Here is a 72,089-nt window from a genome sequence, read left to right on the forward strand (position 1 = left end):
TGTGCTGTGATTCATGGGGTTGCAAAGAGTCAGACACGACTGAGCGACTGAACTGAACTGAACTACTTTATTTAACATGAACAAATTTTTTTATCATTGTCCAACCATTCAAGTCAAGTAACGTCCAGTTTTTAAATTAGTGATTGGGCAATCTGAAATCCAATCTGTCTGTAATTAAAAAAAAAAAGTTACAATAATTGTAATCGCAACCACCCCCTCCCAACATGTGAAAAAGAGAGTGAATCAGATTGGGTCCAGTACGTCCAGTCAAGTCCAGAAATATGTAACAAAGTACACTCTCAAAGCACAGGGAAAGGATTTCTTAGCTTTTTCTCGTTTTTTCTACTTAGACTTTTTCTACTCATGGATGTTCAGACTTTCCAATCACTGTCTAAAGAAACTGAAAGTTCTTTACAGAATATAACCTTCTGCTGCTATTCCTAACTCAAGTACCCACCAATAATCCTCATTTCAATGTTTTGAAGATTAGATGATATTGAAAATATTTTATAAAGGCTATGGAATGATAATTAATATGTAATAATTTGAAATATACTTGTTAACAACCTGATTGTATTAATGTAAAGGTTGAATTGACCTAGCATATCTTCAAAGAAACAGCAAACAAGGATATCATTATTTTATTGCTTGGTAACAGTGAACAAGATCGAGAAAAACTTTTTCTTCATTCAGCTCTGCATTAAAATCATTCCTTATCTAGAGACAACATCTTTGATTGACTTTAAAAGGAACAATCATCCTCCAAAAATTTATTATTGGCTTCTACATAATACAAGGACCTGATACAACTTAAATCTCATAGCATATTATCAACTGACACAGTAGGTCTTGGGCAGACCAGTAGTATTAGAACTTTTTAGCTGTACATTGGGTTGATGGTGTCAAAAGTCATGTAAATACAGCATTTCAGTTAATTTATTTTAAGTTCATTCTCCCCATCTGTTCCAGACTCCAACTTAGATCACAGAATCTCTTCCTTCCTTTTCTGGCAGAAGAAAAAGTCAACATAGCTTCCCTCCCAGCTATAAAATAGACAGAGAGACCAATATATTTTCGAAGACCATATTCAGTGATAGTCAAACTTAGAGATAATGCTTTATTGCAACCACTGATTATAAATAGTGCAATAATTCAAACAGTCACCTTCCTTCCATTGTTTGACCCCGAAATGTTAAGTATAAATATGCAATGCTCCTTTCAGACAAATGAGATTTCAGGAAGCAGAATTGCTTTATGATCAAACTCAAACCTATTTAATAAAAAGCCTTTAATAGAGCTGTGGTTTAAAGCCAGTCAAAAGCAATGACATATGATAAATGTTCTACCTTATATGTGCACATTATAATGAAATCATAAGGATAAGTCAACCCAATGCTCGCATTGTTCTTGTGTTCATCATTTATATGTTGAAACACCATATTGTGATTCAGAGCTGAGAAAGAATCAACACATTAAAAAGGAAAAAGAGAGACAGACAGAAGTATCACTTTCCTTCAGATGGAGAGAAGGCAACATGAACCCTTATTTACATTGTGCACACACAAACGCCACTTACAGATAAATATATACACTCCTCTAGTGTCTCTCGGATCTCATTTTAATTTTAGAAAGATATATTAAAGAATCGTTCCATCAGAGAAAACTCTGAACCCTTCATTTTTAATGGTTAAAAAATTCTTTATTTCCAAAGTCAACTGTGAGTACTTATGCAGGCTTCAAGCCAGTCCTGAAGAGAAACATTTACTGAGTCACTGTCATAGCATAAATGAAGCTGGGATCTATCTTGATGATTTGAGATCATTTAACTAATCACTCAGACCTAAAGCCCAGATATTGGACTAAGTGATGTTTCCAAACTCTTCACAAATATTAATCAGAATTCAAAATACAGAACTGGAATTCCTGGAAATTCTCTGGAATTTCCCAAATCATAAACTATTCTTAAAATACTTTTAATATTCTTCATACTCTTTACTCATCTTCATAGATATCTTAAAAATTGTTTAGTTAATAAGCTTTAATTTGATCAGTATTTACAGAGAAGTATAGCATATGGAAAATATTAAAACATTGGAAAACACCAGCAAACATTTGGTAATATACAAATAACATTCAGATATCCCAGCAAAGTTAATAGCACTACAAAGAATCAAAGGCTAAACTCCCCATTTAAGACCTTATTTTGTTCCAAATTCATTATTTCTTGGACCACCACTCATATGATTTGTATAAAGTATATTATGTATATAAATTCATTAATATTTATTTTATCTGCATGAATGAGTCACCAACAGCAGCAGACTGGCCCATGAACAGATACATAACAATGGCCTCAGCTATAAGCAAGGCTGGCTGATAGATTAAAACAGCGTTTCCCTCTGTGCTTCTAACCAGTTTCATGGAAATGTCAACCTTAACCTCAGAACTCTCATGTAAATGAGAGTAAATGTTCCTTGCTCATGCTTTCAATTTGGTGTCAGTGGATTCCTTCTGATCAGTACTTGCTCTAAGTTGATCATTAATCTTTAGTTCTCACAGGAGAATTATACTTTTTTCCTCTTTCCCAATTTCTTGACAGGTTTTCCTGGAGATTTAGAAAAATCATGGTGGTGGCGGTTCAGTCACTAAGCTGTATCTCACTCTTGCGACCCCATGGACTGTAGCCCACCGGGCTCTTCTGTCCATGGTATTTCCCAGGCAAGAATACTGGAGTGGGTTGTCATTTCCTTCTCCAGGGTTAGAAAAACATAAGTTTCCTGAAAAACGTTGGGATGGAATTCCCATGTGGACACACTAGCTTTGAGAGGAGAAACAGAGCAGTGAAATAATGCAGAGTCTCATAACAGCATTTTGCTATATTTTCCAAAGTTCCCAGCAAAAATATGAGCAACATGAAAAACGGTTCTTCAGCCATTCTTTTCTCTTAAACCTCATCACCAGCTCTCTGCCCCTCAGCTCTCTCAGCTCCGTATAGATACCAGCTCCCTTCCCTAATAATAGATCCCCTGGGAATTTAATTCTTGGTTCCATTTTATCTCTGGTCACAAAACTGATTCTAGAAAGACTGGACCTAAAACAGGATGTTCAAACCATGTTGCATGGAACACTCTGTGATCAGAGAACACCTGAGGGATATCTGGGGGTGGGACTTATGCAGCCACTTATCTCTGCTTTCAAACACAGTAACTCCACATCTGTCAGTTTAACAGAGCTTGTTTTTACCATGAATTGTTTTGTGTGTTTAAAGAAACAGTTCTACTATTAAAAAGAAACAGAAAAGAGATAACAATTGCTGACTCAGACTGCCCTGCAAAGTCTTGATAACCTCTAGTGGTACAGATCTTGGGGAGACTGAAGTTAGTTTCAGGCCAGGGCCTGAAAATCTGGAGCACAAGAGGCTGGCCAGAGCCACCTCCCCTCTGCTCAAACTTGGGTGGTAAACATGGAATGACTCAACCGTTAAAGCCCAACTGACTGAACTGGACCTTCTTGGTCTTTCTGGCCATATAAACCCAACTGAACCACTCCAGCAAACCAAGGACAAAGCCAGAAATCAAAAGGCCTGCAAACCCGATTTCTTTGTATCTCTAAGTCTTACTTAGCCCTCCTTCCCCAAATGAGTTTCCTATGATATTGCAAATGCTTCCATGGAGACTGCAAAGTGGGTAGGACTTCCCCTTTCCCCTTCACCTCCTTCTCTTTCTTCCCCCGCAACCAACTCCATTTTCTTTTCTCTCTTCTTCCTTCAGCTAGCTGTTGCTGCAACTTATTCTGTATCTGCTTCTTTTCCCAAAAGAACAGAATCATTTCATCTTCTGTTCACAACTTTTGATTTCTTCCCACTGTGTTACAGAACGAACTTGTCATCCAAAAATGCAGTCTACTTTGCCAGTGAATCAGCTTCTACTCTCTCCCTTCCTCCTAGGCCCCACACCTGCAAAGCTCCAGACTGGCTACACTTGTCACTGAACACAACTGTACATTTTCTCTGCTATGCCTTTGGTCACACCGAGCCTTCAGAACCGGTGTCCATCCACACATGTCTACCTGTTGAGATCCAACTTGCTCTCAAGGCTCTGCTGACACACCCCTGAGCTGCCACTATTCCTCAAGTTGTTGTCAGTTCCCATGGAAGATGAATGATCTGTCACAGCACATAACACTCCGTCTTATATGTAGTACATTTTCAATAAATACAAGGAAGGAATTAAACTAAATCCCCCACTCCCAAAACACACATAATGCTCTTTATGTAGTAAGCTTGAAAAATAGGTTATTGACTAGCTCACCAAATGGGAGAAGATGAAGGAAACATCCCAGAATATTTATGTTGCCTTCAGCCTCAACTTCATGGTGTGCATTTTCTCATAGTAAATATAAAGAAACAAAAAGATCCTGGATTTTATACAGGTAGAAAATATCTCCAGATTTTCTTCATAATTTCATGTATGCTCATTTTATACAGTTTTCAAATCTTACATTTAGCATTGTCAGAAAAATCTTAGCAAAAAGTCAATAGCTCCCCTGCCTAGGGTAGCAAATTCCCAGAGTATGTTAGCAACAAGAATGCAGGGTAGTGAATACTAAGCGTATTATTCTGGGCTGTATATCCAGTTACTTGTCTTACCATCCTGCCTCAGCGACTTAGAATGTTGGATTTCCAGGGCAGCAAGTGAATGGAAGACTGACACATAGAAATAGCTCAGAATGATGAAACACACGCACTGAATAATTCAAAACAAACTTTCTTGTTGGATAAACTGGAACTCTGATGATAAACAGGGATACAATGGACCAGTGTCCACTGCTGCCTCAGCTTCCTCTTCTGTAAAATGGGAATATTAACTACTTGTAGGGCTGTCATGAAGGTTAGATGACATATTTTATAAGCTCTGTGAAAACAGGAATTATGTCCTATTTACAATCCTCACTGCAGTGCCTCGACATGATTGGCACTCAATATACTTCCAGGGATTCAGAAAAATATCTAAATGTCTTGAGAAATGTCAGGAAGGAATTTCCACATGGAAACACTAGATTTGACAGGAGAATACATCAGTGAAATAATTCAGAATTTCATAATGGCACTTTGCTGTATTTTCAAATCAAAAGTCCTAGAAACATTAGAAATAGATGAATGTGTATGTGAGTGTCCCTGTGCAGTCGTGTCCAATTCTGCAATTCCACGGGCTGTAACCTGCTAGGCTTCTCTGTCCATGGGATTTCCCAGCCAAGAATACTAGAGTGGGTTGCCATTTCTTTCTCCAGGGGATCCTCCCATTCCAGGGATCAAACCTGTGTCTCTCGTGTCTCCTGCATTGGAGGGCAAGTTCTTTACCACTAGCGCCACCTGGGAAACCCGATTAATTACTAAAACCCTCAGCACAGTTTGGTATCTATTGAAAATTTAATAAATGGAAGCTTTAAAAGCAGATTTTATAAATAAAATGACTCAATCAGCAGACCACATGTGGCAAAGTGCCCACCGCACTTTCAGACCAGGTCAGGCTGACGCTGGTATTTATCAGTATTTATCATCTTGTGTGAGGGAGGGGAAAGGCTTTGACCTTTATGGCTATGTGGTCATGTATGCAGCAGGAGCTTTTATCAAACTTAGCTGCTGTATTTGAAGAGTTCCAAGGACTCTTCCTTGATGCTGTAGAGACCTGAAACATTCTGGAGATTTGCGAGCAATTTACACTTAACTCTAAATCCCAGAAGCCCATTGTCCAGCAACTCATCACCCTCCTGTGAGCTCCTATGAGACTGCTTGGTCGTCCTTGTAGCACCTGCCTTCTCCTGAGTTAATAAGAAGGTGAGTAGGGAGTCAAGGAACACCCCTGTCTTCTGAACAATCATGGGTGATTTATTTTGTTCTTTTACCAAATATTTACTGAGCACCTACTAAGTGATGGCCCTGAAAATACAATGGTGAATACAACAGAAATGTGGCCTCAGGCAAAGAGGTGATACTAGTGGAGCTGAGGTAGGAGGTGGGGACAGCCACAGCAGGAGCAAGCAGTGAGATGGAAGAGGGCAGGTTTACGGAGAGCTCTAAATGATGCTCTCCAACTGGTCTGGGGATGAGCTCTGGAATCAGTCTCTGGCACTGACTGAGGAGTATGGGGCATCATCTGCTCTCAAATGCTTCTTCCTGGGTCTGACATCTGGCCTATCCTCATTTCATTAGAAAAGTGGGTCAAGCAACTCTGAGGCGCGTGAGGCTGACCCTCCCTCCTTTAACAGATGTGGCACTGAAGTCCACAGGGACTAAGTGACTTATTCAACACAGTGAAGCTAATTCAGGGCAACACCAAATCCATCAGGGCAAGTCCTAACTCCAGTTCAATACCTGTGGCTCCCACACAGAGTTCTCTAAACCATGCATCAGTCTCCCCTTTGAATGAAAACAGCCTCCAGAAGAGACGGGACTTGAGAGGAATGATAGCTCTTCATTCCAGCACTGCAAGGACTCCAACTTCAGTGATTCCATGCAATCAGCCCATTATCAAGGGCATCTTTCTGTTCTCAGATGCCTCAGCCCCTGCCAGCAGCCCCCAGCTTGGTCCTGCTGCAGCTGTGTAACCAAGCTAATCGCACTGGGAGCTGGCTCTAGAAACGTAGCTGCTGCTCACAGACATAGAGTGCCTGCTAGGGGCCAGGCACTGATCTAAGTGCCTCCTGGTAGCTCAGATGGTGAAGAATCCACCTGCAATGCAGGAGACCTTGGTTCCATTCTTGGGTATGGAAGATCCACTGGAGAAGGGATAGATTACCCACTCCTGTATTTTTGGGCTTCCCTGGTGGCTCAGCTGGTAAAGAATCCTCCTGCAATGCAGGAGACCTGGGTTTGACCCCTGGGTTGGGAAGATCCCCAGAAGAAGGGAAAGGCTACCCACTCCAGTATTCTGGCCTGGAGAATTCCATGGACTGTATAGTCCATGGGGTCGCAAAGAGTCAGACACAACTGAGCAACTTTCACACAAACCTGTATAAAACCATTTAATGCTCACAGCAACCTATAACATAATTAGGCACTAGTATTATTCCCATCTTGCCACCAAGAAAACTGAAGTGCAAAGGAAGTAAGTAACTGGCTCAAGGTCACAGAGCAAGTTTGTAAGGATTTAGACTCAGACAGTGAGGCTCCAGAAAGCATGCCCTGAACTACCACTCTATACTTCATTGCTGTTGTTTAGTCACTAAGTCATGTCTGGCTCTTTGCAATCCCCTGGACTGTAGCTCACCAGGCTCCTCTGTCCGTGGAATTCTCCAGAAAAGAATACTGGAGAGGGTTTCCATTTTCTTCTCTGGTTCTTCCCAACCCAGGGATTGAACCCGCATCTCCTGAATCTCCTTCATTCTTTACTACTTTGCCACCTGCAAAGCCTACACTATACTTACTCCTGTCTATTGCTGCTGCTGCTGCTGCTGCTAAGTCACCTCAGTCGTGTCCAACTCTGTGTGACCCCATAGATGGCAGCCCACCAGGCTGCCCCATCCCTGGGATTCTCCAGGCAAGAACACTGGAGTGGGTTGCCATTTCCTTCTCCAATGCATGAAAGTGAAAAGTGAAAGTGAAGTCGCTCAGTCATGTCTGACTCTAGCGACCCCATGGACTGCAGCCTACCAGGCTCCTCCGTCCATGGGATTTTCCAGGCAAGAGTACTGGAGTGGGGTGCCATTGCCTTCTCCAACTCCTGTCTATTATCCACGGCTGAATCAAAACCATTCCAAACTCAGTGGCCTAAAACAATACAAATAGATTTACTCACCATTCTGTGGATGAGAAATTCAAGCAGGAAAAAGTAAAAACAGCTGGTCTCTGTCCATGGCATGTGGGGCTTCAGCTGCGATGGCTCAAATGACTTCACACAGAGGTTACATGTTTGAGGTCTCAGTTTTCCTTCATCTGGTTTCTCCATGAAGTAATACGGGCTTCCCCACAGCATGGTGGTGGCATGGTGTCAAAAGGGAGCATTCCAATGTGCAAGTGCTTACCAAGTTTCTATTTGCATCAGACTTGCTAATAATTGGCCAAATTAAGTCACATGAGCCAAACCCAGAGTCCACCACAGGGGAGAGTAGTATGTAAGGGGTGAACTCCAGGAGGACAGGTTCATCTGGGACTGGCAGTGAAGCATCTTACTACACCAGACAAGTGGGACACAAAAGGGTGAGACCAGCAGATCTTGGGGCAGGTTTCTGCTTCCTTGTTTCCCTGTACTGCCTTTTACAATGAATATACTCCCCATAGGAAGAAGGAGCTTAAAGCCAGTGCATATTACAAGGTGTGGGGATAAGACTCTCTAGTGTCATAGATGTTATCATTTCTGGATACAAAGGACAGCATCAATTGATTACAATCTGAATTTTTACCTCATGTGAAGAGACACAAGATAATTAAAGTATTCAGGATGCTTAATATAGTAATGGAAAATTTTCTTGAAAATAATAGACTTCCAAAGAACTTCAAGATGTCCTACATCAGATGTAAACTGTTAATGTTAATAAAATAAAGTAGAACCAACCCCCCCACCCCCATGTCTTTAGCAAACTTATTGCTCAATAAAGCTTGACTGGAGAAATAGATAAGTAAGGAGGAGACTCAGAGTAGTTCCTTGCATAAGCTTTGAAAGATGGAATAATAATTAAGGAACAAGAGGGAAGGCCCCAAAGCATGGAAGCATATGATACATTCTGCAAATTGAAGATTGCTCACTTTGCACAAGATTATTGGTCCAAGGAGCAGTGGCTGCGTGGGCGCCGGAGGGCCTAGAGGAGCTATTCCACGTTCAAGATTAGGGGCAGCAGTGAGGAGATACCCCTCATCCAAGGTAAGGAGCAGCAGCTGAGCTTTGCTGGAGCAGCCATGAAGAGATACCCCATGCCCAAGGTAAGGGAAACCCAAGTAAGATGGTAGGTATTGCAAGAGGGCATCAGAGGGTAGACACACTGAAACCATAATCACAGAAAACTAGTCAATCTAATCACACTAGGACCACAGCCTTGTCTAACTCAATGAAACTAAGCCATGCCCATGAGGCCACTCAAGACGGGCGGGTCATGGTGGAGAGGTCTGACAGAATGTGGTCCATTGGAGAAGGGAATGGCAAAACCACTTCAGTATTCTTGCCTTGAGAACCCCATGAACAGTATGAAAAGGCAAAATGAGAGGATACTGAAAGAGGAACTCCCCAGGTCGGTAGGTGCCCAATATGCTATTAGAGATCAGTGGAGAAACAACTCCAGAAAGAATGAAGGGATGGAGCCAAAGCAAAACCAATACCCAGTTGTAGATGTGACTGGTGATATAAGCAAGGTCCGATGTTGTAAAGAACAATATTGCATAGGAACTGGGAATGTCTGGTCCATGAATCAAGGCAAATTGGAAGTGGTCAAACAAGAGATGGCAAGAGTGAATGTCGACATTCTAGGAATCAGCAAACTAAAATGGACTGGAATGGGTGAATTTAACTCTGATGACCATTATATCTACTACTGAGGACAGGGATCCCTCAGAAGAAATGGAGTAGCCATTATGGTCAACAAAAGTCTAAAATGCAGTACTTGGATGCAATCTCAAAAACGACAGAATGATCTCTGTTCTTTTCCAAGGCAAACCATTCAATATGACAGTAATCCAAGTCTATGCCCCAACCAGCAACGCTGAAGAAGCTGAAGTTGAACGGTTCTATGAAGACCTACAAGACCTTTTAGAACTAACACCCAAAAAAGATGTCCTTTTCATTATAGGGGACTGGAATGCAAAAGTAGGAAGTCAAGAAACACCTGGAGTAATAGGCAAATTTGGCCTTGGAATACGGAATGAAGCAGGGCAAAGACTAAGAGAGTTTTGCCAAGAGAATGCACTGGTCGTAGCAAACACCCTCTTCCAACAACACAAAAGAAGACTCTAACATGGACATCACCAGATGGTCAACACCGAAATCAGATTGATTATATTCTTTGCAGCCAAAGATGGAGAAGCTCTATACAGTCAGAAAAAAAAAAGACCAGGAGCTGACTGTGCCTCAGATCATGAAATCCTTATTGCCAAATTAAGACTTAAATTGAAGAAAGTAGGGAAAACCACTAGACCATTCAGGTATGACCTAAATCAAATCCGTTATGATTATACAGTGGAAGTGAGAAATAGATTTAAGGGCCTAGATCTGATAGACAGAGTGCCTGATGAACTATGGACTGAGGTTCGTGACATTGTACAGGAGACAGGGATCAAGACCATCCCCATGGAAAAGAAATGCAAAAAAGCAAAATGGCTGTCTGGGGAGGCCTTACAAATAGCTGTGAAAAGAAGAGGAGCAAAAAGCAAAGGAGAAAAGGAAAGATATAAGCATCTGAATGCAGAGTTCCAAAGAATAGCAAGGAGAAATAAGAAAGCCTTCCTCAGCGATGAATGCAAAGAAATAGAGGAAAACAATTGAATGGGAAAGACTAGAGATCTCTTCAAGAAAATTAGAGATAACAAGGGAACATTTCATGCAAAGATGGGCTCAATAAAGGACAGAAATGGTATGGACCTAACAGAAGCTGAAGATATTAAGAAGAGGTGGCAAGAAGAACTGTACAAAAAAGATCTTCACGACCAAGACAATAATGATGGTGTGATCACTCACCTAGAGCCAGATCCTGGAATGTGAAGTCAAGTGGGCCTTAGAAAGCATCACTACGAACAAAGCTAGTGGAGGTGATGGAATTCCAGTTGAGCTATTCCAAATCCTGAAAGATGATGCTGTGGAAGTGCTGCACTCAATATGCCAGCAAATTTGGAAAACTCAGCAGTGGCCACAGGACTGGGAAAAGTCAGTTTTCATTCCAATCCCAAAGAAAGGCAATGCCAATGAATGCTCAAACTACCACACAATTGCACTCATCTCACACGCTAGTAAAGTAATGCTCAAAATTCTCCAAGCCAGGCTTTAGCAATATGTGAACTGTGAAATTCCAGATGTTCAAGCTGGTTTTAGAAAAGGCAGAGGAACCAGAGATCAAACTGCCAACATCTGCTGGATCATCGAAAAAGCAAGAGAGTTCCAGAAAAACATCTATTTCTGCTTTATTGACTATGCCAAAGCCTTTGACTGTGTGGATCACAATAAACTGTGGGAAATTCTGAAAGAGATGGGAATACCAGACCACCTGACCTGCCTCTTGAGAAATTTGTATGCAGGTCAGGAAGCAACAGTTAGAACTGGACATGGAACAACAGACTGGTTCCAAATAGGAAAAGGAGTACGTCAAGGCTGTATATTATCACCCTGCTTATTTAACTTATATGCAGAGTACATCATGAGAAACGTGGGGCTGGAAGAAGCACAAGCTGGAATCAAGATTGCCGGGAGAAATATCAATAACCTCAGATATGCAGATGACACCACCCTTATGGCAGAAAGTGAAGAGGAACTCAAAAGCCTCTTGATGAAACTGAAAGTGGAGAGTGAAAAAGTTGGCTTAAAGCTCAACATTCAGAAAACTAAGATCATGGCATCTGGTCCCATCACTTCATGGAAATAGATGTGGAAACAGTGTCAGACTTTATTTTTTGGGGCTCCAAAATCACTGCAGATGGTGACTGCAGCCATGAAATGAAAAGATGCTTACTCCTTGGAAGGAAAGTTATGACCAACCTAAATAGCATATTCAAAAGCAGAGACATTACTTTGCCAACAAAGGTCCATCTACTCAAGGCTATGGTTTTTCCAGTGGTCATGTATGGATGTGAGAGTTGGACTGTGAAGAAAGCTGAGCGCTGAAGAATTGACGCTTTTGAATTGTGGTGTTGGAGAAGACTCTTGAGAGTCCCTTGGACTGCAAGGAGATCCAACCAGTCCATCCTAAAGGAGACCAGTGCTGGGTGTTCATTGGAAGGACTGATGCTGAGGCTGAGACTCCAATACTTTGGCCACCTCACGTGAAGAGTTGACTTATTGGAAAAGACCCTGATGCTGGGAGGGATTGGGGGCAGGAGGAGAAGGGGACGACAGAGGATATGATGGCTGGATGGCATCACTGACTCGATGGACGTGAGTCTGAGTAAACCCCGGGAGTTGGTGATGGACAGGGAGGCCTGATGTGCTGCAGTTCATGGGGTCACAAAGAGTCGGACACAACTGAGCGACTGAACTGAACACTACATTGTTGAGACATCATTTTAAAAAATGAACAGGTCGATAATTTCAGAGATAACAGGTTGAGAGCTTGAAAAATTATCTGGATATTCTTCCTTTGCTCAGAAAACAATAGAACTAACTGGAAATTTCAGTCCTGTAAGTATAATCCTACTTCTTTTCCCAAATGATACTAGATGAGTCATTTGTTTCTCTACTGCTTTAATTCCTCAGCTATATGTTTCAATTACTAAGAAATTTTTTTAATTCTAAGCTCTAATTTTACAAGTAGCTTTTGGCCCAATTTCTCACCTAAAACCAATAAAAGTTTATCATATGTAGAGACAATTATAATTATATAACTATAATTCAGTTCAGTTCTTGTTACACAGGTACATTTTTACACTGTTAGAAGCATTATCTTAGCAATGAACTACTAATACAGACATCTATCTATATTGTGTATCTGAATATGAACTTGCATTTATTCTGAAGTGTAACTCAAGTTGCATGAGGTACTGTGAAGCAAAGCTGTGTACCAGCACACAGAATGATCCGTGTTTAGAACTCACTTACCCCCAGTAAAATCATGCAGAGATAAAAGTACACACTCTTCAAAATATGGAGCAGTTGAATTTAATTACGTTACCCTCAGTCAATTAATTAGAAAGAATTCATTGGTGATGTCATTATGTCATGCTTGGGACAAATACATTAGAGTGATCAGACAAAATGTGGCAGTCAGAACTTCCAGGGCTAAGCAGAGGTAGTATTTTTCAGAAAGAATTCCCAAGTTAGAGTGGAGAAACTTGTGAGTTATTTTCAACCACTAACTCTTCTCTCTTCTAATAAGTGAATCCATTGCCAGCAAGTTCATAGTAGATCATAATTCACCATGAGTTCCCTTTAGAAACTGAGTTATCTGTGGTGATTTAAGAGCCTCAAAATACAAAAGAAATGTGTAATTCTGTAAGAGTCTTAGATTCTGTACTTCCAGAAATAGAGACATGTCTATGTTCATACTGCCAATTTTCTAGAATTCAAGGAAGAGAGGCAAAATCTACATGCAGAATGAAGGAAATTTTAAGGGTTCTATAGTGTTCACACATGTATATAGGCACAGCATTTTGGAAAGATGCTAGAAAGCTAGAAAACGTGATGATCCTCTACTTCACCAGAGCAATCCACACTTTACAAAATGCTTCCAGGCGCACGATCGCATCTGATACAGCACATCTTTGCTTGAAAGTGGGTATTAGAGCTCCCATTTTGATATGAAGAACACAGGAAGGGGAAATTTTAATCTACTTACCCAAGGTCACACTCGTACTGAGTGGCAGTACTACAACTGGATCCCAAATCTCCTGGACAGACTTGACCCAAAGAGACTTGATACCAGACAGTTCTCTTTACACCAGGCGGAGCCTCTCCCAGCCACTTCCTCTGTTTCTCTTTGGTTCTTAAAAGTGTTCTCAAAAGATCATCCCTACTGCTGAAAAACTCTTGTCTCTCATGTTTAATCAACTTTCCATATCCATGGAGTAGGGAAAAGTCTTTTTGAAAAGATAAAATCTCCTAAAGTGAGAATTTGATAAGACAGTACTTCCCTGGGGATGTTCTACAGAAATTTTTAGATAAGTTGAAATAAAGTGACTACCCAGTCTTTTAGAGCTTTAAGATTCAGAGTCCCCGACCTCTGTGGGTCAAGGTTTTCTCAGTGATACAGAAGGTCTCAACTAGAAGATCTCTCAAGCCTTTTCTGAGCCTATGATTATATGATAATAGCTATAACCCCTAAATCTTCTTTGAGATGGTTAGAACCCAGCTGTTCTACCTCAGCCAGAAATAACTGCTCTTAAGATATTAAGATGTTTTTCTTTTTAGGAAAAGCTATCAAGAAGAAGGTCTCACAGCTTTCTGGAGGAGACAGTACCTGACGCAGCATTTTCCCAGATCAGAGTCACCCTGTTGCACTGTTGCAGGCCAGTCTTTAGGGTCTGAAAAGTGCCCTTTGGCTCATGGACGTCACTTTGGCTACCCTGTACAGCTGTTGGACTGGCCACCTCCTGGGCCATAGCAGCCAACTGTGAGACCAAACCAAGAACAGAGGCATTGACATTGGGACCCTTTGGAAATGGAACTTTTGAGAAGTTTGGGCATCTTTCTTTTACCTGCTCTTTAAACCAAGCAGTCAAGTCTGGATGCTTCTTCTCTGTTATAAACTCATATTCCTGCCTCATATCCTCTAGGACCTTAATCAGATCTTCTCCCAGGGCAACATCCAACTTCATGTTGACCATGAAGTCATCTGGGACATGATGTTTCCCCATCTCCTGTCTAATAACAGGGAGAGAAAATGAACTGGCTGTGACCATCAAAAGGCCAGAAGTATGTTGACAGGCAGCAGTTCACAGATCTATTTAAAAAAAAATCAGCTTATGTGGTTGTCACTCTTTTACTGGTTTGAGTTGGATTCTCATTATTTGTTGATGACAAAGCAATGCTTTCTTTCCTCTTATAATTTTATAAAGCAAACAATAGCACTAGACAGGTTAAATAAATAAATAATAAAACTTTTAAGAAAGAAGAGGGCTTCACAAAAGGGGAGTTAACATTTGTAACTTCCCACCCTGACAGTTGCCTTATGCATGATATTTCACTCAACCTAACCCTCACAACCATGCTATTACTCTTACATTAGAGAGGAGGGAAAGCAGGTGCAGAGAAGTTAGTTTGCACAAGGTCACAAAAGCTATTACCGGCAGTTAGGATTCAAACTATTTGTTTTTGAAGCCTCTGTTCTCTTTCCATGGACCTATTTTAGCAACAGGAAAGCTAAAGATCATGAACAATAAGCACTGTTATTTACATTAGCCCCTATATAATACAAAAAATTCTGGAGATAGGTGAATTCCTCAGGTAATGAACAGTCACAGGATAGAAAGAATGTAGATTTTCTGGTGCCATGTTCCCAAAGTGTCCAATGGAAATGCTATGACAGGGGGAAAAGGGTTGATCTGGGAGTTAAGAGATCAGGGTTCTGTTACTAATTATTTTGCTCTTCAAGGGAATACATTTTTAAATGCCATGCTTTAAGTAAGTAGTAATTCTGACCACAAGCTAGGAAATAATAAAATAATTGCAGCTAACATTCATGAGGTGCTCACATTGTGCCAGTCACTGTATCTGACATTGCCTCATTTCCATCTTTACGACAACCATCAAAGGTGAACGTATGGTTAGCCCCATTTCACAGCTGAGAAAACCAAAGCACCTAAAAGTGATGTAGCCTCCTCAAGGCTACACAGTAAGTGTGGTGCTGGGGTGCAAAACCAAGGAACCTGATCCTAGTGCCCACGTGACAAGCCGCCATGCTTTGAGTACAAGGACCATAGGTATGTGGTTAAAAAGCACTTAGAAATGCAAATCCAAAATGCAGATTAAAGGAGAAAGACTTCATTGAAATGCCAGATGCCCCACCAAGAGAAAGCATCATAGTTACATAGGGTCATTATTATGTCATTCAACTTGCTTCAAGAGCTGGTTCTGCCAGAGGTTACACTTGAGTATCTGAACATTTTGGTCAGAGCACCTGGTATGATCACATAAAACCGCATCTAACAGAAACCCAGCATCAGTGATTTAACTGAATCAGGGTCTGTTTATCTCACATAACAAGCAGTTTTGGGCTGCACAGCTGCCATGCTGACTTGGGGACCTGTGCATGGGCTCCTCTTCCCTTTCCAGGCTGCCACCCTTAAGAGGGTTGCTGTCATCCTTGCTTGAAAAATTGATGCTACACTTTCCTACCCCACTATATGAAGCAGCTGGTCACATGTGGTTATTTCCATTTAAATTAAATTGAAAATTCAGTTCCTCAGGTACACTAGCTACATTTCACATGTTTAATTGTCACAAGGGGCGGATGGTTACTATATTGGCCAGTGCAGATAGAGCACATTTCCATCATCAGAGGACGTTTTGTTACACAGCATTGCTCTAGAAAATACATCTGCAAACTCGGCAGGAAGAAGGGAAAGGGGAGGAAAAACAAGTGAGTGCCAACTGAGACTATGCCCTTTTAACCAAAAAACAATAGCTTTCACAGAGTCCTCACACTGTAGGATTTTGCTTTCATTTCATTGGTCAGAATTACACCACTTCTAGATCCAAAGGCTCATTCCTTGATCCAAAGGAGTTTTAAGTGGGCCTATCGCTGCCCTGAACTAAAAATGGGAGCTGTGGGTAAGGAAGAAGAAAGAATATATAATTAGCTCAGTAAGTAGCTATCTTTGCTAGCCTCATCAGCACAGGTGAGTTGTGCTTTAAATTAGGCCAGGTTTCCCAAAACAGAATGACAAGACCAGGCAGTTTTAAACATCTGTCCTTTTACAGATGTGGGGCCCTGGGCAGGCAAAGGCAGTAAAGTCAGTGATGACTGCCCGCTGGTAGTTCCTCTCAGGCATGAGTGAACACTGAAGCAGGGAAAACAACGTGTCTAGACTTGCTCAGAAAGTGCCCTGGTCTTAAGCCCATAGGCCTTCACCAGCTTGTATCTCATGTTGACAGACTGCGCTGGACAAAGGGTATGGTCATGCTGAGGAGACGGGTGACCTGCAGTCTGCCCCACAGCAGTAGCTAATGTGGGCAGTGGCCAGCTTCTCTGAGGTGGTCACCTGGCCTGATACAGCCTCTTGAGTGCACTTCTTCATGGGCTTTCTTAAGAGGATGAGTATTTTTGCTGGGCTCAGGCTGCCCACAACTGGGGAGGGTTTGCATAATGTGTTCAAATGGCAGGAAGGAAGGCTATAGATGGCTTTCAGGCTTCCAGCTGGCAAAGCACTAAACTCCTGCAGTAATGAATTCAAATTGTGATAGCCTGAATATTGGTGATAACAATATCTGGCTGCCTGCACAGGCATAAATGCAGTGTCTCGATATGGTAGTAAGAGGTGAGGCCTGGGGTTAGGAGAATGAAGATAAACTTTGCTTCAACATTTTGTCCCTGGCCAGACTACAGGAAAACAAAAAAATAATTGTATATAAATACAAAAGGTTGAAAGGCAATGAGCTTACATGTTTCCCTTATTGTTACCAGCCCTTTGCCTAACTCCAGCTTTTGACAAATGCTTGGTTTTTGCTGTTGATAGAATAAAAGGATGACTTTGTTTGAAATGCATCAGGAGACAAGGAAAATGATTTGTTTGCCCCTAAGTAATTTTTCAAGAGGAAAAGCAATGATGACAGTTATTTCATCTAACAGATGCAAGTTCAGTTCAGTTCAGTCGCTCAGTCGTGTCCGACTCTGCAACCCCATGGACTACAGATGCAAACCCATCCCCAAACAGACATCTGGAGGCTGGAACACTGAACTAATACATTGCATCAATGATTTTATTGATAGCTATTCTGAAATAAGGAGATAGCAAAGAGAAGTTTGAAAAAGCATTTGGAAAATAAAATCTATGGCTATCTAGGACTTTTAGTAAACAAATATCCAGCCCTAAAACTACGATTCAGTATGGGATGAAGGGTGGGAAAAGTTAAGGGACGGAATTCTGTTTGATATGTGCTGCAAACCTCTGAAACTTGGAGAACATAAAACCCTTCCGTTCAGTTCAGTCATGTTCAGTTCAGTTCAGTTTAGTCACGTTCGACTCTTTGCAACCTCATGGACTGCAGCACGCCAGGCTTCCCTGTCCTTCACCAACTCCCAGAGCTTACTCAAACTCATGTCCATCAAGTTGGTGATGCCATCCAACCATCTCATCCTCTGTCATCCCCTGCTCCTCCTGCCCTCAATCTTTCCCAGCATCAGGGTCTTTTCAAGTGAGTCAGTTTTTCGCATCAGGTGGCCAAAATACTGGAGTTTCAGCTTCAGCATCAGTCCTTCCAATGAATATTCAGAACTGATTTCCTTTAGGATACACTGGTTGGATTTCCTTGCGGTCCAAGGGACTCTCAAGAGTCTTCTCCAACACCACAGTTCAAAACATCATTTCCTCGGCACTCAGCTTTCTTTATGATCCAATTCTCACATCCACATGTGACTACTGAAAAAAACCATAGCTTTGACTAGACGGGCTTTTGTTGGCAAAGTAATATGCTATCTAGGTTTGTCATAACTTTCCTTCCAAGGAGCAAGCGTCTTTTAATTTCATGGCCATAATCACCATCTGCAGTGATTTTAGAGCCCCCCAAAATAAAGTCTCTGTTTCCATTATTTCCCCATCTATTTGCCATGAAGTGATGGAACCAGATGCAATGATCTTCATTTTCTGAATGTTCATATCCATTATCAGGGTTCTATTTGCCAAAGGTCAAGATTGATTCAAAGACCCAGATGTGTTGATTTCCTGTGTCTGTCATAACAAATGACACATACCAGTTGGTTTCAACAACAGAAATGTATTGTCTCACAGTCTTGGAGGCCAGAAGTCCAAAACCAAGGTGTCAGCAGAGCTGTTTTTTCTGAAGGCTATGAGGGAGAATTGGTTCCATGCATCTCCCCTGGCTTCTGGTGCTTTGCCTGAAATCTTTGGTGTGCCTTGGTTCGTGTCAGGGTAAGTTCAGGCTTCACATGGCACTTCCCCTGTGTCTTTGTCTCTGTGTCCAAGTCTCCCCTTTTTATCAAGATATAGTCATATTGGATTAGGGGTCGCCCTCATGGCCTCATTTTAACTTGATCCAGTGCAAAGACCCTAACTCCAAACAAGATCACATTCATAGAGACTAGGGATTAGGATTTCAGCATTTTTTGAAGGGATGCAATTCAATCCATAACACCAGGCAGCCCTGGTCAAAGAATTACTTCACTTTTCCACTTCATTATTGCAGACTGAGTTACCTAAAAATTAACTTGACAGTATTGCTTCTGTGGGCTTCCCTGGTGGCTCAGATGGGAAAAATCCTCCTGCAGTGCAGGAGACCCAGGTTTGATCCCTGGGTCAGGAAGATCCCTGGAGAAGGGAATGGTACCCTACTCCAATATTCTAGCCTGGAGAATCCCATGGACAGAGGAGCCTGGTGGGCTACAGTCCATGGGGTCAAAAGAGTCAGACACAACTGAGCCACTAACTTTATCACTTTTATCTCTTGGGAATTACTCACATAGAAAAAAAGCCCCTCCCATTTTCTGGATGTTTGCAATCTACAGTCCTTTTCTTTATAAAGCTCAAAACATACCGTTCCAATTTAGGACTCAGAATTATATATTTCCAATTGTTTTCAGTCGCTTTGCCTTCAACCCACTTAAGAGAATCAAGAACTTGAATTTGGAAACTATTCCCATTTTAACGTTTAGTGACTTCCTTAAAAATTGAAAACTTTAATATTTAATTCAATACGACCAGTCTTTGCAATAAAATTCTCTGAGAATTTGAGGACAAACTCCATGATTTTTTTACCTGGGTGCTGTTGAAAGGAAGAGGCCAGAATGGCTGGTCCCTCCTAACCTAACCATTCTCACTGTCACAGGTGGAAAAAGTAGAGGACTGGGTGTGGAACTCCACTTTTAAGCAAGCAGCTGCATTTTTAGGGAAGCAGTAACAAAATTAAGTGAATTTATTTAGAGGGCCCAGAAATCTCCATAAGCCAAACCCCAACTCCACATGAATGTTCTTTTTCTTGTCCTGCTACTTAAGGTCTGTTCCCAAGGATTCAAGAGTCCAAAATGGAACTGCCTTCCCTTAATCTCCTCTTTATTTCCCACCCTTCCAATCTCCCAAATAAATGAAGAAATAATAGAAAAATACCCAGAATCACTCCCTGTAAGAAAAAAAATCTAAGAGATCATGGATCAAGTGAGCGTGTGAGGGTTTTGACTTTTTAAAAAATAATCTCCCAGAATACAGCACTTACAGACTCTTTTGAACACTATTAAGTCACCCATCATCATTCTCTTTCCAAAGCTAAATAATCTCAGTTTCTTTAACCTTTTCTCCCTGGTCCTATTTTATAACCTTCTGATAGTGTCTGTGTTGCTCTCCTGGACCCTGTCTGAGTTCCTTTTCAATTTTAGAGTAAAAAACTGGATGCTGTCATCAAATCAGTGCTGAACCCATGTGAAAGATGCTATAAAGAGTAAAAACACTGTTGTAGCCTGAGACATGTGGGCAGGGGCAAGGAGGGAGGGCACGTGGATGGGGGACAGGAGAGTAGAGGATTGTAAATTCTTAAAAATAAAATGTGTGCTATAAATGCCAAAGAGCACTAGTGCTAATTAAACAGGCTTTCCCCCCAGAAACATCAGTGTGTGATATAAGACACAGGAAATGTGGAGGCTGACAACTTCCTTGTTAGGAACGGCCTCGTGTCAGCGGGGTTTGGGCAGCTTACCAGGAGGATGTCAGCAGCACAACCAGTTGGCTCACAGGCCTCTACTTACAACATAATCATGTCTATTCATGACAACTATTGGGCTATTCACTGCATGAGGAGATTTGTCCCTCTTGTCGAGGGCTTTCCAACAAGCCATTTAGCAACAAGTGACAGTGTGGATGTGGCCGCACCAATGTGTCCTGCCACAGACTCCTTTGGCCTCCATCACAACCCTAAATTGCATTTAACTGAACCAAAGCTCTGTACAGCCTTCTACTGCTGCTCCCAGGAGCTCACAGCTTCCCAGGCTCACCTTTCTTTGAGCATCTGAGCCTCATGAAGACCTTTTCCCTGTATAGCCAATAGGACAAACAAGTATGCTCCTTACTACTCACTCTCTTCACTGTTCTGAGTATATCTCCTTCCTCATCTATTTCCCAAAGTTGCTAGTCGTATTCTAATTTCCTCCATCCTCAACACAAAAGGTGAGAGTTGGACCATAAAGAAGGCTGAATGCCAAAGAATTGATGCTTTCGAAGTGTGATGCTGGAGAAGACTCTTGAGAGTCCCTTGAACTGCAAGGAGATCCAACCAGTCAATCCTAAAGGAAATCAACCCTGAATACTCATTGGAAGGACTGATGCTGAAGCTGAAGCTCCAATACTTTGGCCACCTGATGCAAAGAGCCAACTCATTGGAAAAGACCCTGATGCTGGATGCTAGAAAGACTGAGGTTAGGAGGAGAAGGGAGTGACAGAGGATGAGATGGTTGGATGGCTATGAGTTTGAGCAAACTCAGGGAGATAGTGAAGGACAGGGAAGCCTGGCATGCTGCAGTTCATAGGGTCGCAAAGAGGTGGACATGACTTAGGGATTGAAAAACAAAAACAACACAAAGACATATACATGAAATCTAGAAAACTGGTCCAGATGAACCTATTTGCAAGGCAGGAATAGAGACACAGACTTAGAGAACAGAGTTATGTACACAAGGTGGGGAGGTGGGAAGGAGGGGGTTGGATGAATTTAGAGAATAGGATTGATAAATATATACACTTGCTATTTAATTGCTAAGTTGTGTTTGCAACCCCATGGACTGTATGTAGCCCACAAGGCTCCTCTGTCCATGGGATTTCCCAGGCAAGTATACTGGAGTGGGTCACCATTTCTTTCTCCAAGGGATTTCCCAACCCAGGATTGAAAACGCATCTCTTGCATTGGCAAGCAGATTCTTTATTGCTGAGTCACTGGGGAATGTGTAAAACAGATAGCTAGTGGGAAGCTACTGTATAGCATGGGGAACCCAGATCGGTGCTCTGTGATGACCTAGAGGGGTGGGATGTGGTGGAGTGGTGGAGTGGGGAGGTGGTGGAAGGGAGGCTCAAGAGGGAGGAGATACATGTATACATATAGCTGATTCTCTTTGTTGTATAGTAGAAACACAACACTGTAAAGCAATTATACTTCAATAAAAAAAATTATGCAGCCAAAAAAAAAAAAAAAAGACTTCATGGTAAGAATGTCATCTTCCAGTCTAGTCTTTATTTATATTGCCTCTAATTTATTCTTCATATATCTCCCTCCCCCCCCCCACCCTCCATGCCCACACTCTCCACCCATTTTACACACACCCATACACATCTCTTCATAAAACCATTTAGTTCCTGATTTGGGCCTCAGATAAACAAATTGATCTTGTTTATTCTACAATTCATTCACATCTCTTCCCTTGAGTGTCCAAGATGTATTTGTAATTGTAATCTAGACCAAGGTATAGATTATCCAAGCACCTGCACACCCCTCCCTCCAGGCTCTCAAATTCACAGGCCTCAGTGAATTGAAGGGGCATATGTAATCTTGGGTAATAACAGAAAATTTCATGGAAATCCCCAGGTGTTACAGGGAGCATAAACTAAAAATGTATCAAATAGAGCAACAAACACAGGATTTACTGGGAGAAAAAAGGTTATGGGAGAACCTCCACTTATTTTTCATGATACAAACAATTCTATTGACTTTAACTTTTCAAGCTGAGACCTTCCTGCATCATCTGGTATTTGATGAAGATGAAATGTAACAGGGTCACATGTCATGTCATTTATAATAACTTAGTATTATGGTTGGTTGGGAAATAAGACCAGGCATATGAGGCTCACAAATTTGCTTGCTGTAAATTTCCAGCACCTGTTTATGATACAGCTTTACTGAGAAAACAGCTCCAACAACATTATAGAGTGTGGCTCATGAATGTTATTAACCATTTATAGTGCATGTTACAAATTTTAAAAGGTTTTCAACTTTACAGACAATCTATAGGTTTATGAATTGAAAGCCACTGAAATAAATCATCCTTGGTAATGAAAGGGAAAAAGAGACATGATATAATTTCTATTTGTCAAGACATAATGATGTCACCATCCATTTATACTCTGCATTTAAAGGTTGAAGCTATTCAACAAATCTCTCCTCAGCCAAATACATCTGGTGCCTTAATGGAGGCCACAGCACAGGTTTCACATATCACCCACCAATTAGAACAGAATGTAAAACTTGTTTTTTCCTAGCTGAGCAATTCATTTGAACAATAACTTTTAATGTAGTGAATAATAGCAAGACCTTAAAAATGTAATCACTTTTAGATGATCTCTCTTAGTAGCTTGCAGATTAAACACATTTGCTTCTGGAGGTGCTATTTGTATCCCAAACACTGCTTTGATTTATTGATTCCATTAATCAATAACTCAGTTAATCATTAAAAAGACAGAATATGGGGCTTTTGGTCAAGTTTTACCTTAACAACATGTACCTATATACATGAACAGTTGAAGGGGTTGTTCACTGCTCAAAGAGGCCAACCTGAGCGCCAGTATGGGTTGAAATATAGTCTTCATTCCAGAGAACAATCCTCATGCCGACATTGGCTATATTTGTCAGGGAAATGGGGCACATGGTGTCATACAGACTATTGACATCCTTTGTACTTAGGGAATATTGGATATAGGATAATCTTAGAAAAAACTGTCTTAATTCTGCCTTTATGGCAGCCCACCTGCTAGGGAGTACCATGCATGTTGTCACTAAGTCATGTCCAACTCTGCAACCCCATGGACTGTAGCCCAGCAGGCGCCTCTGTCCATGGGATTTCCTAGGGAAGAATAATGGAGTGGGTTGTCGTTTCCTTTTCCAGGGGATCTTCTTGACTCAGGAATTGAATCTGCATCTCCTGCATTGGCAGGCAGATTCTTTACCACCGAGCCACCTGGGAAGCCATAGGTCATACCAGGCAACACTAATTCCTCACCCAAGACTCAGTGCTGGTTGAGTGTAAACTGAACGTGCCAAAGAGCTCAGTGAAAGTCCTGGCCTCATTTAAATTCTGTTTGGTGGTTGAGAACACCATCTCTCAGAACTCTTACAAGAGATTCGTTCTGATTGGGAAAATGTTTTGAGAAGTTCTTGAAACAAAAGTGGAGCTTAAGAACATAAAGTTTCAGAGAAAGGGGGGTGTTGCTCTAGATAGTAGAAAGGATAACTAGAGCATGGGCTGTACAAGAGAGGAAAGGCTTCAAAAGGAAAAGGGGGAAAGATTAGAGAAGAGAGAAAGGAGCACCACAGCCCACGCCTCCTGTTGTGCAATGTCACCCCTTCCTATAAACACCTTCCAGTCATCAGTAAGGTCTACAAAATTCATAAGATTCTTGGTACAGTCGGTTGCTTGCAAAAAAAATAATAATTAAAATAATTAAGTGATTCAATTCTGCTTCCAGGTCAAAATAGGCACATCGAGTGAGGCTGCAGGGACCAGAAAGACCCCATGTGTGTGACTTTGACTCCTTCCAACTGTGAAATCTGGGGCTTGGAGACAATCTCTCTTAGCACAGGAGGAGCTTCTCCACCCCAGGATTCCAACTACACTCTCTTTTACTAAGTGATAAAGAAAGATGTTTGTAACAAGTACTTCTGTGCTACGCATACATCACCTCATTTAATCTTCAGGTGGGAGATGGAATTATTCATTCCATTCTGCAGCTCAAGAAACTGAGACATACACGGTTATAATATCTGCTCAGAGTGACAAAGTCCATGAGGAGTGGAGCTGGGACTGACATCTCAGAGTTCAGTTCAGTTGCTCAGTCGTGACTGACTCTTTGCAACCCCATGGACTGCAGCATGCCAGGCTTCCCTGTCCATCACAAACGCCTAGAGCTTGCTCAAACTCATGTCCATCGATTAGGTGATGCCATCCAACCATCTCATTCTCTGTTGTCCCCTTCTCCTACCACCTTCAATCTTTCCCAGCATCAAGGTCTTCTCTAATGAATCAGTTCTTATGGGCTTTTCTTTCAATGAGCAAGTGTTTTTTAATTTCTTAGCTGCAGTCACCATCTGCAGTGATTTTGGAGCCCAAGAAAATAAAGTCTCTCACTGTTTCCATTGTTTCTCCATCTATTTGCCATGAAGTGATGGGACCAGATGCTATGATCTTAGTTTTTTGAATGCTGAGTTTTATGCCAGCTTTTTCACTCTCCTGTTTCATCTTCAACAAGAGGCTCTTTAGTTCCTCTTTGCTTTCTGCCATTAAGGTGGTATCATCTGCATATCTGAGGTTATTGACATTTCTCCCAGCAATCTTGGTGCCAGTTTGTGCTTCATAGAGCAAAACATTTCACATGATGTACTCTGCATATAAGTTATATAAGCAGGGTGACAATATACAGCCTTGATGTACTCCTTCCCCAATTTGGAATCAGTCTGTTCCATGTCCAGTTCTAACTGTTCCTTCTTGATCTGCATACAGATTTCTTAGGAGGCAGGTCAGAATGTCTGGTATTCCCATCTCTTTAAGAATTTCCCATAGTTTGTTGTGATCCACACAGTCAAAGGCTTTGGCATAGTCAATAAAGCAGAAGTTTTTCTGGAATTCTCTTGCTTTTTCTATGATCCAACGGATGTTGATAATTTTGTCTCTTTTGGACTTATATCTAACACTTTCAGAATCCAGAGGCTCTATTCTTCTTTTTTTCAGTAGTGGCAAAATCCACAACATTAAGTTCACCATTTTAACTGTTTTAAAGTGTACAATTCAGTGGCATTTAGTGTATTCATAATGTTGTGCAACCAGTATCACTATCTAGAGAACATTTTCATCAACCCCCACACACAAATCCTCTATGCTTAAGCAGCCACCTCCACTCTCCTCCCCCTCCCCCTCCCTCCAACCACCCAGAAATCATTAATCTGCTTTCTGTCTCCCTGGGTTTGCAGAGGCTCTATTCTTATCTGCTATATTGTACCCAGCACCCTGGTGAAATATGGAGGAGGCTTTAGGGTGCTCACAACAGCTCCCAACCAAGTCACAGAGATTAAGAGCTAGAGCTGGACAACAGAAGCATTGGGATGTATTGAGAGGGTAAGAGGTTGTCCTGGTAGTTTTACTTGTAAAACTGCATTTTCAGTGTCTGGGTCTTTGAGTTAAGATACAGGTTAAAGATGTGAGGGAAGCTGAAAGTTGAAAGCTTAAGTTATAGAAAAGGATGAAAAGATTCCAAGCATCCAGCTTGGTAAATCATGGAGGTGAAGAAAGGAGAGTCATCGTTAAGTGAACAGGAACACATATGGAAAGGCTTTTGAGGAGAGAGTCCCTCCTCGTATGGGAAATGATTCACGAAAGTGAGTGCTTTTAACAGTCACAATCTTTTTTTTTTTTTAATTTTAAAAATATTATTTTGTTCTCCATACTGTACTGCTGTCTTAACAGCCAGGAATCACTGTATTCCTGGCTGCAGGAGGTACAGACTATGCGATGTTACTAGGGGAGCAGCAGGAAGGGCACCAGGCACTCGGTGATCAAGCAGCTAAACAGAACAAGACAAGAAGGAGCTAGTGCCAGGGCTTTGGATGCTTCAAAATGCACAAACCTCTGGAATTTTTAAAGTAATAAGTAAGTCTCTATTTCCTAGGTTCGTGGATGGTCTTTGAGGTGGTCGACCCCACTTAGACCACTATTTGGGGTATTCTGAGAAAGGAATTACTCTATGTAAGCGTATGTGAAGTTGAAATATAAAACAGCTGTCTGATCCCTGGCCCAGGTGAAAGGTCTCCTAAGCTTTTTTGATTCCCCAAGAATCTGTCCCCTTGTTACTTTGCCAGGTTCTACTCTCCATTTAACACAAGCTTCAATCTTACAACACAGGCTTTCAATTTTTCTGGAAGAATACAACTCTCTTATTCCCCCATCACAGACAAATCTCTGGGTCCCATTTTTCTTTGATCCCTTCATCTGTAGCTACCTGCACCCAAAGTGAAAGTGAAAATGTTAGTCAGTCATGTCCCACTCTTTGGACTGTAGCCTGTCAGGATCATCTGTCCACGGAATTCTCCAGGAAAGAATCCTAGAGTGAGTCACCATCCCTTCTCCAGGGGATCTTCCCAAGGGGTTGAATCCAGGTTTCCTGCATTGCAAGCAGATTCTTTACCATCCGAGCTACCAGGAAAACCTCACTTTCCTCCCTGCACCTACCTGCTGCAAATTAGCCTAAGCAAGCAGTTTTCACCTAGGAGTCAAGGAAAGGAATACTGTGCCCAATAGATGTTTGAAGTTCAGGGAAAGAAAAGAAAAGGTAGCATCTTCTCTGTCATGATTTGGGACTCGTTTTTGCCTCCACATAGGCAGGAAAGTGGACTATGTGCCCTTCCTCCTGTCCACTTCTGGCACTTAGGCAATGCCTAGCAGGGAAGACCTGAATGCCCAACTTCATCCTGTGAGTGACCTGAGCCTTCCACAGAGTGACCGTGGTCTGTTTCCCTTTGCTCCACCAGCTCTCTGCCATACTTGCTTCAAGGTGCAGCTCTCAGCTACTTGCAGCTTAATCTGGGTCCTGGGAATTTTTCTCCTTTCTGTATTTCTTTGGCACATTTATAATCTATGCCACAAAATCTAGCATGCATGCATGCTAAGTCACTTCAGTCATGTCCAACTCTTTGCAACTATATGGACTATAGCCCGCCAGACGCCTCTGTCCATAGGATTCCCCCGGCAAGAATACTGGAGTGGGTTACCATGCCCTTCTCCAGGGGATCTTCCCAACCCAGGGATTGAACTCACACCTCTCATGTCTCCTGCACTGGCAAGCAGGTTCTTTACCACTAATGCCAACTGGGAAGCCCTACAAAATCTAGCATTTGAATCTAATTTAGAGCATGGTTCTCAATCCTTAATTTTAGCTCATATTTCTGTAGATAACAGTGGTTCCTCATAGGAACTGCTTTTGAGGGAGAAGGTGTAGGCTGAACTCCTGCCTCTGCCCATCATTGTGTGACCTTGGAGAAATCCTATAACTTCTCTTTGAAGAATAGGGATAACAACACTTGCTCCTTCATTTATTTATAAGCATCTAAAGATTTATGAGATTTATTTATGAGATCATGTGTGTGAAATTATGTTGTAAAGCACACATGAACAATATATTGTCTAAATTTCAAGAGTCCGGGTCTTGTGTCTTCCAATTAGGTTGTGATTTCCTTACCAGTCATCATCATTCAACTTTAAAAAATAATACAATATCTTTTTCTAAATTAATAAATTAATTTTTAAGCCAAAATATTTATTTCCAGTCTCCTTTTACTGTAAAGGGTTTCCCTGCATTTAAATGCTAACTTGAGCATGCCAAACAATTTGGTGCAGGCAATTCTTTTTAGCTTCCTGTGTCTTATTATCCTTATGCTAAGAACAAAATCCCGTCTTCTGTACAATACTATAGGCAGAAGAAAATACACCAATACGGAATTTGTGAATTGAGAGAGGCATTGAGATGAGTGTACCCATTATGGGGTTAAAGCAGGCTCAAGGCTACAAAACAACCAACAGTGAAAAGAATATTACAAAAAGGATAGTTTATATTTGCTAAAGGGAACAAACTTTTGGAGCCTTCTAGAAGTGCCTTTTAATATACAATTTATATGCTAATTGTAAATCATTTGAATATATTAGCTAAAGCAGGTTCCCTAAGGACCTACTGTTGGTACAATTTGTCCTTAAAAAACAAAGAGAGAGTTCAATACTTGAAAAGCCCATATCTCCGCAATGGTCTCAACAGCCTACCTAGTATGCCCCCAGTGCTCCACAATTTCCTTCCTTGTTCTATCAGCTTTGGCCACGCTGGCTTCCTCACTGTGCCTCACAAGAGCCATCTGGGGGTCTTGACACTGGCTGTTCTCTCCAGGTAGAGTGCTCTACTCAGGACTCCCATGACTAACTGCTTCCCTCCCTTCAAGTCTTTGCTCAGACATTCCATCCTCAGACAGGATACTCTGACCACACTACAGAAGTTGAATTTGCAGTCCTCCTTTTTGTATGCTGTTATTCTGCTCTATTTTTTCCATAGCACTGATCACCTGTTAAGACAATAGATAACACACTTCCTTCTTGAATATATCACCTCTCTCTCCCGGGCAGAATGTAAGCTTCACAGGCAGGAATTTTTGTTTATTACTGTATCCCAAGCACCTAGAATGCGCTTCCGAGGTGGCACTCTAATAAAGAATCCACCTGCCAATGCAAGAGATATGGGTTTGATCCCTCAGTTGGGAAGATCCCCTGCAGAAGGAAATGGCTACCCGTTCCAGTATTCTTGCCTGGAGAATTCCATGGACAGAGAAGCCTGGCAGGTTACAGTCCAGGGGGTCACAAAGAGTCAGAACAACAGAGCACAAGTACCCAGAACAGTACCCGGGATGCAGACACTCAGTACACTGTTTTGAGTGAACGAGTACTAAAGGTGCTTGGTGTCTGTAACGTGGGATTTGACATCAGAGATTCACCTGGAAAGAGAGGTTTCCAAGGAGACTTCAGAGATCCTCTGGTGAAAAAACGAAAAACAGCAGAACAGAAAAACAATGGAATAGAGAACGTGAAAAACAGTAATGAGAAAGAGGAAATAGAAGCGGAATGAGGAAGGAAGGGGAGACCACGGGTACCCTTTTTCTCATGGAACCAAATTTTCCACACAATATACAGTTTGCTTTTAATTTTTTGTTTGTTTATTTTGCTCTCCTTTAGGCTCGTCAGCAAGGAACTGAGAGTAGAGCTGAAACAATCGAAAGGTTTCTCAGTGGCCTGTGAATTCCTGGAGGTCAGGGCAATTTGAGCAGCAGCCCTAAAAGATCTTAGCAATAAGATAGTTGGGGAGGATAAATTGCTTCACTCTCCCCATTCCAGAGGAGGTCACCCTCATCCCAAAACAGAGAAGAATAGGAGGAAGGAAGAATTGACCAGGTCTCTAAATGAGCCATAGCATTCATGGTAAACATCTTTCCTTTGAAAGTGAAAGTTGCTCAGTCATGTACGGATCTTTGCGAGTCCATGGACTAGTCCATGGAGTCCTCCAGGCCAGAATACTGGAGTGGGTAAACTTTCCCTTCTCCAGGGGATTTTCCCAACCAGGGATCAAACCTAGATCTCCCACAATGCAGGTGGATTCTTTACCAGCTGAGCCACAGGGCTTCGCAATATGCAGTGGAAGTAGAGAGTCTCAACCACTGGACCACCAGGGAAGTCCTCAGGCTTCTCAACATGAACTGGATTTCATAGGGCTTCCAGAGAGAGTATGTGTGTGATAGAAGGAGGGAAGGTGGGGAGATGGGCATTGGGCTTAATCTGCCATTCTCTTTTATAGCCCATTCTAAACAGAATTGGATATTCATCCAAGTCTTTATCTGGACACTCATGGGCCTTGAGTAAACCAGGAAGTGATGTTTTCTATTAATAACAATCCATAGTTCAGAATGCCCATGCCAACATTTAGCCTTTAACTTGATACTTTGTTCTAAAATTTAAGCATGACCTTGGAGAAAAATTAAGGACTTAGGTTCCCTTACTCCAGATTGTATAGGATTCCTTCCTGGTTGCAAGAGCATTTGTTAACTTATTTTTCTTTAGAACCATAACGTATTTCCTAAAGTGTCCTAATACATTTCCCAAATTCAGAAAGGAAGAGAGGAAGGAGGGAAGAAAGAGGAGGAGAATATCACTTATTTTCTTCCCCTGAAATATCATCCTCCCTTTGTCAGTTTCCTTTGTGGATATGAAGCCACCTCTGCAGTGCCCTGACCTTGGCCACACCCGAAAGCAGAAGCTTCATAAAGGAATAACACACTTGATGAAATCAGGTAGGAAGAATATATCAGTCATATTTCTCAAATGAGAACTTAGTGAGATTCAGACTCAGCCTCCACTTAGCTATGCGTAGGTCAAGAACAATCCCCAATGGTTGGGATGTGAGACTGATATTTTCTTTAATAAAACACAGCAATGGTTAAACCATGATGATGTATGACAGAAATCAAACCAATATTGTAAACCAATCATCAAACAATTAAAAATTAAAAAACACAGCAAGAGACATGTTGGTTCCCCATTTCTTGCTGTTCCCCAATCTCATGCACTCCTCATAATACAAGGACATACAAGTAACATAATCCTGTTACACAGTATGGAAGCAGGTTTTCAAAAAGAAATTGGATTTCTATTGACTGCCAGCCGATGAATTTCTTACTGCACACATGAGTCTGTGAGATGCTTCTTATGCTACTGCTGTGGGCAACATGCTGGGCACCTATGTTTTTTCAAGAGACAGCCACACATTGTAATATAATGCTTGAGGTTTTTATATTTTCCTATTAGGCAGGAGTCATTTCAACAGGCTCTCCTTCAGAAGAGAACATGACAAGCTATATGACCATGTGTCCTGTACTGTTATGAGCCCCCAGTCACAGTGACTAGAGTTTCGTTAAGCACAGACCTCCCTATAGATTAGAACATATATCTTAAGCACCAATGTTAAAGTTAATGCAAAAGTTCAGAGGTGCAAAATAATTTAAATGTGCCCAAGTAGTAGCAATAACATCTCTAAAATCTCACCAGTGAATTATGGATATGTGGGATATTAAAAATGCAAAGCTAACTCAATTTGCATTCGCAATGCCCCCTAGCTGTTACGGGGAGGAGGAAATTGCTTTCTGCTGAATTCAAGGGCACAGTACTTAGTGCTGTATTTAAGTCAAGGAAGAAAATCATTCATTTTTATTCTACCACTTAACTTGTGCTTATGTAATCTGTCTGGCACTGGAGTCAGTTGTCTGATATTATTTTCAATCACAGAAAGAGAATATATAATTCAATCATTACACCTTGATTTTCACTTGCTTGGCGATCTTCTGGAGTCTTATTACCACCAGTAAACGCCAGTCTGTCATCATTCAGTGTTCAACTCCAGGTCCATTTCTGACAGACAGCACCAGCCATGAGCATTATTATTTTTATTTTTGAGGAGGGGAATGAAGTAAGGATAAGGTTACATTTCCCCAGTCAGCTGGGCAGATACTGCTGCTAAGCTGCTAAGTCACTTCGGTCGTGTCCGACTCTGTGCGACCCCATAGACGGCAACCCACCAGGCTCCCCCGTCCCTGGGATTCTCCAGGCAAGAACACTGGAGTGGGTTGCCATTTCCTTGTCCATGAGCAGATACTGCCTTTCTTCATTTCCTCATTTCTTCAGTGAGGCTCCCCACCCATAACCCATCATTTGTCATCCATAAGCCACCTCTCCCCACCAGGGAATCCTCAAAGGTAGGGTAGACAGGCAAATCAGTAGCTAATATATTGCAAAGCAGGAGGCTGCTTTCAACTTTGTGTCTTCTCCCACCTTGTTCTTCCTGCTTTGCAACTAGTCTTTCCTTCAGCTGCTCCTTTTCATTTTCCCTGCACAGTGGCATTGCCTGCTGCTGTTCTTTCAACATAGGGATGGACTAAGAGCAACTCTCCAGGCAGAAGAGCCAACAGTGACACTTCTTAAGACAGAAGCTCAATTAAAAAACAAAAACAACTATGTGAAGGGCCAGGGTCTGTTAAAGGGGAATTATTTGATTCACAAATAATGTGGGGGTTCCCTGATTACAGTGAAAATGAGAGACGACACATTTTGGTGGCTGAGGTTGGACGATAAATCCCAGTTAAGAGAACACTTGGTGTTGGGCCATTACCCTTTGATCTTTGTGATTGTGTTTGATGATCGTATCGGTCGTTATGTTGCTTTGTTTCTCTTTCCTCCACATTTCTTTGTATCTATTGCCTCATCATGAGTCATTGCTTTTTTTAAAAAAAACCTATCTTACATAGATACAATATGACTGATAATAGTGGATTTTAAGGGCTTCCCTGGTAGCTCAGATGGTAAGGCATCTGCATGCAAGGCAGGAGACCCGGGTTCAATCCCTGGGTTGGGAAGATCCCCTGGAGATGGAAATGGCAACTCACTCCAGTATTCTTGCCTGGAGAATTCTATGGACAGAGGAGCCTGGTGAGGTACAATCCATGGGATCACAAAGAGTCAGACACAACTGAGCGACTAACACTTTCACTTTCTACTAAAAAAAAATGTGTATAAGCCACACACCCAGGAATTCTGACTCATTAGGTAGGTCTGAGTAGAAGGTCTAAGGATCTGCATTTTTAAAAAGAACCCTCTCCAGACTGTGTGCTGCGCTAAGTCTCTTTAATCATGTCCGACTCTGTGCAACCCTATGGACTATAGCCTACCAGGCTCCTCTGTCCATGGAATTCTCCAGGCAAGAATACTGGAGTGGGTTGCCATGCCCTCCTCCAAGGGATCTTCTTGACTCAGGGATTGAACCCGTGTCTCTTGCACTGGCCAGTGAGTTCTTTACCAGTAGCACCCCCTGGGAAGCCCAGCCTACTCTTTATGAAACCGCCTTTTGAAAAGCCACAGGAAGAGGAAGATACTGTGTGTGGTGTAGTCTAAATCATCTCTCCACTCCTATCCCTTTCCTTCCCCTCCCCTTCTCCTTCCTCTTCCCCTTCTTTCCTCCTCCTCCTTCTCTTTCTCTCTCTCTCCCTCAAACATACCTGCTTCAGTCCATGTGATGAACAGGTCAAGTTCATCTCTTTGTTACTGCCTAATGAAATCAACAATCTTTCTGGAAGATTGACATAATAGGCTAAAAAAAAGAGGCAGAAATTACTCTCAAACATCAAAAAGGCCCAGGGGATCTCCAGAGGGTGGCATAAGAGAAACTGAATTGGAAATTGAGTCTGGCTTCCTAAAGACAATTCCCCTATTTTTTTCTAACAAATGAAACATCCCTGGATTTCGTACTTGGTAGCTCTAAACAGAGCACTCAGAAGGATGAATAATTGTAATGGGCATAGGAAGAAAGGGGTTATTCAAAAGACATAGAATGTCCTTACATATTTATAATGCGTGTGAGCTGAAAACCAGGTGAGATGGACTAATTGGGGGCAAGAGAAGAAGGGGACGACAGAGGATGAGATGGCTGGATGGCATCACTGACTCCATGGACATGAGTCTGAGTGAACTCTGGGAGTTGGTGATGGACAGGGAGGCCTGGCGTGCTGCGATTCATGGGGTCGCAAAGAGTCGGACACGACTGAGCGACTGATCTGATCTGATCTGATAGACAACAAAAAGCCCATTCAGTCCTTGGAATTTCAAGCTCAGTCTCTGGTCAGATAATATTTTAAAAATCAGAATTCATGCTATTGTTTTGAAAAATACATCAGATAGAAATAAGAGCAGGCAAATGAGAGATTTATAATACCCATGGTACACAGCTCATAAATTGACTGCCCTTGTTATCTCTGCAGCAGGAGAAATGGGGAAATTCTGAAAACCCCAGAAGAAATAGGCAGGATGTCTAAGTTAAGAATGCAAGGGGGAGAGGACTCCCTATTAAAACAAAACACTGCCCCCTTTGCCCCGCACATATCATAACTTACCTGCTTTATTCATTCTAGCTGGGCTTCTCTAGGTGATTTATTAGTTGGTCTGAATTTAGCACAGAAGGATAGACAACTAGAAAGTGGTTCCCCACAGTATATTTCATGAATCTTACTTTCCTCTTAAAATTCACACATTGTGATTCCCTGTGTTATCATTGTCTTGTCCCAGACATAAGCAGCTTCCATTATAATTACGAGAGCCAAGTCTGGATGAAAGCTCCTTATCATTGATTTTAGCACAACTAAAACCAAATGAAATCTGTCCCTCCTTACCACAAATTTATGAAATAATAAGGGGCTTCATTAATTCAAAACTACAGAACCCTTTGAGCATACCTACTGCTTTCCTTTTTCCAGGTCTAATGTGCCTTTTGCAAAGCTGGAGGCTGGGGGCAACAATCTTAACTCTTCAGGTGAGAAAATATTCTCTCCTTACAGGAAGGACTCTGTCCCCATGGGTCTAACAACATACCAAAACCATAACAATACAACATCATGGTGTCCGTACAATGGGAATTATATACATACAGTAATGGGACAGTCATGCCATCTCAAAGGAGAAGAAATGGTTTAGATCCATGATACAAGCTGGGATATAAATCAGAATGCTGCTAAAGATAGGGCAGCATAATATGGAAGCTAGCCCAAGGGGAAACCATTAAAACACAGATAACACTGGGTTAAAGCTACAGAAAAATGAAAAGGGAAAAACCAAACTGTTTAAACATTAAACATTTGTTTAAATATTAAAGTAAAGTTAGGATGACAGCAAAATCGATATTAAATCAGGCCTGGAAACTTTTATGACCTCAAACCCTGGGCTTCCTAACTGCTAGTGTCATAAATGATGTCACTTTTCAGCATAGTCGTGGCTGCCAGCAGGCAGGTCAGAAATGCCAGCTTTCATTTAAATTGTCCATTTGTGATGTAATTTAGCATTTACTCCCAGGGACAAATGTCACCACTCTCTGGGCACCAGCCCCTGAAAGTGCTGCTGTAAGCAAAATACTTCCCCTCCTAATTCCATTCTGCCCCCAGGAGCATGGTTTCCAGAGAGGCCTGTGAGTTCTTCTGGGTTTGAACAAAGATTTGAGGACCATATAAATGAGTTAAGACTCTTTTCCAGTTGTGAAGACAGAGATTTTGAGGAAACTCTCCTGGGATGAAAGGAAAGGGAGTTGTGGAAAGCTGTACCTGCTATAGAACATTTCATGAGCAGGCTGGGATTGGAGGCCTGTGATGTGGACACATGGGGTTTCAACCAGGGGCAGCCTTGAGGTACCAGCTGCACAAGGGAACTTGCTGGAAAGATGGACTTCTTTTGTTCCCAACCTCAGCCCCTTGATTCTTAGTCCCATCTTCCTCCTCTCTCCAAGTACCTCCCCAGGCCCTGTTATGTTGACTTCTGCAGGCTAAGTTGCTTCAGGCATGTCCAACTCTTTGCAACCTAGTAGGGTAGCCTGCCAGGCTCCTCTGCCCAGGGAAATCTCCATGCAAGAATACTGGATTGGGTTGTCATTTCCTTCTCCAGGGAATCTTCCCAACCCAGGGATCAAACCATGTTTCCTATGTCTCCTACATTGTAGGCAGATTCTTTACTGCTAATGCCACTTGGGAAGGCCCTTGAAACACAGAAGGACCTGCTAAAATGCTAACATGCTCTGGGAAGAGCATCATCAGCCTTTCCCAGGTCTGTCTTGTACAGGTGCTGGAGTCCCTTGAGGCAGGACTGTCTGCAGCAGGGGTAGCTGGCTCCAGTAAGTGAAGGTGGACCTGCTTTACAATCTTCACATACAGTTTCAACAGAACATAACATGGGATTCTTCAGTTAAGGTGGTCCAGTCACACCCTGGAGATGTGTCATTTAACTAAGTGGGCACTCATTAAGGTCCTACTAGGGTGTGAAGAAGGCTGAGTGCCGAAGAACTGATGCTTTTGAACTGTGGTGTTGGAGAAGACTCTTGAGAGTCCCTTGGACTGCAAGGAGATCCAACCAGTCCATTCTGAAGGAGATCAGCCCTGGGATTTCTTTGGAAGGAATGATGCTAAAGCTGAAACTCCAGTACTTTGGCCACCTCATGCGAAGAGTTGACTCATTGGAAAAGACTCTGATGCTGGGAGGGATTGGGGGCAGGAGGAGAAGGGGACGACAGAGGATGAGATGGCTGGATGGCATCACTGACTCGATGGATGTGAGTCTGAGTGAACTCCAGGAGTTGGTGATGGACAGGGAGGCCTGGCGTGCTGCGATTCATGGGGTCGCAAAGAGTCAGACATGACTGAGCGACTGAACTGAACTGAACTGAGGGTAGAACAAAGGAAAGATAAAATTTGGAGCAAGTGAGTGAGTGTGTTGTGTGCATGTATGAATGTTTGGAGAAATGGTGAAAATGAGAGATTAGTTTGCTAGGGTTCCATAATAAAATACCATGCACTGAGTGGCTTAAACAACAAAAATTTATTGTCTCATAGTTCTGGAAGCTGGAAGGCAGAGATCAAGGGGGCCGCAAGGCCGTGCTCCCCCTGAAGGCCCTGGAAGAATCTGTTCCAGGTCTCTCTCATAGTTTCTGAAAGTTCCTTGGCTGGTGATAGCATAACTTCAATTTTCATATGGCATTTTCCCTGTGTGTCTGTGTCCAAATTTCCCCTTTGGACAAGAAAACTAGCCATGTTGAATTAGAGGCCAACCCTACCCCAGTGTGACCTCATTGTAACTAATTACATGTGCAAAAATATCTCCAAAAAAAGTCACATTTTGAGGTACTGAGGATAGTTATGACTTAACATATGAATTTGAAGGGATACAATTCAACTTGTAACAGAGACAAACAGGGGTAGAAATCAGCAAGGAACCAAGTAATGAAAACCATAGAGAATGACCTTGAGCCCTATGGGAGCAACGTGTGGTGAGTAAGCAGGGAAATCAAAGACTAGAACTTGTTTAGGAAGGAGCACTACTTGGAGCGGAATTCACCCCGGTCATTCTTAGCTGTTCCTGAGACACCAGTGAATACTTGTTCTTCTCAAACAACATACTCATTTATTTTGTATTTGCGTTTCTACTGAAAATGGAATGACGTTCATTAAAATTTCTTAAAATTACAGGACCATGAGAAAGAGATCAGCGGTAAGAACTATTCCGAAAAGAAATCGGTAGTCAATTTATATTCTCCTACAGAGACAAAAGAAAGCACAATCAAAAAGTGGAACCAAGAGCCACACAAAACATGGCACTATGACACTGCCTATCAGTGTCACCTCACCCACTGCCTGCTTAGGACGGGAATCTGGAACTTCAGAATAAACACAAAGAAGAATGCAAACTAAAGCAGTCCTAACCCACTAGAGTTGCAATTATGGAAGTTCAAAGTTACACTCGGAGATGATCCAGATTTTGACAAATGGCATAGAGTTGTTACACTATAAATTTTTTAATCACAAAAGTTACTTCAGCCCCAAATTCTAGAATTTTAATTTTGTTTTGCAGTTTTCATCTGCTTGGTTTAGAATAGGACTCTCCCTCCCCAAAGCAGATATCCCTACACCTTTGGTCCACTATAAACATATGGACGTGATCCTTCCTGTAAAAGAGATGTGTTCCAATAAATGTTGGTTATAATAAACACCTCTGTTTTCTGTCTGCTCCAGTTCTGTCAAATCTGTGCTCACAAATGGAGGTAGACAAGGAAATTATCCAAGAGAGACACAACTGTAATTAGAACAGCATAAACAAAGCACTGCGTTGATTTTTATAGGTGGAAAACAATGTCTTCGATCCACGTCCTATGTAGCCATTTCCCTGGAGAGAATGCGCTGTTTTTATTTTCTCATCCAGAATATGAAGGCCTACTGTTTTGCTCTGGGGGCAAGGGTGGGACGATTGTTGCACAGGGGTTATGAGAAGGGGTAGCCTCCAAAGGCTTGTAAAAAGATCAAAGTTTGAGGGTTTTTTTTTTTTTTTAAGTATATACTCCGTGACAGCTTCTAATACAACAAGGAAAGGCTCTTAGGTAAGCAAAAGATGATCTGCATGTAGACTCAAAAGCAAGAGTGTTTATAGCCAGCTCTAGGAGCAGGCTGTGATGGTGACCTTTTATGTCACAACACAGGCAAACTCGAGCAGGTGACGCCTGTGAAAGATTTAATGTCTGCTCTGTGGAAATGTTTCTTTTATGCAGGCACGGGGTTTAATCACTTTTGTCAACATTTAATAGATCCTATTTTTACTTACATAGAGGTTGGAGCAAATAAGAAAATCTATTTAATCTAGAGTTCTAATATATCAGGCTCTGCCTTTGAGGAGAGTCACAGTGTCCTTTCCTATCCAGGTGTATAAATTTACCTTATGACATTACTTGACTTTAGTGTAATAACACCAAATTTCTATTTATTAGCTGGGCTATTTTCAGTTTTAAGTAACTAAAAACCCAATCAAATTCATTCAAAGAACAAAAAAGCTGCGTTGGCCTGGTTAACTGCTAAGTCCAGAAAGGCAGAGTGGCTTCAGGCATGGTTTCCTTCAAGTGTGGATTTTTACTAAACTAAAGCCTTCCAGGTGAGCCTGATTGGAGAAGGAAATGGCAACCCACTCCAGTGTTCTTGCTTGGAGAATCCCAGGGATGGGGGAGCCTGACGGGCTGTCGTCTCTGGGGTCGTACAGAGTCGGACACGACTGAAGCGACTTAGCAGCAGCAGCAGGTGAGCCTGAAGCACCCAGGACAGAAGCATCACCCTGGAGTGTGTGATCCTGGGGACAGTTTGGAAATGGAAACTGTTACTTAAACACTGGCCAAAGGTCTTTTCTCTCTTTAGCTGGAGCAGCAGAGGAGTTTTTTTTTTAAGTAGTAGCTGATATCAATGAACGAACACAGAGCAACTGCAGCAAGTCTGTCACCTTATCAAACCCCTGATGAGTCACTGAATCACTCAAAGACATGTATTTTCAGCAGTGTAAGTTTCCTTTTCAAAGAACTTTAAAGACAGCATTTGATATAAAGAAGTAACACCCATCGTGATAATACTGAACTTGCATAATTTGTTTTGGACTTCAAGTTGCCCGTGTGTGTGTGTGTGTGTGTGTTAGTCGCTCAATCATGTCCAACTCTTTGCCACCCCATGGACTGTAACTGCCAGGCTCCTCTGTCCATGGAATTCTCCAAGCAAGAATACTGGAGTGGGTAGCCATTACCTTCTCCAGGGGATCTTCCCAACCCAGGGATTGAACCCAGGTCTCCCACATTGCAGGCAGATTCTTTACCATCTGAACCAACAGCGAAGCCCTAAAGTTGCCCTTTTCCTCAAAAAAATCCACCTAACCCCCTTACATTCAGAAGAACCTTGAGCCCTTCAGAAGGCTCCAGGTCACAGCTGTGCTCTATCTGCACTGCCCCACAGACCGAGCACACCCCTGCTGACAACACTGAACACTCAGTTTCATCTCAGCTGTGGCAAGGATGCTCCGATGGCCCACCCCCAAAGCCATGATGGTCTCTTCTGTTATCCTGTCCGTGAGGATGCTGGTTTCCCATTTCACACATCGAAGTTCTCATGTGGTTCAGGCTGGAGGCTGAGTGTAGGTGGTTTCCAGGAAAGAAAATGGGACATGCAGCAGATGACTCTGCTATACAAAGCCATGAAGGAAAAGGATCAATGTCCCAGGAAGTCTGGTGGTCTCCTCATCTCCTTGATCCCCTAACTAAGAAGGACAGATGACAAGGAACGCTGTTCCCCCTTTGGCTGAAGGATGGGGCCTGGAGACTGCTGAACCGAAGATAAATTCCCTCTGTCCCCCAACCTCAGCCACCTTACAACCCCGATTGCCCAGCTGAGCCCAAAGAATTCCTCGTGGCTATAAAGTTCCTCGTAGCCCAGAAGCACTGGGTTTACAGTGAACCCTCATTAAAGTGTGCTCCTGCAGCCAGACTGTCAGTTTCAAAAGAAAACTCCTTTTAATTTTAACTAGAGCACTGGGCATCAGAAACAGTGGAGAAAGGGGATTCATTTATGAGTTTCTATGGCAGATTATGGGTTTTATTTGCTCCTTTACACCACTTTTCAGTCTGTCATTTTGGTAAGGTTAACCCCAGTGTAAAATGTTCCCGTAATTATACTCGGAAACACTCCCAGCCTGCCGCATGCCAATAAATGCCTGGAATAACTGTCAGGCTAAATGAATCCCATTTGGACAAAATGATTATTGAAAGTTATTTTAGTTCCCTATTAAGCAGTTGCGGAACAGAGCTGTAATCAAAATGTTTATTTCAATTAGAATTATTATGGTCAATAAAAAGCTCAAGTAGAAAGTAAACTACACTTTATCAAATAAAGTAAAGGCCACAGCTAGTTAAACTTCTTGTTTCACACGGCCTCTATCCTGGAGTCTGACAAGAGGCACATTATCAGCCTTTTCCATAGTATATTAACAGCTATTATAGCCCAACCTCTATCTAGCAGATCCAGAGTCACTTGCTCTGGGTGGACAAAAACCCCAATTCTTTCTTGCTGGTTACCATGGCTAGTAAGTGGGCATGAGCCCCTCTGACTCTGTAGCAACACAGTGGGGGAGCACCCCTCCCACTGAATGGCTGAAAAAAGGCCATGGGGGTTATAACGCCAATGGCAGTATTTATTCATTACCCTGTCCCCAGGACTGGCTGTACACAAGCATTCTCCTTACTTTAGTACTAATTTCTTTTCTTGTGGATCCCAGCAAAATGCTTTTTCTTTTTCGGTTAATGCAGTCATCCTCATCAGAAAGCAGCTTTTGGGGGTTTTCTGTTTGTTTGGAGAGAAATACAATAAAATATAATACAAAATACAAAATACAACGAAAGATTGTATTTCTATCCTACGAGAATCTGCCCTTGAAGTGAAAGTGTGGGTTGTTGTTACTGTTTAGTCCCTAGGTTGTATCCAACTCTTTTGCAACCCCATGGACTGTAGCCCTCCAGGCTCCTCTATCCATGGGATTTCCCAGGCAAGACTACTGGAGTGGATTGCCATTTTCTTCTCCAGGGGAATCTTCCCGACCCAGGGATTGAACCTACATCTCCTGCATTAGCAGGAGGATTCTTTACTACTGAGCCATCAGGGAAGTCCCAAAATCTTGGGTACACACAGGCAAATTACTTTTTCCCCCTAAATCACAATAATTTCAGTCATAATCCTCTATGGCTAAAAGTACTGTGTTGTTCTTATAAATTCCAGTGCCCAGGCCATACCCAAAGTCAAGTTAGAAAATCTGAAGTGGGACCCAGGCATCAAGGGTTTTTAAAGTTCTCCAGGACATTCCAATATGCAATTAATGGTGGGAATTCTACTCTAGGACAGTGGTTCTCAAAGTGTGGTCCCTGAACCAGCAGCATCAGCATCACTTTGAAAGTTGTTAGAACTGCAGATTCTCTGCTTCCATTTGTTCGTTACTTTATCAGAAACTGGTATGGGGCCAAATAATGTGCATTTTAACAAGCCTCCTGGTGAGTCTTGTTATCTCCTGATGCATGCTCAAGTCTGAGAACCATTTCTATAAGGGATCTTCTTTGAAGAGGAAATAGAGCCAAAGATGTTTTATCACCTACTCACATATTAAGAGAAGCCAGAATTTACCCCTAATAGAACAGGAGCAAGATTAATAAACCAAGAGTGTCCACTGATTGTCTGCCCGAATGTTAAGACAAAAGATATAAGAAAGGATGCTAAAAGCATCTCTTAATTCCCACCTAGACAAGGAAGAGTCTCTAAGAACCATCATCAGAAAAGCCAGGGTTGGCTGAATAACGAGGAGCCAATGAATTCACAATCTACAATCACAGTGTGAAAGGAAGTTCAAATGGACAGAATAATAGGTAAGCTGGCTCAAAAGCAAAGCCTTGAGTCAGGTAAGCGTTTGCTTCACCACTTCACTTATGTACAGCAGTTCTTCTGACTTCTCATTTCTAGCTTCCCAAGGTCCCCAGGATTCTCAGAGTACCTCAGAACAGAGAAGGGAATTAATTCATGCTGAGATCTAAATGATCAACAATGATTTTGTGTTCTTACATTTCCTTGCTTTATTTGGATATTAAACAACGTTCCTACAATATCGATACTTGGACACTTCTTGTATGCCAATTGCTGGTTTGCTGCTAAGTCGCTCACTGGTCTAAGTCTTTATAAATATATTAACTCACTGAACACGCATAACAATACTATAAGTACTAGTTTATACAATTTCACAGGTGAGGAAACTGAGGCAGAGATATTAAGTAGTTGTCCCAAGGTCATGGCCTAGCCCCAGGCAGTCTGGCTTTAAAGCTAACATTAGGCTAAACATCCTCTCAGAACAAGTGGGCTTTTCAGACATGGAACTCGTGGGCTGGAAGATGTGGGGGAGGAGCTCTGTAAGAGCTATTCTCTCACATTAGCTAACTGCCAATTCTATTTAAATATCAAGTCAGATTGGCCATATCTTTCCCACTTTAGTGGTTTGTTCTCACCTTAGAAAATGTGTAGTGCCAGTCTTGTCTTCATAAACTTATCCTGTTCCAGCTATTTCCCTACATATTAGACTAATCCAGATAAAAATTCTGAACTAACTACTTTAGAAGGATTTGCTTTTCTTAGAAAATTATGATCCAAGTCTAGGGCTTCCAAGACATAGTTCTTCAAACTCAGAAGCATCACAGAAGGAGCAGGTTGTGAAGCCCAACATCATCTCCTCTGAACAGAGCTGTCTTGGCCTGAGTGGAGGAAGAGAATAAGGTTTGAATTTTTTACTCCTACTTTTCTCCCCTTAAGTCTTTGTTAGTCTTTTTTTCAGAGAAGGCAGTGGCACCCCACTCCAGTACTCTTGCCTGGAAAACCCATGGACAGAGGAGCCTGGTAGGCTGCAGTCCATGGGGTCATGAAGAGTCAGACACGACTGAGTGACTTCACTTTCACTTTTCACTTTCATGCACTGGAGAAGGAAATGGCAACCCACTCCAGTGTTCTTGCCTGGAGAATCCCAGGGATGGTGTCGCACAGAGTCGGACACCACTGAAGTGACTTAGCAGTAGCAGCAACAGCAGTAGTCTTTTTTTCATGAAAGTGTTGAATTTGACAGAGGCATCACGTTCTGGCTTATGGAAAAATCTGTCAAAAAGAGACACAGTTCAATTTCACCCCATGTCTAAAGACCATGGAATCCAGTGGTTCATTGTTACCCCATAGAGTGCTTACTTAAGTATTGCACATCAGCATCTTCTTAGCAAAAGACTTCTTGAACTGGCTGGGGATGAGCTGGGGAAGGGCTGGGGTGGCAGCTCTGAGTAATCTTCAATTTTTATCCCTTGACACTTTAATTAAGATAATTTAACAGCCTGTTAAGCACAATATGCAGAATTTCCCACTAGAAGCCAATGAGGAAAGAGTCTTGGGGAACAGAGAGATACGTGCAAGGATGGAGATCCAGGCAGCACAGAGTTGGAAGGAGTCAGGGTTATTTTTCAACCCAATGACTGTGACTTTCCCAAGGTCACACAGTTAATTAGTGGGCTCCCTAAATCCCACACTGTATGACACGCTGTGGGATGTTAAATGGGACGATTCAGGCATAGCAAATTGTGAGCACTTTTCTAGAAAATCTCAGCATCTGACCTCAGAAATTCAGTCAGTTTAAGCAAAGCCTTGCAATGGGAGAAAGGCTGAAGGAAATATCAATGACATGACTCAACACCTTGTGATCTTTTTTCAGAGCGGGAGGGGGTTGCCGGCTATAGTCAGAGAACTGCTGTCTCATCTTGTCTCCTGGTTTTACTGTGTGACCTGCACAGCAGCTGCCTGCATCATGCGTACTCTACAGATACATTAGGGCTCCCCAAGCCTCTACCAATGAGGCAGTTTAGAAAAGTACCTCCTACTCAGGCTTGTGCAATCAGAAGTAATACCTATGCCCTGAAACATTTTAATCAAAAGACACTGTCAGCTCTGACATTCAGAAGTTCAATTCTTTGGCTAAAGTCAGAGAAGAAGAAATATTATATCTCTTATGTTGAATCTAAAAAGAAATGATACAAATGAACTTACAAAACAGAAAGAGACTCACAGACTTAGAGAACAAACTTATGGTTGCAGAGGGGTGGTAGGTGGGAGAGGATGGAGGAAAGGGATAGCCGGGGATTTGGGGATGGACATGTACACACTGCTATATTTAACATGGATAACCAACAAGGACCTACTGTATAGCTCATGGAACTCTGCTCAGTGTTACGTGGCAGCCTGGATAGGAGGGGAGTTTGGGAGAGAATAGATACACGTATATATGTATGACTGAATCCCTTTGCTATTCACCTGAAACTGTCAACAATGGTGTTTGTTAGTCAGCTATATACCCCAATACAAAATCAAAAAAAAAAGACCTTAAAGAGCTTATTTTTAAATTCTACCTTTTGAAAATAAGAGTTTTCAGTCTGATAGATAATATGCCTTTGCCCTAAAAGTAGATGGCATTTACCCTATTCTCCAGAAATTATGCCATTAGTACTTTGATATGTGCTCAGCACTTATTAGGATTCATTCTGATTATTTATTTCCAGCTTAATTGGCTAGATGCATACATTTATAAAATATAAAAATATACATGATGGATTTCAAATTCACTTCAAATAGACTGAGAACTTCACAATGCAATCTCATAGATTCTGGGTACCACTAACCCCTTTTTTCACATTTAGGAGTCAAGAAAAAAGAGAGTGGGCAGTTTCAGGGTAAGAGACTAAGTTAGGGAAAGTCAAGGATCAAGGTGAGCCAGGGCAGGCTAACAGGGAAGGCAAGGGTCAGAAATTCTGGCTTAGTTTAAAAGGAAATGACCCACTGTTCAAAAAAACTTTATGATAACTGGGCAAAAGTAAAATAGAGGGAAGGGAGAAATGCATGTGTGTGTAAAAGCATGGAACTGGAAAAGTGCCTAGGGATCGCTGAGAAGCTCAATTAGATGGGGTCAGTGGTTGGGGGTGGATGGTGGAAAGAGACAATAAGGATGTGATGGGCAAATGGACAAAGTTAGTTGAGACTAGATGGTGAGAGTCTTCCTCATCTTCCCTGAAGCCTTCCCTGACTACGCAGGCACTGAATCACACCTTCCTGCGAAACTTCTAACCTGTATTACCCAAACCTTAAAGTCACTGGTACTTAATCAACAGATTCCATACTGTTACTTAACTCTGTATTTTATGTTTCCTCATGCCTTTATTTTGACTATTTGAGTACATTATCAACAATTTTCAGGGGAGGACTTTCCTTTGATAGTTGTATAATAGGAAGATACACGACACCTTAAGCAATAATGACAACAGCTGTTAAGGAATTTCTACATGCAAAAGTTTCTTGTGTATCTAATTCTCAAAACAATTCTATGAGGCACATACCATTTCCATTTTTTAAATGGGTAAACTGAGGCAGGAGAGGTTAAGTAGCTTGCCCAAGGTCACAGAGTTCTAAATGGAGAAACCAGGATTTGAAACTGTCTGATTCTTTTATGACCCCATGACTGTAGCCCTCAAGGTTCTTCTTGTCTGGGATTTCCCAGGCAAGAACACTGGAGTGGGTTGCCATTTCCTCCTCCAGATGACCTTCCCAACCCGGGGATTGAACCCGCATCTCCTGTGTTGGTAAGTGGATTCTTTACCACTGAGCCACCACTCAGCCTGCCAATGCAGGAGATGTGGGTTTGATCCTTGGGTTGGAAAGATCCCCTGGAGAAGGAAATGACAACCCACTCCAGTATCCTTGCCTGGGAAATCCCATGGACAGAGGAGCCTGGTGGACTACAGTCCATGGGGGTCACAAAAGAGTCAGACATGACTTAGGGACTAAACAACAACAGTCTGATTCCAGTGTTTGTGTTTTTTAAACCACAACACTCTACCCATTTCCCAGCAGGTGCTTAAGAAATCTTTGCTGAATGAATGGGATGAGTGGGTATCAAATAAATTATTAAAAAAAAATTTAGTCCATTATTTGAAATGCTATGAATACATTATTTAATTCTTCAGCAACTAAGAGATTTTCTTTACCAAGTCACCAGTGGGCTGCATATTCAAATGAAAATAAAAATCCTATGGGTATTTTTCAGTAGAGATCTATGAAGAAGAAACCTTGTTTCATGAGCTTGATAATTATCAACTTTGTCCAGGCCTCTGGGCTTTTTTCTCTAATATATACGAAAGCTCTCTGAATGTTTGTCTTCCTCTTCCAGGGACTTAGGCAATCTGATATTACTCTTCATCTCAGAAACATCTCAATAATAAAAACAAGAAATTAATCCCTGCAAGATCAATAGGGAAGGGCTTGCAAATGTTACATAGCTGGCAGATGATGGTAAAAGATCAATCAATTCTCCAATTCAGAGAACAGCCGGGGTGGAGCCGTCATCTCTGACCATCCACCCAGACACCACGAGGAGCCAGGAAACTTTGAGAGAAGGACTCAGAGAAGATTTCCATTAGAATCCTACAATGATGGGTAGTGGGAGCCTCTGGAGCTGCAGAATTGCACAGTGCTATTTCACAGCCAAATGCAGGCACTTGGAAATTTGAAGCTATTACAAGTTATCCTTGGCTGGGAAACAGGATGAACAAAAAATGAAGGTGCTGACAGTTTTGACAAGTGCCAGAACAAAATGGAAGTCAGGAAAACAATCAAAAGAATGCAAGCAATGTGACATTCCTGCATCCTTTACGCTTGTGAGGGAGGAGGCAGCTTCTCTCTTAAGGAAAAGCCCTTGCTCCTAGCAACATTCTGCCAAGATGAGAAGTCTTCCCATGCAATCCCCTTTCTGCAGAGCAGCTGTGGAGGAAAAGGACCATTCTTTCCCATGATTCTTGAGTGTTTTGACTGATGCCTGTGATAGAGTTTAAACTCAGTCAGGCTTTCAAGAGTTGGACAAACAAATCTTGCCCAGAAATGTCAGGCTTCAATAAATTATCATGTCAGTGTCTCAATTTTAGCTCTGTGTTTAGACTGGAAGGAAAGCAGATGAATAAAGCAAACCCTTAACTCATACTAACACATATTCATGTTCGATCACCATGTAAATGACCAACTGCTGCCAGATCACCAATCGTATAGGTTACAACAGAAGCAACTACAGAGCAATGAGACTAGAAAAGATGATAGACAAGATATAGTTTAGCGTATGAATGAAAAATGTTTTTCAAGATGGCTGTGGGAACTGATCACTTATTTTAATAATATGGCTGTTCATGAATATATAAGAATGTTTGTGAAGTACATAAGCCAGTGTTAAATGCAATGCTGGAAAAACTCAAACCCTGTCGCTGACTAGCTATGTTATCTTGAAAACATAAGATAAGTAAACTTAAGGTTTACTTAACCTCTCTGACCTTTCATATCTTCACCAATAAAATATGTATATTAATTTATTTGCTGTCTGAGGGAAACATGTTTGTATGCCAAAAATATAATATCTTTGACATCTAGAAAGTACTCAATAAATGGTGGCTATAAAAATTATCATCATTAATGATAATAATGAAATAAGATCAGTTATTAAATAGCTATAGAATCTTGAGCAGTTACTTAACCTCTCTGACTCTGGGTTCACTCATTTAAAATTGAGGTATGTTATACTTCATAGAAACTTCCCATGTGGCTCAGTGGTAAAGAATCCCTCTGCCAAGGCAGGAGCCTTAGGTTCAATCCTTGGGTCAGGAAGATCCCCTGGAGAAGGAAATGGCCACCCACTCCAGTATTCTCGCCTGGAAAATCTGAGGGATAGAGAAGCCTGGCAGGCTACGTCCAAGGGGTCACAAGGAGTTGAGCATGACTTAGTGACCAATACTTCATAGGGTTGTCAAGGAGATAAATGTGAAAATATGAAAAGCATCCAGCATAGTATTAGGTACACAACAGGGGCTCAATAGATGCAACTTCTTTTCAGTGACACTTATATAGCAATATGAGCTTATTTAATCCACAGATGGGAGGAAAGTCAGGATAAAGTATCAAATCCATTTTTTCCAAGAAACTACTTGTCTCTCTGTTTAAAATCCTATTATAATCTGTTTAAAATATAAAATAAAGATTAAATCCTGATGTAGATTAAATTTGTAGTTAGAAACACCAGACATAAAAATGCATTCTTATGTGTTATATTTATAATGGAAGATAAATAAAATGCCTGCAAGTACTAAGAAATTAGAACATAGAAGCTGTTGAAATAAAAGTTATAGTGATGAGAATCCATTCACTTAATTTCACAAATTTCTTCCTCTTTTATTTCTGTGATGAGTCTATAAAAGATGCCACCCATTCCCTCCCAAAATGCAAAATCCAGGCTTTCAGCTAGAAAGCAAGTGATTAGGAATTCTAGAAGGAATAAATAAATCTGTCTTTATTAATTAAGACTCTAAATAAAATACAGCCCCTTGTGATTGTGACAAAGATCAAAAGATACTTGGATATCATCTTCAAAAGCTTTTGACTCTTGAGAATCTTAAGAATCTTCAGAGCCCTTCATACTCTGGCATGTTTTAATTCTAAATTTAGTCTGTTGACACTTTCAAGAAAGTTAAGAGGTAGCTATAGCAGTTATGGGAATGGACAAAGATTGGGAATAAAGTATGAAATTGAACCAATTAATCAGGGATAATTTAAATGATATTTCTTTTAAGTTCTATTTTGGATATCTAGATATGCATAAATATTATAAGATATTTTAATAAAGGATAAATGTTTTTATTTTATCATTTTAGAAAATCTTTGAGAATGCTAGTTTCTCAGTTAACTAAGTTAACTCTTAGTCACTAAGTCTGCCTGTTTGCATAACTTGGCAGCTAACCCAAATTATGGAGAGCACAGGGGAGGAAATAGCCACTTGATTATTGAGCTCATAAATCTAAATACAAAAACTGATCGTCTTCCACATAGGGGATTAAGTATCAGCATCACATGCAGGGCTCTCTCAAACTACACACAAAAATGCAGACACACACACATCCATCAGAGATGCTGGCCACCCATCTAGATATTATACAGATTTCCCTTGGAAGGAAAGTGTGTAGGTTGGAAGAGAAACACACACACACACACACACACACACACACGATTCTGATACATTCCCTCTTCCCACCACTGAGTTGTGTTCAGTCGTGTCAGACTCTCTGTGACCCCATGGACTGCAGCACACCAGGCTCCCCCGTCCTTCACTATCACCCAGAATTCACTCAAACTCATGTCCACTGACTCAGTGATGCCATCCAACAGTCTCAGCCTCTGTCATTCCCTCCTCCTCCTGCCTTCAATCTTTCCCAGCATCAAAGTCTTTTCCAATTAGTAGGCTCTTCACATCAGGTAGTCAAAGTATTAGAACGTCAGCTTCAGCATCAGTCCTTCCAATGAATATTCAGGGTTGATTTCCTTTAGGATTGACTGGTTTGATCTCCTTTCAGTCCAAGAGACTCTCAAGAGTCTTCTCCAACACCACAGTTCAAAAGCATCAATTCTTTGGTGCTCAGTCTACTTTATGGTCCAAATCTCATGTCCATGTTTGACTACTGGAAAAACCATAGCTTTGACTCTAAAAACCTTTGTTGGCAAAGAGATGTCTCTGCTTTTTAATACACTTTCTAGATTCATCATAGCTTTTCTTCCAAGGAGCAAGTGTCTTTTAATTTCATAGCTTCAGTCACCATCTGCAGTGATTTTGGAGCCCCCCAAAAATAAAGTCTCTCACTGTTTCCATTGTTTCCCCATCTATTTGCCATGAAGTGATGGGACCCGATGCCATGATCTTAGTTTTTTGAATGTTGAGTTTTAAGCCAGCTTTTTCACTCTCCTCTTTTACCTTCAACAAGAGGCTCCTTAGTTCCTCTTTGCTTTCTGCCATTAAAGTGGTGTTATCAGCATATTTGAGGTTATTGCTCTTTCTCCCAGTAATCTTGATTCCGGTTTGTGCTTCCTCCAGCCCAGCATTTCTCATGATGTACTCTGCATATAAGTTAAATAAGCAGGGTGACAACAGACAGCCTTGATGTACTCCTTCCTCAATTTGGAACCAGTCTATTGTTCTGTGTCCAGTTCTAACTTGCTTCTTGACCTGCATACAGATTTCTCAGGATAAGATAAGGTGGTCTGATATCCCCATCTCTTGAAGAATTTTCCACAGTTTATTGTGATCCACACAGTCAAAGACTAGCATAGTCAGTGAAGCAGTAGATGTTTTTCTGGAATTCCCTTGCTTTTTCTCTGATTCAACAGATGTTGGCAATTTGATCTCTGGTTCCTCTGCCTTTTCTAAATCCAGCTTATACATCTGGAAGTTCTTGGTTCATGTATTGTTGAAGCCTAGCTTGAAGGATTTTGAGCATTACTTCGCTAGCATGTGAAATAAGTGCAATTGTGTGGTAGTTTGTACTTTCTTTGGCATTTCCCTTCCTTGGGATTGAAATGAAAACCACTGAGACCTACTGCTAAAAATTGATGGCATGTGTTGCAATCATTTTCATATTTTCCCAAAGACTCAACATATCTGCTGTTATTTAACAGACTCTTATTCCAGGAAAGGCTGTAGAGATGTATTTGAAATAATGATATTTGACTTAGTCAACTGAGCACTCTGTCACTCTCTTAGCAGAAAAAGCTCAAAACAAAAATTTCATGTTTTTAGCCAGAAGCATCTGCAAAGTATGTCTTTGACCAAAAGTTGATCATTTGAAGAAATATATGAGAAAGAAATATAATTTAGAACATGATTTCACTACACATGAATCTGCCCAATGGTTTTCCCATCCTGTCCCCAAGTGTATTGTCCCTAGGAGACAGCTACAGTTTTAAGAGGATGTTAAATCCAAAAGCAAAAACAAGGTTTTGAATTTCTTTTATGTCAACCATTTCAATATACAGTTTTTTAAAAGTATGAGGATCTATTAGTGATTTTCACGCATAATCCTTTTTGTTCAGTCCTGATGTACAATCTGCCAGCAAACTCTTTGATGTGCTTTATTATGTCCCTTCTTGCTATCACTTGATTGTCTCACAGCTGTCTGCTCATTTCTATCTTGATTAATTTCTTCTCAGGTGCCTATATGTCCAATTTGGGAAATTATGTTGTTCTATTTGAGCTGTTGGCTTTTTGTAATAATTAATTAAATGAAATGTAATAAGAAACTACATAGCCTGAGAAATAAATGATGCTGAGAACTAGGAAAACTAACAGGAGACACTGGGAGTGTGTAAATCTTACTGGAAAGCAGTTTTATTCCTATTTTTCAAAAAGCCATTTATCTAAAGAATACATGTGGTCCACGCCAGGTGGGTCCATGGTTCAGACCGAGGCAAAGTCAATCCTTTCAGTTCCCCACGCTCTCCTTCTGGCTCACCTTCTTGTGCACCCTCTTTGGAGTTCATGTTTTCTTTGTAGTTTATTAGTAAGAGTGAAGACTTATAAGGAGAAAACTGGATCCACTCTGGAAGATCATTGCACTGAGGACTGTTCTGCTTTTATTAACCTGGTGTCCTGATGAAAAGCTATTACTCAACATTTTAATATGAGTTTTCATCACTAGCTTAAGAAGACTTGAAACGGCAGAATCTACAGAACATAAAATATCAAAACAGCTGTTTGAAGGGATACATGTCTAGCCACGGGAAACTCCTAGCCAGTCACTCCTTTAAGCTCTTAATTTACATGAGTTTTCAGTGTGCTAAATGGCATCCCTCTCCAGTATCCATGCCTGGAAAATCCCATGGACTGAGAAGCCTGGTGGGCTACAGGCCATGGCGTCGCAAACAGTCGGACATGACTGAGCGACTTCACTTTCACTTTCAGTGTGCTATCCTACCTATACTTATAAAAAATATTTTAACAAGGCTTGTCAAAATAATGTCAGTTATTGGTTAAGTGTCAATTGCCCCCTGCCTAAAAAGCAGTCAACTAAATCTTCAACCTTGTAGGAGGCACAAGCTGTAATTTCGTATTCTGATGTAGAGTATCAGATAACAAAAAGAACCATTAAGTACAGAATGTCATACTTCAAAGACATTACAAGCAATCAAAACAACATCTTCATGCCCATGAATTTTGAAAACATTGAGTTTCTCAAAAATTCAACAGGAGTTTACATGGAGTATAAAATTTACTTCACACAGACACTTTGAATTTTTAAATGAACCATTTGCTGTTAGTAGCAAAGTTGCTCAAGTTTTGGGGGAACTTTAGACAAGAAAAAGGGATCAGACTGGAGTTATGAATATAAACATTCTCAGAGCTCAGACAGTCCCATCACCAAAATCTCGCCACTGGAATAGGACTACATCTAATAACCAGTTTAGGGACATATAATGAATTGACTTTTAGGATTTTTTCTAAAATGCTTTACATTTGCAAAACTTGTTACATTTTCCCCTATTTAGAACATTAACTCATCTGTATAATAAACCTTTTTGCATGGACAGATACTCAGGGCTATGATTCAAATATATGAAGCATTAGACTCAGTTCTGCCCTTCCTGACCACACAACATGGCAGTACCCTCTGCAGAATCCTGGATGATAGAAAACCCCTCCTCCAGCTCCCTCCTGATTTTTCAAGGTGGTTGTACCAGTGATGCCAGTCCTTCCTGGGGGTACAATGGATATGTGAGAAGAATAAAAAGTCTTCCAAATAAACATACTCACTCACAAAGGGTAGCAAAAGAAGGTATCATGCACAATGTTTTTACTTTTTAATGTTGTTGATTATATTATGTGGAGTCTCTCCTGACTCTCCAGTGGTTCAGTGGGTAAAGAATCTGCCTGTAACGCAGGAGACAAAGGAGACCCGGGTTCAATCCCTAGGTTGGGAAGATCCCCTGGAGGGGAAATGGCAACCCACTCCAGTTTTCTTACCTGAAAAATCCCTTGGTCAAAGTAGCCTTATGCTCTATAGTCCAAAAAAAGTGTTGCAAAGAGTCGGATACAACTGAGAAACTAAGCACAATAAACAAAACTCCTGCTTATTAAATAATCATAGACTCTGTAGAAAATGTCAGACAATTATTTATTTAACCTCACACACTTAAAAAAAAAAAAAAAAAAAAAACCTGTAGGTGCATTGCAAAGGTTTGGGAACTTGCCAAAAATAAAGTCCCTGGGAGATGTCCATGCAAGATGTTGACTGACATAAATATGAAACTTCTTTAGGTCTCACCCTTACACTCTCTGAGCTGAAAATGATAGCAGAAATAGGTACTTAAAATTCCTCAAGTAGGATGCCCAATAAATGTTAGGTAAGAAGAAAATAACTAGACTCCATGTGCTCTAGCAATAGCTGCCAGGACCATTGCTCATGGAAAGTTCTAATGGCTTATGGTTGTCAGGGATGACTAGAAATTGTTGCCATTGAGTCTTTTTTTTTTTTTTTTACTTTACAATATTGTATTGGTTTTGCCATACATCAACATGACTCTGCCACGGGTGTGCACGTGTTCCCCATCCTGAACCCCCCTCCCACCTCCCTCCCCGTACCATCCCTCTGGGTCATCCCAGTGTGCCACTGAGTCTTATGGGAAGATGGACTTGTGCATGAGGTGAATGCTCGTGCAATCCCTTTGTCCCTCTCCTGCTTTAGCAAATATCAGCATGAGGGAACCAGAGAGCAGGAGAGGGAAGAAATACTACACGGTTATATTATCTGATATCCTAAATGTCAAAGGATACTCTTTCATCTTAAAACAAAATCTAAAATCTTTGTGATAATTTAAGCACAAAATGAAGACTCCCCTCATAAACCAACTTCACTTCTTTGACATTTCTATTATCACTAATTTTCAATAATGTACAGTAGATTTTGCTTTGTGATAATAAAACTACCCATGTTACAAGTTTGGTTTTATATAATACTCCATATGGTGGATTCATAATAAATTTCTACTGGGAATACAATCATAAACCACTATTTTCTGCTATAAAAAACCATTAAAGCACAGACATGCACAAACAAGGTAATCTGCAATAAATTTGGAAATGTTAAAATACTACAAATGTAAATGTATTCAGCTCCATTGCAATGCATGTAATTTCCATAGCTTTATTAGAAATCTTGCCTTTGCAGTGGTTCAGCGATAGGTTATAAATATAGCAGGAATGAGTCAGCATGCAAATCCCTTCTCTGTGAAAAAACAATTTGAAAGGTTTTATAGCCCAAAGCTGTTTATTATTTTGTAAGAATGGTAATGTTAGTTTGTGTTTGGAACCTGCTGAGAGGAGAATTCTCAAAACATCCTGTTTATAAAACAGCAAGAGGGAAAAATTTTCAGCAAATTAAAAAAAGAAAAAAACAGCATTTGATTCATTTGATTTATGTAAGGTCATGGAAATAGCATTTCCCAAATCCAGCATTTAGCTGATGGACTTCTCTCTGCAGACATTAGGGTCATACAAGAGATGATCAGTATATCCCACTAAGGAAAGCAGAGCAGTGTTAGCTTGGCAAATTTGAATCCTGGAGGCAGATAAGCAAATGTCTCTGGAGATGAGAAGGGGTTACAAAGACGAAGAGGACCAAGGACAGAACTGTCAGGCACAGCTAGAGTAGGGCATGTCATAAGGGAGAGGGAGACCCGAGGTGCAAGAACCTGAGCTTAGCATGTAGACTGCAGAGGAAAGAGAGTTGCAAGGAGGAGGGTCTCAGATATGGAGGAAAACCCAGGAAGAATGAGGATCAAGGACAGATGACTGGACTTGGAAGTCAAGAACTCCCTATAACCTTCAGAAGTCTAGCTTCAGGACCTGGTGGGAAGCAGAAGCCACCCTGCAAGAACACAAGGAGTGAGTAGATGGGTGACGGTGTGGATATTACAGACCTGGACCACTCAGCAAAAACAAGGGAGGGACTTGTTAGCTTGAGTACAAAATGGACCAAGGAAGGGTCTCTCGAGACAGAAAAGAACTGGGGAGGTTTAAAGTCAGTGAAGAGGGGAAACTAAAGATGCAGGAGACGATAGTTACTCCTAATAGGATGAAGTTCAGGTGGAATGCCAATGAAGTGGTCTCAAGGACATGGGTGAAGGGATTCTCTTAGGTAGGAGGTGGAGCATTTACTTATAAAGAATGGGACTAGTAAAGATAAAGAAAAAATCTGCAGGGAGTATAAGGAAGGAAATTGGTGGAACTGAGGTCCAAAGGCCTCATTCGAAAAACCAAGAAGCAAGCTCTTAAATGTAACAACTCATTTTAAAAAATATTATTATTTCTTTGTGAGCACACAGATAGGGTCTGTGTGTATGATGTGAGGGAATCAAAGACTATAAAAGATTCCAAACTATCCAAACACATGTGCATGCACTCTGTCATGTATATACACATAGATAGACACACACACACATGCATATGCATACTGAGAAAAAAATGCAAGCCCATTCCAAAACTAGGTATTCTCATTTATTACATTGCTCATAGTACCGACTGATGACTTTTTCTCAATTTCTCCTTTTTCCTACAGAGACTCTTTCTAAATACGAATCTTGAGCCCATCTCAAGCAGAATGGAGCTGAGCATCTTCCACAGGGTTCAAAACACATGTAACTGCATAAAGGGAAGTAATCCGGGCATATAAGCACAGATAAGCTGGTTAGATAAAATGAAATGCGGAAGGCCAGAAATAGAATTTGAAAAGACAATGTTAAAAAAGGAGGCGAAGAATAAGTTTATTTCCCAACATGAAAGAATTGGTGCACCTTCTTATCTCTGATCTCATGAAGAGACTGTGTGAACAGCCCAGGAGTATATATGGGGATACTATTTCAGGATTTTCACCCCCAAATTGAGGAATTCATTCTTTTACATTAAGAGGGAATTGGAGCAGATTTAAAGGAATACATAAGAGTAACGAAAATTCTTTAAAAGGAAGAAAAGGTTTAATAAGGAGGAAATAAAACGGTGACATGGATAAGCCTAGAAAATTATTAAGAGAAAATCAAAACTGTGAGCAAAAAGGGTAAGCAGAACTCACAGAGCTATTTTAAGAGTGAAAACCAAGTGAAAAATGTCAAGTATAAGATTATTCTTATTTGACATTTTTATACAGCAGCAACTTATAAAAACATCAAACACTGACATAATCCTTCCTCTAGCATTTTAACACATCATTATATTGTTAACAACGACAAATGGCTGTAGCCATTCATGACTTTTTAATAGATTTCTTTTATCATAAAAATGTCACTTTTAGGATAATCTGCATTCTCACATTTTTATGTTCCGCTATGGTTTTAAAATGTCAAGTATAGAAGATATCTATGTCTAAAATGCTTACGAGTTTTACTATAGATCTTGAGAATATCAGTATAAAATAAGCCTTAATCTGATGTGGCTGCTGTGCTCAATTCATGTTTTCTCCTTTTAAAAATAATTACAAAGTACATCAATTAGGTAAGGATGAAATTGGGGGTTAAAGTCATAACAGACAGGAAATTTGTAGCGGAGGCTGCCTTGACCTACATGCAAGTTATCTTACATGTTCAATTCCATAGGCACTATTATATAAGAGATATTTGTCCTGTCTGCTCAATTAGCAATGATGGTAACAATGTGTCAAATCTCCAAACAGATTTCTTTGATCATTCTTCTTAAATGTGGGGAAAACAATACAATTAAATATTGTTATCAAAGATCAGGCAAGTCAGCCACAGAAGCGGAATTAGAACTCCCGTGAATCAATACGCTAGGACAGAGACAGAAACTTTTTCTATGAAAGGGCCAAATAGTCAACATTTTAGGCTAGCAGGACACATGATCTGTGTTACAACTACTCAAGTCTGATACCACAGCACAAAAGCCAATGGAGACAGCACATAAATACTGATAAGTGAGCATGGCCCAATAAAAGTGTACCAATAAAACTTTATTTACAAAACCAGGAATTGGGCCAATCCTTGATTTAGTGGATCAACTCACACAATCTATCAAAAACTGCAGCTCAAACCTTAGCAAACACTAATTTTGTCTGTATTGAATAATTATAATAACATTAATGAGATTTTCCAGATACCAAGCAACATGCTAGTCACTTTATATAAATTATTTCATTTTCATCCTATTCGGTAAGTACTGTTATTGCCTTCATTTTACATATGAGAAAATTCAAGTACAGAGAGGTCTATGAATTACAGAAAGCCACTCAGCTGAAAGTAAAGGAGACAGAATTTGAAAGTAGTCATCTGGATCAAAGATTATGGTCTTAACCACTGCCTGATGCTCAATGCATTTAACTTGTGGATACTAAGAAAATACGAAGCCAATGGACATTTTCCTGGAAAGGGATGGTAGGGTGATATAGACTCTTTAAATTTAACAAATGGAGAGAGGGAATGCTCCTGGTGGCTAGGTATCTTGAACTGGCCCATTCTGATCTAATTGTGAGTGCTACTGCACTCCCACCATCACCACTGAGAATAAGACCTACAAACCGAATCCTCCAGCAAGCTGATACCCAGACCATTAAATGCTCTCAACCATCATGGGGAAAAGCCCTGGGCTAGGGCAGCAAGAAGAAACATGAGTTTAAATCATAGGCGAAACCAGGAAAGAATCTACCCTCTTACAGTCACCTACAGAAAGGCTTGCACCCTGAATTTTTCAGCTCATCCTCCACCACTCTCCAGCCCAAATGAGAATGAATGAAAAACAAATTTTCAACACGAATGAAAAGCAAGATGTGCTGCTTCTAGCATCTTTTGTTTGTGTGGCACATTCTCATAGTAAACAAGCATTACTTTATCCTCATCTCACAAATGAAGTAAGAGGGGTCATTAAGACCCAGGCCACATAATAAGGAAGGACTCAATATCAACTCTTCTGAGCCAGCTTTGGGGCCTCTTTCCACTTAACCAGACTGTCTTCTAAACTTTCAAAGGGACCTACAGAGTGACAATTTGAAAAAACAAGCCATATCACACGTTGAATGGCATTATACATAGACTTTTTGTTCAACTGAGGACACTGAAAAAGACAACCATCATAACCCAAATCTTAAATGATCTCCCTCATTCTGGTAAATTTTGGACAGACTCTAAAACTAAATAAAAGAGGGAGAAACTTTGGTGAAAATTTTCCCCAGAGGCCCAGAACTTACAAGATCTGTTCTCAATACTTTCCACCCAGAAGCATCTCTTCAGGGCAGCCTGGCTGCCAAGGTCATGACACATCCAAGCCAACTCTTGATTTGGCGGCCACAGTAGGAGGAGGGGAGCTCTGGACTCAGTCTTTCCTGCATCCTTCCCATCATCGCACAATGACTGCTCTTGCGTATCTGCCCAGCAACTCTCCTCCCTCCCAAACACAAGGCAAAGAATGCAAAACATCAAGGCAAGGTCGAAATTTTGTCGACTATATTTGATTATTCTTTCAAACTAGACACAGAACTCTAGTCTAAACAAAGTTGTTGGGAGCTGGGTCTGAATAACTGAGGACAAAGATCGTCCTCACTTTTAAGAGATAGACTCAAAACTTTATCATTTCCCCCTGAAGCAGATATAAGTGTTGTTTACCAATGCATACACATTACTCTTTCCAGTTTCCTTGTTAAAGAAGAAAATGTCTAATTTACATGTCGAATCCACAAATTATAGCCAGGCCAGACAAGGAAGCAGATGACGATTGTGATTGATATTCCAAAATTTCTGTTCTGATTTTCCCACCCTTAGAATTAGCTGCTCCATAAATCAAACCAACATATGAACATCTGATGTCAAAACCAATAAGTCACATCTGTGAAAAGCATCGGAAACATAAAGAACCGGATCCTTCTGTTTTCTCTGAAAAAAAACCCACCCCTTCCACCACTTTCTCCATGATACCTTAAAATATCCTGCCTCTTCAAAGAAAATATAATTTTCCACATGTGTATTGGTATAAACAATGGCCATTTTTTCTTCCCACTTGGTTGTGTAGAAAACAAGAAATTAACCCTATTCTCTACTGTAAGTCTAAGTGAAACCTTGGCTGTTTCTAGGTAAATAGCAATTATTAAAACATGTGTAAAAAAATAAATAAATAAAATAAAACATGTATATATTATCTACCAATAACCTAGTAGAGATGAAAATCCCTCATTTCTTTATAATGTTTCAGTTTCTGGTGATCATACCTCACAGTTGAAGGCACAAGATTACACAGTTAGGAGTTGCTTCCTATTCTCACCCACATCAGCTTAGGAGAATCAGTTATGACTCTAAACCTTGGGTCTTCTCTCTCTAAGAAGCTCCAAGCACAAATACTCATAAGGGCAACACTGGTGACCCACCACCCCCAAAACATGTGTTGTGAGGTCTTTTCTAGTCATGGTTTTGAACTTAAAATTGCAAAATGTTTAGAACTGAAAGAACCTCCTAGACCACTGCAACAAAATTTTTTATTTACAGCGAAGGAATCTGAATGGTGAACAGCGTAAATGACCTCTTTAAGATTATAAACCTATGCACAAGACACCTTGGTCTCCTGAGGCTCAGCCTCATTCTTCCCCTCCTCCTTGTTCCATTTTCAGCTGCATCATCTGTATACTTGCGAGGTGTCTTTGGTGGCCCCAGCACACTTGCTGGGTGGCTGGTGAGGATGAGGGCAGCCCCTGGCTACTGGAACAAACTTTAGTCTTCCTGAAGCTAACATTCCCTACAAGGATGATCCATAGCTCATCTCAAACTGCTTGACTAGAATTACTATAACATGTTGCACGTGGTATGAAGTCAATTAAATATTTTTCCAACAAATAAAATAAGCAAATCAGCCCATAGAACCACATGGTTCATTCAGGGGTTTGTTGTTGTTCAGTGGCTAAGTCATATCCAATTCTTTGTGACCCCATGGACTATAGCCCACCAGGCTCCTCTGTTCATGGGGTTTTCCAGGCAAGAATATTGGAGTGGGTCATATTCCTTCTCCAGGGGATCTTCCCAGACAAGGGACCAAATCCATATCTCCTGCATTGGCAGATGGATTCTTTACAACTGACCCATCAGGGAAGGTCAATTTTGTGGTTATAAAGAGGCAATTGTATTACATTGTAGAATACTGTAGAAATGCATATAGCTTTCCCAGATCAGGAGACTGAGTCATCACCAAGCTAGGGCCATGGCGACCCTTACTCTATGTATTGACATAGCTAAAGGTTCATGTGTTATAGAAAAATTTAATAAGGTGCCTGATGAATGAAACTGAGATGTGGAATAAAAAATTAGAGAAACTTTATGATCATGCTCTTATTTTATCTATTTGGGGGTCACAGACTCAGAGAACCAGTGGACTTTGCTAAGCTGCCCCTTGACCTCAAGTGCAGCTGTTTCCACCACTAGAGGCTGCCTCCTGCCCACTGGAGGGCTTTTGTCCATGAAACCAGATCTCTACAACATGGAGCCAATTTCTACAGTTCAATGTTCTACTCATAGCCCTTCAAATATCTACTAGCTAATTTAATTAAGATTGGAAATTTAGTCAGCTTAGTTGGTCTTTTACTACCGGTAGATTATTAGCCTTGAGACTTCAGTCTGTATGCTGTGTCAGTCAGCTAAATCAAACTGCAGATTCCTTCCATTTAACTTGGATAGGTGACCTGACTTAATACCTGCTCAGAAACTAGCTTTGGTTTCTTTGCCCAGGTAGGCTGAATTCTGCCTTCCTCCTTCTCTCTGTTCTTACACTTACTGAAGGCTCTGCAAATGGCAGCAACTCTGTGGACAGTGAGAACACCCCGCCCACAATCACCAGGCTTGTCATCCTCAGTGTGTCAATTAGACTGTCTGTTCCTTCCACAACCTCCACACCCTACCCGACTCTTCACAAATGTCTGTAGGATAGATTGAGCCTTCTGCTCAATAGCCCAGGAGTATGGGAATTCTTGTCCTCTTGGTTAAAAGCTGAGAAAGCAAGAACTGTTTGTATGGGAGCACTATAAGACATATAAGGGAATATATCTTCCATACCAGCTTCTCAGAAGTCAAAGAATCTGTGCTCATGTTCAAGCGCAATCTAAGGAACTGTAGACGTCTCATCCTCTCCAACACAGCCCACAACCAGGGCTGGAATAGGTAAACGTTACCTCCTCTGACGGGATAGAGACTTACCTGTGTGCCCACTGTGCATTCAGGGAAATCTTTTCACTGCAAGCTCCTCAAATGTTCCATGTTGTTGGGGAGTCTAACCACCTTTCCAGAAGACTTTCACTGTTGACTCTACTTGACCTCAGTTCTCCATCTGAAAGAACCATTCTTTTTGACTTCTGTGTAAGTACTGCCCAGCCAGACAGCCCCAATCAACATGGTGACCCAGGGGACGACATGCTGTAATCAGATACCAGATTGTTCTTGTAACCCATTGGCTCTACTTGTTGGGTGGGTTTCTGAACTTTAAAAAGTGGAAGAAAAAAAAAAAACTAAGGAAATACGGTCAAGTAGGAAATGGCATGCTCCTGTTTCAGAAAATGTTGGCAGTGTGGGGCAGCAACCTGGACTGAAGTGCCAATTCTATCTGAGAGTAATTAACAATAAATATAACAAGCAGGAAGAGAGTGACAATAGGTGGCTTCATTTAACTGGTACTTATTGTATACCAGGCTACATTCTTAGTTCCTTACACATGTAATTGCATTTAATAATATTTCCAGTGTAAGCAAATTGGTCAGATTACTTTCTCTTCCCAAGGCTTTGATTTTCAGAACTGTTACACTGAGATAATAGTTACATCATAGAGATGTTGTAAAATTAAATTTAAAAATGGAGACAAATGCAATTGTCAAACTCTAAAGTGATTTACAAATATTCGGCATCATCTTATTATCATAGAGGTTCCATTCCTTCCAAGGATATTCAAGTAAAAAGCCTACAACGCATAGCTGAGTCCTGATCAAGTAAAGGGGAACCCCAGCAGTGACCCTAGCAGTGAATCCTGTACCCTCAAACACAAAGCCAAAATACCCAAGCATCATCTTTCACAAAATTAAACAAAAGGTTCTAAACTAAATGACCGCCAGGGTGGGCTTCGCTGGTGGTCCAGTGGTTAAGAATACACCTGCCAATGCAGGGGACACAGGTTTGATCCCTGGTTGGGGATGATCCCTCATGCCACAGGGCAACTGAGCCCGTGTGCCACAACTACTGAAGCCCGCGTGCCTAGAGCCCGTGCTCTGCAACAACAGAAGCCACTACAATGACTGCACAACTAGAGAGAAGCCCTCGCTGGCCACAACCAGAAAAAGCCCGTGCCCAGCAATGAAAACCTAGCACAACCAGAAATAAATAAATTTTTTTTTTAATAAATGAGTGTCAGGGTAAAGGTTGGAAAGTTGATCTCTCCTTCTCCCTTCCAATAAGGCAGTGACATAAAGTAACCTGCATATATTCTGACACCACCTCCCCACCTAGATGTTTCCATGAAAGCAGAAGGCACTGCCAGCATTCAAGAAAGCCCGGTTCTCTGGAAACTTTCCCAGACTGAAGAGGGCCCTGGAAACCTGCTCCCTCCCACAGGCCCCTGTGCAAGGAAGAGCAGGCATCTTAAAGGGGCTGCAGGCACCCTGGGCCTCTCTCTGGCTGCTTGCTCCAGAACTGAAGAGCCTGGTAAGAATATACAGTGTTTTTGGAAATGCTTTTAATCAAAATCACTGCAGATGGTGACTGCAGCCACGAAATTAAAAGACGCTTACTCCTTGGAAGGAAAGTTATGACCAACCTAGACAGCATATTCAAAAGCAGAGACGTTACTTTGCCAACAAAGGTTCATCTTGTGAAGGCTATGGTTTTTCCTGTGGTCATGTATGGATGTGAGAGTTGGACTGTGAAGAAAGCTGAGTGCCGAAGAATCGATGCTTTTGAACTGTGGTGTTGGAGAAGACTCTTGAGAGTCCCTTGGACTGCAAGGAGATCCAACCAGTCCATCCTAAAGGAGATCAGTCCTGGGATTTCTTTGGAAGGAATGATGCTAAAGCTGAAACTCCAGTACTTTGGCCACCTCATGCGAAGAGTTGACTCACTGGAAAAGACTCTGATGCTGGGAGGGATTGGGGGCAGGAGGAGAAGGGGATGACAGAGGATGAGATGGCTGGATGGCATCACTGACTCGATGGACGTGAGTCTGGATGAACTCCGGGAGTTGGTGATGGACAGGGAGGCCTGGCGTGCTGCGATTCATGGGGTCGCAAAGAGTCGGACACGACTGAGCGACTGAACTGAACTGAACTGAGCTTCCTCTTATTTAAAGTTTTGTCTTCCCAGTATTTTTTTAAAAACAAATCCCCTGTCCTTTCAAGAACTGAATTATATTTTCACATTTTCCACTTTCTTCTCCCAGCACTAACTTCCTGGGAAAGTGCCAAACTGAACGGGCCAAGTTCTACCCCTAGTGTTGCCTTGTGCTCTCCAAGGCAGGAATGCTTTCTGTATCTCCTACGCCTCTGCAGCTTAGGAGAATGCAGCGCTCAGACTTAAATTGCCTTTTAGGCAAAATTACTCACTTTAAGACAGGAAGTTCCATGTTCTACTCTGTTGGATTTTCAAGAGGCCCCGACACCACCGCCTTACAGCATCAGCTGTGATGGAATACCAAGTGCTGGTCCCACCAGTCAGCGAAGAGAACACCACGGTTCTATAACCACCGCGTTACAAACAGGAAACAGACCTTAGAGGTAAAGCAAGATGGGCTCTGGGTTTGAATTCCAATTGCATTACTTATTAACTGTGTGAATTTGGGCCGGTGACATGACCTCTCTGTGCCTGAGTTGCCTAACTTCTAGAATGTCAATAATGATAGTACCAACTTTACAAAATGATCACGAGGAATAAAGTTATATAAATAATGAATGTAAAACTTACTTAGAACATTCAGTATATACTGATGCTGCTAAACCCTCTCTATTAGTGTTTACATAGTTGCTATAAACAATTACCACAGGCTAGCTGGCTTAAAGCAACAGAAACTTATTCTCTGTTTTGGAGGCCAGAAGTGTGAAGTCAAAATGTCAGTGGGGTTGGTTCCTTCCTAAGACTTTGAGGAAAGATCTGTTCTATGCCGCTCTTCTGGTTTCTGATCGCTACTGCCAGGTCTGCACGTTCTTGGCTTATAGCTCCAATCTCTGACTCTCTCTTCTAAATGTCTTCTGCCCTATTTCTCTTATAAAGAGTTGCCAATGGATCAAGGGCCTAAACCAACATGATTTCATTTCCAGATCCTTAATTTAACTGTATCTGCAAGTGTAATTTGGTCTCCATACAAGGTCAATTCCACAGGTGGATATATATGCCTTACTGGCAGGCCACCATTTAACCACTGACACCCTCCCTCCAAAAAAAAAAAATAAGTCAGTTTAGGTCCCATGAACTTCACACTTACTCTCCCTGTGTGAACCAGGACATGGGTCAGTTTTTTCCCACAAATTTCTTTACTCACTCTTTCTATTCAGAGGCCTTTTTGATTAGATTCTTCACAGATATGACACGTGGCTGTTTTCTCCTATCATGTGGCTTATGAGTTTGCAGATGGAACATGGGCATAAGTGATGGGAAGTGTGGAGTAGGGTTTTAGATGAAGAAATAGAAGATGGCCCAACTCAACCCCTCATGTCCTTGAGAAGGTAACAGAGACCTCAGAAAGGATGTGTGTTGTCCACGTGTTTCAGGTAATACGACGACAGAGTCATCAGAGAGTCAGGCACTGGCCCGGGGCCCTGCCTCTCTTTCCAGTCACCTCCCACAGGGTCACCCTCTCACCACACCCTGCAGCTATAAGGTCACACACAGCGTTCTACAAGTCCACATGGGGAAACCAACTTGTGTCACACCTTACTCGACACCCCTGATTAATTCTAAAGGCCACACCAGTTTTAGTCCATCAAATTAAGGCCATAAAATTAAGATGTAAATAGCAAAAGTTAGCAGTGCCAGGATGCCAATCAACCTTTGATTTGCTTTTATTAAGTTTGGGGGTACAAGGAGAAAGTTTGGGAAATGCTTCCCATCCTACATATGAGCGACAGAATTTGTAACTTCTTGGGAACCTTTGATGATACAAATAATCTCATATTCTAAAGATTCACCTGATATACCAATTATTTGGAACTCAAATACTCCACCCTGTAGTATCAATATTAACCATAATGAATAAGTTCTCAGGCTAAAGCATACAAAATAATATAATTATAACAAAAAAGAAGTCAATATTAACAATATAAGTAATTAAAAAAAGAAAATTTAAATTGAATTATAGGAAGTTAATTCTTTTATTAATTTGCCCAGAATTTCAGCTTCAGGAAAAATAGGTTTAATAAAAAGAAAATCAGGAGGTAGAAGAAATTGGGGCTTCTGGGTATTTTCAAGGACGTTAAAGGTCAATTAAATTTAATTCCATTTTGAATTTATGGATTCTTTTTCCCAAAAGGAGACATATTTTATGGCTCTTTACAATTTTCAAACTGCTTTCAATGCAAAATTTCATCTACAAGACCAGACCAATGAGTAGCAATTTTATCCAGCAGCCAGAACAAATGAATTTCAGCAACTGATAAATTAGCAATTGGGAAGAAGTCATTACTGGTCTCTCTCAAATCCTCACTCCCCAGAGTGTGGTCAGGAGCCTTAGCATCACCTGGGAGCTTGGTAGAAATGCAGAGTCTCATCTGGACCATAGGCCTACAGGGATCAGAATCTGCATTTCAACAAGATCCCCAGGGGATTCCTCTGCACATCAGCATCTGGGCAGCAATGCTCCTACTAGTGAACAGGGGCGCCTTTATGAAATAAAACAGTTAACCAAGGGAAAATGCTCATGGAAAAATACACATTTGATTTTTAGTTTCAGCAATGTTGCAAACTGAACTCAAATCCTCTTTCCCTTCACAAAACAGAGATGCTGGATAAACTATAATGTTTTTTAAGTCAAACACAAAAGACAGGGGAGTTTTCTGGCTTCCAAAACACTACAAAGGAACTCATACTACTCTAGAGAGTGCAGCAGAACCCGGGAGGATAGCAGACTTGGTTACAAGCCCTAACAAAGAGGGATCAGAATCATAAAATTCCAATGATCACCAGAGATGGTAATGGAGATGATAATCAGTCCATATGAAGTGTGATGCTAAAACTTCTACATAAGCTCTCCCTGCTTTGTGGAAAGGGAATGATAGAGCTTCCCAAGGGGGCCGGGTAAGAAGCAAAGCAGCATCAAGTCTGTGGGGCCTATAGGTCCTAATTTGTGCCACATATAGATATGGAGTCCAAATGAATACTATCCACATGGGGCCAGAATCTCAAACTAACAAATAACCGTGAAAAGTCACCCCAGACAAGTGAAACCCTGGGGACACCCATCCAGGGCAAATATAAAACCTCTCTGTAAATATACTCCCACAAGCCAGGCACATCTGACTCATACATTATGATAATAATCCCAGCTGGGGCTAAGCCTACAAGCACAGATTAAAACAACACAAGAAAAGAATTCACTACAAGAGGGCATATCAGGTAACATGAGCAGTGGATTAGCATGGCCCAAAACACAGGATAATAGAACCATTACAGAGAGACTATTCTTTTATTTAAACCTCCAAGCAATTTACTAGTAAAGAAAAAACTGAAACTAACAGGTAATTTCCAGAAGGCAAAAAAGAAAAGGAAAGATATGCCCATTTGAATGCAGAGTTCAAAAGAATAGCAAGGAGAAATAAGAAAGCCGTTCCCAGTGATCAATGCAAAGAAAGAGAGGAAAACAATAGAATGGGAAAGACTAGAGATCTCTTCAAGAAAATTAGAGATAACAAGGGAACATTTCATGCAAAGATGGGCTCGATAAAGGACAGAAATGGTATGGACCTAATAGAAGCAGAAGATATTAAGAAAAGGTGGCAAGAATACACAGGAGAAGTATACAAAAAAGATCATCATGACCCAGATAACCACAATGGTGTGATCACTCACCTAGAGCCAGACATCCTGGAATGTGATGTCAAGTGGGCCTTAGGAAGCATCACTACAAACAAAGCTAGTGGAGGAGATGGAATTCCAGTTGAGCTATTTCAAATCCTAAAAGATGATGCTGTGAAAGTGATGCACTCAATATGCCAGCAAATTTGGAAAACTCAGCAGTGGCCACAGGACTGGAAAAGGTCCATTTTCATTCCAATCCCAAAGAAAGGCAATGCCAAAGAATGCTCAAACTACAGCACAATTGCACTCATCTCACACACTAGCAAAGTAATGCTCAAAATTCTCCAAGCCAGGCTTAATAGTATGTGAACCATGAACTTCCAGATGTTCAAGCTGGTTTTAGAAAAGGCAGAGGAACCAGAATAAATTGCCAACATCCATTGGATCATTGAAAAAGCAAGAGTTCCATAAAAACATCTACTTCTGCTTCATTGAGTACACCAAAGCCTTTGACTGTGTGGATGACCACAAACTGTGGAAAATTCTTCAAGAGATGGGAATACCAGACCACCTAACATGCCTCCTGTGAAATCTGTATGCAGGTCAAGAAGCAACAGTTAGAACTGGACATGGAGCAAGACTGGTTCCAAATCGGGAAAGCAGTACATCAAGGCTGCATATTGTCACCCTGCTTATTTAACTTCTATGCAGAGTACATCATGAGAAATGCTGGGCTGGATGAAGCACAAGCTGGAATCAAGATTGCCGAGAGAAATATCAATAACCTCAGATATGCAGATGACACCACCTTAATGGCAGAAAGGAAAGAAGAACTGAAGAGCCTCTTGAAAGTGAAAAGAGTAGAGTGAAAGACTTGGCTTAAAACTCAACATTCAGAAAACTAAGGTCATGGCATCTGGTCCCATCACTTCATGGCAAATAGATGGGGAAACAGTGGAAACAGTGACAGACTTTATTTTGGGGGAGGGGGAGCTCCAAAATCACTGCAGATGGTGACTGCAGCCATGAAATTAAAAGACGCTTGCTACTTGGAAGAAAAGCTATGATGAATCTAGCTGCTGCTGTTGCTAAGTTGCGTCAGTTGTGTCTGATTCCGTGTGACCCCACAGATGGCAGCCCACCAGGCTCCTCTGTCCCTGGGATTCTCCAGGCAAGTATACTGGAGTGGGTTGCCATTTCCTTCTTCATGATGAATCTAGAGAGTGTATTAAAAAGCAGAGACATTATTTTGCCTGACAAAGGTCCATCTAGTCAAAGCTATGGTGTTTGCAATAGTCATGTACGGATGTGAGAGTCGGACTATAAAGAAAGCTGAGCACCGAAGAATTGATGCTTTTGAACTGTGGTGTTGGAGAAGACTCTTGAGAGTCCCTTGGACTGCGAGGAGATCTGACCAGTCCATCCTAAAGGAGATCAGTCCTGAATATTCATTGGAAGGACTGATGCTGAAGCTGAAACTCCAATACTTTGGCCACCTGATGCAAAAAACTGACTCATTTGAAAAGACCCTGATGCTGGAAAAGATTGAAGGTGAGAGGAGAAGGGGACGACAGAGGATGAAATGGTTGGATGGCATCACCAACACTATGGACATGAATTTGAGTAAGCTCTGAAAGTTGGTGATGGATCAGGAAGCCTGTTGTGCTGCAATCCATAGGGTCACAAAGAGTTAGACATGACTCAGAGACTGAACTGAACAGGTAATTTACAGATGAGAAAGCTGAAGTTCACAAAGTCTAAGTTCTAATAAGGACTGTAGGCTTCAGTCCAGTCCCAGTACCTTTTCTACCACATCACATTATCTCTGTTCTTAATAAATGTAGGACTAACTCCTATCTATTAGTTGGATCAATTCTTTGGTTCATTTAAAACAGATGAGAGAGAAAATATTTTCTTAGTTTGGGAAGGGAGAATCCTCATTCAGTTAACTTGATTTTACGCAGCCCTTTTTTTACATGACAAAGGAAGGAAATGGGTAGGTACCTTTGTATACTCAGGAACTTTTACTGGGGAAAAAGGAAGTGACAGTGTAAGAAGTTTGAGGCAACTGGACAAAATGAGAGATACTAGATAAATATCCATCTGGATTTCCAGAATGTTCAGAAGATGAGGACTTATACCTCCGCAATTGTCTTTGTTTTTCTAAGGCCAGATGTCAGTTAACCACTGGAATTCGAGCTGAGATGAGTTTTTGCTGTTACTCAGAGTATCATCACTGCATCCCTGAGAGGCTTTCTGTAGTTGCAGCTTATAACCCACAAACCACAATGCAGGATACTAAAGAACTGGTGTATAGCTTGGGCATTACAGCAAAGTCATAATTTCTTATCTCTTACCCCTTACTAAATTACAATTAAATTCCATCATTCAGAACTGCCTGATCTTGAGCCAGATGCATATATCACAAGAAGGCATTAAAATCTGACCTTTTATATCCCCAATAAGAAATGTCAGAGTCCATCACAGAAGCATAACTCCCTTTCAAATTAGAGCTAAGAAAGATTTGAACTTCAAAGGAGAACTCTTCAATTACAGGTGAATTGGAGGACTTTTCTAGTAACCTCTTAAAATTATGAATTCTAAAGGAAAAAATAAGATGACTTTTGTGTTTCAGAGCAAAAGTAAAAAGTGAATGAGTAAATAGCAAGATGGGAAAAAAATGCTACATACAAAAAAGGTGAAAAGGGACCACACTGATCCATCTCTCTGAAGTCTGTTCTAAGATTACTGGAAACTTGAAAATCAGTTACATTTCAGCAGAGGCCCTAAAACCCAAAACAATTATCCACTGTCTCTTTTACTGGCTAAGATTTACATCTAGTGGCTTCATCAGTATAGATACCACAGACACTCTGCAAAGAGTACTGTGGGGCCTGGTGACTTCAGAGCTTGCCCTTGGAATATTTAACAGTTTAGCTCAGTAAATAGCTAGTCCTTTGCCAGCAGGAAGATAAGCAGGCAGCCCTATCAGTCTTGGTACTTTCAAAAGGTTTTCGTTCCACAGCACACTGAAATATTCATATTCCCTCTGATGACCATCCCTGCCTACAAAGAAAGTATTTAGACCTTTGTAAAGAAGGGTTACTTAAATAAGAAACAAAAAACTTAACTGAAGAGTCACAAGAGGAAAGATGGGGAGAGGGAGCAACCAGAGACAGAGATCCAACACCAAAGGCAGCGTGGGTCTGCCATGGCTGGGAGCTCGGGTGGGGTGGGGGCAGGGTGGCTATGAGGCAATTCTAATTGAGGAGTGTAACTGAGGCCATACTAGGCACCTCCATCTCCATCAATACAAAAGCAAACCTGGTGTTCCTAGGAAGCAGGATGACTTTCTCAAAATCCATGTATGTCTTAATTTAATAAATGTTTATTGAGTTCCCACTGTGTATACATATATTTATATATATCAGAGACATACCATGAGTATAAGGAGAAGCAAAAGTGATAATAAAGCATACAATAGATAGAAAACACAGTTCAAAATAAAATAACACCAATTCAAAAGAAAAAGAAATGATGTCCATTGTGGGACTTTGTAGCCTCAGGTAGAAAATAGTATTTGAGCTGAGCCTTAAAGAAAATGGTAAGAATTGGACATACAGATAAACTACTGGGAAATGCAGTACGCTTCTCTCTACCACAAATAAGCAGCCAACTGAATAATCAGGCTGACGTCCTTACCCTTCCCTGCGTCTATGAATCACTACAGAAGAATTTTGAAAATAGCATGCTGGTGTCCCTCCCCTGAATATTTTGATTTGATTAACCCAGGGTAAGACCAGCCATGAGTAGTTTTACTTTTTCAAACACTTCCCAGGTGACTGTTATGTGCAGCCAAGGCTGAGAATCCTGAGCTAGAATGGAGACATGGAGACCGGTATTTGCCCTTGGAAGTTTGTACCAAAACTTTGAAAGAATCCCAGCTCCCAGGGTGTCATGACTCATGAACTGACACCATGTTCCACAGATAAAATACAGGAAGGGAGGCCAAAATAGAATATTGATTTCAACATAATCATCGTCCTTTGGGAGTTTTCACGTATCAAAGGAAAGGCAGTAACCCAGGACGTTTATGGACACTATTTGGTGCTCTGGTGGACTCCCTGCCAGAAGAGCTCCCACTTGAAGGAACTAAATGAAGAACAGGCCACATGAATCATAAGTGGACAGGCTCACAGAGTGTGCATAGTGCTGCTTTCGGATCTGTGTTTGAGAACAGAACCAGGTACACCCGACGGTCCCACCATTGTGGTAGTCTCTGACAATTCAATAAAACAAGCATGAGTTTTTCCTCAATGAGAAGTCACCTTTCTAAGTTTGAGCTTTAGAAGGTATGACCTTGCAAGCTTAAGTGGGCCAAATGTTTGCAATGAGCCTCAGGAAATAGTCCAAGTGTAAGGCTTGGGATTATGTCTTAAAGAGTAAAAATGGAATAACAGCTTTAGAGTAGCCTCCTACTAAAAGTAAATAGAGTAACTTGTATTCTACTTCTCTATTGCTGCATAACAAACACGTCAAAAATGAAGTGACTTGAAGCAATTTATCATTCTTTCTCATAGTTCCATGGGCTGTCTGGCTCAGCTGGCTGATTCTCCCTAGGTTCTCTCACATAGTTGTGGTCAGACAGTGGTCGGAGTCATCTGAAGGCTCAATTGGACTGGACATTCAGGATGGAATACTCACATGGTCACTAGCTGGGAGCTCAGCTAGACCTTTGACCGGAATGTCTACATGTAGCCTCTCTCTGTGATTGGGCTTTCTCACAGTACAATGACCAGATTCCAAAGACAGGAAGTAGAAACTGCCAGTTCCTCAAAGTCTGGGTCCAGAAACAGGCAAATAGCATTTCCAGTATAGTCTGTGTGCTTTTTAAACTGTAACAATGATCAATGTATTGCCTCTCAGCTGTGTAGTTTCTTCTTT

This window comes from Bos indicus, chromosome 4, assembly GCF_029378745.1.
Source record: "Bos indicus isolate NIAB-ARS_2022 breed Sahiwal x Tharparkar chromosome 4, NIAB-ARS_B.indTharparkar_mat_pri_1.0, whole genome shotgun sequence".
In the NCBI taxonomy this organism is placed as follows: domain Eukaryota; kingdom Metazoa; phylum Chordata; class Mammalia; order Artiodactyla; family Bovidae; genus Bos; species Bos indicus.